The sequence below is a fragment of the Salvia miltiorrhiza genome, chromosome 1 (genome assembly GCF_028751815.1).
Source record: "Salvia miltiorrhiza cultivar Shanhuang (shh) chromosome 1, IMPLAD_Smil_shh, whole genome shotgun sequence".
NCBI lineage: Eukaryota > Viridiplantae > Streptophyta > Magnoliopsida > Lamiales > Lamiaceae > Salvia > Salvia miltiorrhiza.
Window position 1 is genome coordinate 2,311,731 of NC_080387.1, and position 72,089 is coordinate 2,383,819.

General features: G+C 39.3%; 3 protein-coding genes and 1 pseudogene across 3 annotated transcripts; all 4 read left to right on the top strand.

Annotated features, from left to right (window-relative positions):
- Positions 1–19,737: 19,737 nt before the first annotated feature.
- LOC131007263 (tRNA:m(4)X modification enzyme TRM13-like) lies at positions 19,738–23,488 on the top strand. The gene is made up of 9 exons (XM_057934417.1): positions 19,738–19,896; positions 19,971–20,036; positions 20,121–20,447; positions 20,537–20,801; positions 20,953–21,010; positions 22,355–22,441; positions 22,516–22,650; positions 22,737–22,872; positions 22,978–23,488. Exons 1-9 carry the CDS (start codon positions 19,823–19,825, stop codon positions 23,201–23,203), a joined length of 1,374 nt encoding a protein of 457 aa, XP_057790400.1. The 5' UTR covers positions 19,738–19,822; the 3' UTR covers positions 23,204–23,488.
- A 4,481-nt stretch (positions 23,489–27,969) lies between these two features.
- LOC131007261 (uncharacterized) lies at positions 27,970–30,155 on the top strand. Its single transcript, XM_057934416.1, has one exon. It carries the CDS (start codon positions 28,186–28,188, stop codon positions 30,109–30,111), a length of 1,926 nt encoding a protein of 641 aa, XP_057790399.1. The 5' UTR covers positions 27,970–28,185; the 3' UTR covers positions 30,112–30,155.
- Positions 30,156–36,633: 6,478 nt separating this feature from the next.
- Positions 36,634–38,696, top strand: LOC131007262 (uncharacterized; annotated as a pseudogene).
- Positions 38,697–67,225: 28,529 nt separating this feature from the next.
- LOC131008594 (uncharacterized) lies at positions 67,226–68,545 on the top strand. The gene is made up of 2 exons (XM_057935914.1): positions 67,226–68,179; positions 68,270–68,545. The coding sequence occupies exons 1-2, from the start codon at positions 67,226–67,228 to the stop codon at positions 68,543–68,545; spliced, it is 1,230 nt and encodes a 409-aa protein (XP_057791897.1).
- Positions 68,546–72,089: the final 3,544 nt, after the last annotated feature.

Below are 72,089 nucleotides of genomic sequence, written 5' to 3' on the forward strand. Positions count from 1 at the left end.
AGACTAAGCTGTATTAATAATTTTATAGATGATTAAAAATTATTTAAATTACCACAAACGGTCTCAAGACAAAGTGATTGAGGATGGGAGTAAACGTCCACACGATCGTGGCTTGCTTCATGTTCGATTTCACAAGTTTGTTGAGTTGAGACTTCTATTCAAAATATTTAAATCCATTTAAGTAGTGGGAGTTATGCGGTAAACGTCCACCCTATCGTGGCTTACTCGTATGATTTTCATAAGTACTTTAGAGGATGGATTTTAAATAAGATAACTAAGAAATTAAATTGAATGCGGCATGGTCCTAGTGAGTATGTCAAATTCGAGAATTTAATTTCAAAGTTAGATTGTGGTTATTGTTTAATAATTTTTATTCTTAAAATTATATAGACCTCCACATGCGGTCTCTAGACAAAGTGATTAGCAATGTGAGTAAACGTCCACCCATCGTGGCTTACTTCACATTTGTTTTTCATAAGTTTGTCAGAAGAGGTTTCTATAAAAAATATTTAAACCATTAAAGTAGTGGGAGTTATGCAGTAAACGTCCACCCATCGTGGCTTACTTGTATAGTTTTCACAAGTACTTTGGAGAATGGAATTAAATAAGATAACCAAGAAAATTAAATTGAAAGCGACATGGTCCGCGTGAGTATGTTAATTTCGAGAATTTAATTTTCAAGGTTAAATTGTGGTCATTGCTTAGATATCATTTCAAGTACAATGTACAACTCCCCATCGGAGTCCCTTCTTGATAATGATATGGTCTAGTTAAGGTGCCAACTATTAATTTCCTTTGTCAAAAGGTTAAGTTGACATGTATGGAAATTAAACGACTAGGTTAATAGTCTGGTTGAGGAGTTTATGTGTAAACGTCCACCCATCGTGGCTTGCACATAGAATTCTTTGAGCCGTTGGAGGTTTCATTAATATTGTTTTATCAAAAGGTTACAATATTATTGTTACGAACTATATGCGTTCATGTTCTTACATGTTTATTTTTGTTTACTTTCAGATATGTCTATGTCTCCTGTTTCTTTGTTCTTGCACAAAGTCTTTTAACCGGTCCACATATATAAAATGGAAACGCAGTTTTGGTTTTTTATCTTTATCACAAACGAACACAATTTCTGTGTTGCTTACTACTCCACGTTCTTATGGTCCGAACAATGAGTCAACTGATGGGAAAAAGGAATTACATAAAAGGTGGCATAAGGCGAATAATGTGGCTATATGCTATATTATGAGTATAATGTCACAAACCTTGTAGCTCCAACATCAGGGCATGGACGATGCTATTAGCATTATGCTGAATCTCAAGAAAGTGTTCGGAGAGTCGGACTGAGCTGCTCATTTAAATTTGATGAGAGTAATCTTGTTATTTTTATGAGTGAGCACAACTCAGTGCACGAGCATGTCATGCAAATTTTGACGGACTTGACTTGCTTAGTGGGAGTATTGACCGTGAGGCAGAAGTCGATATTATCCTGAACGCTCTTCCCAAGTCTTTTAATTAAGAACTTCCGCCTCAACGCTGTTATGAGCAAGAAAGATACTTCTTTTAAGTTACTCTAGTTACGGCTAAGGAAGTTGTGGGAAAGAGATGTGCAAGCACTTGTTATTGCCAAAGGTGAGCCATCTTCTTCGTCGTTTGACGGGAAGAAGAAGGGTCCAAGGGGCAAGAAAGACAAGGGAAATAGTGGGAGTAGTGGTGTGATAAGATCGAGTATTGAAAATTTCTTCTTTCAATACTCAAGGCAAAGGGTTAAGGTATTTCACTTGCTATAGTAACTGAGACATGTCAGCTCGTTTTCTACTCAGCTGTGAGTAGTGGATAACGAGAGAAACTGATAATGATTGTTTCACCTTGCATGGCTTTAAGGTTGTCAAGGAAGCTGAGAAGTGATGAGATGATTGTCTTCATAGGCAACGTGACTAGAGTCGCAGTTATTGCAATTGAAGACTTGTCTTTAAGTCCTAAAGACATAGTTTAGTTTTTGAGAGTTCCTTATCATGTTCCAAAATTTTGAATAGATGGATCTTATGTCATTTTTGATAGTGGTGTTTCTATCATAAGAAATGACAAAAGTTGTCTATTCTGGTATTTTTTGAACATCTCTCTTCACACTATAACTTGTCTTCAAAATACCTTTATATTGCATTTACATCATCGAACAAAAGAAAGAGAAAAAGTTAAGGCTAATCTCTCATGAGGATCTTACACATATATTGACACCCTAGATTAGGTCACATCTATCTTAACAGGATCCAAAGGCTCGTGTCTAAATAGTACATTGGATTCAATCCAAGTTGTACCTTTTGGAACCTGCGAATCCTGTATAGAGGAAAAGATGGAGACCGGGTCATTCATGGCAAAAGGGATAAAGGGCCAATAATGTGTTAGGAATGATCTTTTCTGATTCATTGTCAGTGTTTGGGATTCCAACCCAGTTTACTACACCGTGTAATCCCTATATAAGATGGTGTGGTGGAGAGAAGAAATAGGTCACTCTTGGAAAAATATGTTCGATGATGAGTTATGTATCTTTGCAATTAGTCCTAAAGAATCAGAAGGTGGTTATTAGCAATGACACACGATTCTTAGAAGTGGACTATGGGAGTAATCACTAATCCAAGTCAGATAGTGTACTTCAAGAAATTGAAGACATTAGACAGGCGATTCCATCACCCAAGCCAAGTGTGCAAGAGTTTTGTACCACAAGACACTGCACGCACTATTGACACACATGTGCCACCACAAATCCATTGTAGTGGGAACTGGGAGGGTTGTGGGACAACCCGATCGATTTATGTTCTTGGGAGAATCTTTGGATTCAGTCCCTGGTAGTGAATATAAGAGAATCGACCCAGATATCTACTTGGAATTAGTGGAAGACGAGAATGTAGATTTCTGGCATGCCTCAATGGAGCAATCCATTAAGAATATGGTTGTATACTAAGAAAATCTTGCTACCAGAATGCCGTAAAGCCATAGGTTGCAAGTGAGTATACAAGAGAATGATAAGTCCGAATGAGCAAGGTCGTAGCTTTTAAAGCTAGACTGGTGGCGAAAGGTTATGATGATATTTTCGCCAGTGCCATGCTCAGAACATTCAGATCATTTTACCCATAGCAGCTCACTTAAACCATCGAGGTTACGTGAGGGAGGGAGAGAAACATCTCGTGTCAATCGCTCTCGTGTCATCGGTGATGTGGTTAATCTTACATTTTATGTAAACAATATTCTCCTAATTGGCGACAATATGGAGCTATTGTTAAGACATAAAGTAATGGTTATCCGAACAGTCTCATATGAAAGACTAAGGAGGTACAGTATACACCCTTGTGATCAAAGTAATAAGGGATCACTAGAAAAGGATGTTGGGCTTATCTCGAGTGTCTTACATTGATACTGAGAATACTCGTTGTAGTATGAATACCGCCAAGGAAGGATTGCTACCTTTTAGATATGGCGTTCCTTTATCTAAAGACTATGTCTTAAGATGCCTATTAAGGTTGAGGAAATGAAGGCAGTATTCTACGTTTCCGCAGTAGATAGCTTCATGTATGGATTGCTATGTACGAGATCTTATATTTGCTATGCAGTTAGCATGATTGTAAGATATCAGTATAGTCCTAGTTAAGGACACTGAATTGTGGTAAATTATATTCTCAAGTCCCTGACTAGAGAATAAGGATAGTTTACCAGTTAGACAGTTTAGTTCCCTTTTTGGATTATACGATTTCGGATTTCCAGGCTGACCGGAACAAAGAATAATTACCTCGAGCTATGTGTTTTTTCTTGGGAGGTAAAACCTTTTGGTTTGACCACTACCTCCAGGATCTAAGGGTAATTCCTAGTTTGCGTGGGAGCATCACCTTCGTGATACCTCAAGTGCAGTTGCGAACTCTAAGGAATCCATGAACCACAAGGGGTTAAACACATGGAGAGTAAGTACCAAGTTATACGATTATTCGTAAATCGAGGTTTTTGTGCTCAAAGAATAAATTCTCACATATTGGAGAAACCTACTGATCTTTCACAATAGGCTTATCGCAAATGGTCATTGAAAGATGGGAATGCGATTGATGCCAGATTGATGCCACCCACTTAGGAAACTTTAAGTATAAGTGGGAGAAGTGTTAGGTGATTGGTAAATAGACGCATTGTATACTAAAAGTTTGCTTTAGTATAAGTGGGAGATTGTTGGATTTGTATACTGAAAGCAAGAACGTTTTATGCTTGTATACAATGTTTCCTAAGTTCACTATCTAATCTCCTATCTGATTGTGTTCATGATTGCATATGTATGTTCTTTATCTCTATATAAGTAGATTATATGGTGTGTTGTAGATCACAGAAGATCATATAATTGGAATAACCTTAAGAGATATAATATGATCACAGCCGAAATAACTCTAGGACAAGTTATTGGTTTAGGCTGCAGTATAGATGGAAGTAGTTTGTCTTGGCTACTTGTCTATACTGGTACGTCATTACGTATTGATAGGACCACAGTTGAGATGTATTCTTCTATCTGACTTAAGTGAAGAATCAAGATCTCGGTGACTTATAAGATCTTAATACTAATAAGTATTCAGATATATATGTTAATTCGTATATCACTTTGACTTACTATGGGTGAAAGTTATATACTAACTCGAGTACTCTGTATCTTGGGTGATAGCGGTTAATATATGATATTTGATTATCTGTATTAGTACCCGTATCCGGTATAGGATAATGACATCCCCTTAAGGAGCTCAATAAGGTTTATTACGCTAAACCCTGCAGGTTGATTAAGTTCAGGCGTAATAATAAAGTTTGAGTGGTACTGCTTAAGGATTTATAAAGAGATTAATTAATTTAAGCTGTCAGAGCTCTAATTAATTAATGGATGTCAGATATTTTAAATACGGAGATTTAATAAGTCTAAATACAAGCCCCCGACTCATCACCGGCAATAAAGGGGTAAGTCAGTATCGGTTCTCTAGTGGAATGAACTGATATTTATAAATTAATTATGGTCTGGGCTGACCATAGATAAATTAATTTATTTGAGGCCCATCTTTATTCCTTGTATCTGGTCCCTGGACTGGCCCAAAGACTCCTAGCCCTAGTATAGAGAGAACACGCCTCCTACATTATTTCTGGCGCCTCCTACGTATTTAATTCTATTAAATACAGCTGTCAGCTCTCAGGAAAATAGACTGATAAAATATTAGGTTTTTGAGAGAGCTGTGGGGCGCAGGAAAAACGTGTGGAGCATTCTCTCTTGGGACTTTCATAGATCGTTGTCCATCCAACGGTGAAAGCTGAGCGGGATACAGTCGAGAAGATCAGAGCTGGAGTCAGTTTTTCGCAGGAAACCAAGTTCTGGCAGTCTCCGTAAAACGGTCATAACGTCCTCTACAGAAATCCGATTGAGGTGAAACAGGCGGCCACGGAAAGCTCTTTCGAAGACGAAGAAGTCGTATTTCTGCACAAAATACGATTGGAGGTCGTTTGAGGGGTCAAACGGAGCGTTGAAGTTGGCTGACCTGTTCAGCGACAGATTGACGAATTCTTAGGAATTCTTCAGGTATTTTCTAACACCTGTGTGCAGCTGTTAAATTCATAGGAGCATGTTAGGAATTAATCGTTGTATGATAAATTAATAATAACCAAGAAACGATCATCGGGCAAAGTGGAACGTTAATTCAATTTAATATTCCTTCACAAAGATGATTGAATTCACAGATAGCCTTCGTCTCTTCAAACTGGCAAGAAGAGATCCCAAACCTTCTCCGAAGACGAAGGTAATTGATATCTCATCTCCACCATCATCTGACTCTGATGATACACCTGATTCACAGCCATCAAATTCTCCTGCTCACACGAATGTGCCACGCCGAGTTCGTACCATCCTCCCTAAAAGGCCCTCCAAAAGACCTTCTGAGATGCCTTGGAAACTCTCTCCAAAATCCACAGGCAAAACAGTTTTGGAAGCTATCCCAGAACCAGTCTCCATATTCTTTTCAAACAGTACTCAAGAAGCTGTTGAACTTCATACTGAAGCTCAACAGAGTGCCACAAATCACCTCCGACGTATAATTGGTGATGTTGATACGTTATTAGGAGTCTACAGGAACCTTCATAGACTCCTTACGTATACCGTTCTGAAGACAGCGCCATGCCCAAGAATCAACAGTCTTCACACCCCTGAAGCCGAAGACTCGTTCGAGATGGAAGAGGCTTCCCTAATCAGCCTCTTTCAAATTGAAAGCGTTTGGAATGTAATTCATAACTTTGACAAATTTGCCATGAATTACTTGTTCATGTCACTCAACGACGAAGCTGGAACGTCAAAAACGCCTGAAGAGCCTCTCATCATAGAGCAAGTAACTGATGCTCGCAGCTCTCCAGTTGGTGACACTGCTCAACCGGCGGAATCAATTGCTGATCCTGCTGCTGCTGAACAACCAATGACTGATTCGATCAGTCAACCGGATTTGCCATCTACGCCTCCAACAATTCCTGCTGAAGCAGACCGGACTTGCATCCCTGAAGTTGTTGCTACTTTACCAGAAGCAGAACAGAGATCAGCTGACAATGCTGATCGCCCAATGTCTAAAGAACGAATCGAAGACATCCCCAAGTCTCCTCCGCCTTCATGACACCACTCTTGAACACTGATGAGCCTACTCCACCTGAAGGCCAGAACATCAGTCAAGAGCAATCAATTCCTCAGCCTTTTGCTGAAGGAAGAACAGAACGTCCTGCTCCAACCAGTCAAACCGAGGCATCCACATCCAAAGCCAATGAAAAGCGTCAGCAAGTGCAGAATTCTCCTGCCGACTCAGACATCCCAATAGAACACGTAGAGCTTCCTCGCGCAGAAGGACCAGTTCTATTTGATTCAGATTCAGAAACTGACGAGCGCCTTACCGTCTGGAAGCACAATCGGCCACACAGGAATCTACTACGGATTTCTGATGATGCTGAAAAACCGATGGATGTCCTGCTTGAGCAGCTTGCTGATCAACGGCTTGAAATCGACTTACTCCAACACGAGCTCAAACGACAGAATATTTACGGAGAGAAGTTCGTGAAGAAGCTTAAAGAAGTCGAGAAACAGGCAACTGCAGACATGATCTATCATGCCGAATTGATAGGTACGCTCCAAGAGCGGATGGATGCAGAAGAAAAAGCTCTGCTCACATACAAGCTGGAAATGCTTGATCCAAAGAAAGGTCTCCCCAACATCAAGAAGGATCACGAGGAATTGTACACACTCTTCTTGGAATCAGAAATTCAAAAGAAGACACAATATCTTGAGCTGACTGAGAAGATCCGGGATGCCAAAAATGGGGAAGAGGATATAATAAAGCGCATCCGAAGGGAAGAGGAAATGATCCCCTCTGTCTTTAATAGGGTTGAAAACAGGGCTGAAGAGATCATAGCAAAGGTTGCTCCTTCCTTTGCCTCAGTCGAAGCCAACAGAAAGAGAAGCAGAGAAAGCTCCTCAAATGAGCCAGAACAGAAGAAGAAGAAGAAGAAGAAAATCGACTTCATATCAACTCTAAAGGAAGGTCAGAAGCTCGAACACTACTTTAAGAATGGATTGATTGTATCATATTTGGAGAAGTTTGAGCGACCAGACAAATGGATACCGTCAGAGTTGAATGACTGGTGGGAGAAAACCAAGGAATGCTACACCAAATGGATGGTTTTTGCAAACGTCCAAGGTAACGGGGAATACAGGAATGAAGCCTGGAAGTATTTTCTGTTGCAACTGGAAGAACGAGAAAATGTTCTTCAAATGCAAGACGCTCAGAGAATATATGGAAAAAGGATTCCTGACCCTCAGAAGAAAATAGTGACTCCACCAAGGATCAAGAATGGAGTCGACAGAGAAAGGATAAAGAAAGAAGTCAGAGCCTTATGCAAGATTTGGAATATTCATCCAGACTCCAGGGACGGCAGACAGATCTGGGAAGCAGTTTTCAATCTCTACAATCGGAAACCGTGAGTCGTTTGGATGTCCTCTGTATTGTTCTTTTCCGTTTTCAAGTTGTAACTTAGACTGATGTCTTATCAGTCTTTTATTAATGAAAAGAACTTCTTTTTGATCTCAACCTGAAGACAATGACTCTTTGTCCAGGCTCTGATTATGTTTTTCTGTCTTCTCCTTGTTCTGTTTTAGAACTGTTTTCGTTCTTAACTCTTAGTACAAGTTTTTAGGTTCTATAGTTAAGGGGGAACTATTTTCACCCCATGTTTAGAACTTGTACTGTGAGTTCAGTCTTTTTGCTGTCTAGAACTGCTGTGTGGTTTTGGCATCATCAAAAAGGGGGAAATTGTTGGGAACCTTGTGGAATATCCTAACCCTTGTTTTGATGATACCAAAAATCATAGGACTTAATTGTAATAGACTAGAATTGTTTTGAACTCAAGTGTTAGAGTTCGTTTCTAGTTTAGTTTGCGGTGTCGAAGACTGAAGACTGAAGACTGAAGACTGAAGAACGAAGGACTGAAGACTGAAGACTGCAGATACCAACTGAAGTATCAGTTGAAGAATCAGTTGAAGACTGATTACTTAATGCGCGCAAAGGACTGATACTAAAGTCAAGTATCAGTTGAACATTCCTCCTAGGACTGATCTTCCAACGTTCAGAGGAAGCCACATACTCACAAAGTACAGCCGCATTAAATGCAGAGATCTCAGGATCTTATCTCTGCAGAGGTCATTCCTATCTGGTGGTTACTTTTCAGAGACGTCACATCTCCTGTCCATCAAAGAGAGCCGTTTCCACCTAGACAAGGAACCTCGAAGATTGAAGCCTCAACCTAAATTCGAATTGCTCTCCAACGGAAGAAATCTTGAGGACAATTTACGCGAACGAATCTATTCAAGAATTCTCCTACAAATAGCGCTCGAGGATCACTTCAACCTTCACCGATTCAACAACATAAGCTGAAGCTCTGCCGAAATTGCTACTCAGCCTTAAGCTTAAACTTCCCAAAGCTTGAATCGAAGAAGAGAATATCAAAGCCAAAATCAGTCACTGCTGATTACATACATTCTCTTAGACCTTAGGCATATATCTGTTTACCTAGAAGCCAAAGGTCAAACTTGCTTCAAAGAACTTGTTCTTACAAGTTCTTTGTAAGTATAGTTGGCACTCGTTCAAACCTACCCCCCATAAGAGTGTTTTGAGTGATTCGGAGGTCAGAAGAGTTTTCTGACTCTGAGAGTCTTAGCACGGGTTGTGTTAAACAAGGGAAATCCTACGCGAGTGAAGCGTGGATACTGGAGAAGGGTTTTCTTCAGTGTACGGTTGTGTGCACCCGGCAAGCACACGGTTCGGTTTGCAGTGCACCTGTTAAGCACTTGCGGAGTGGATTGTTGGTCTGATCAACCAACCGTGGATGTAGGAAAGGGTTTTTCCGAACCACGTAAAAGTCTCTGTATTGTTTACAGCTTTCAGTTTTACATTCTTACTTGTGTTATTTCAATTGATAAAACTGAACACTGACTAACTGCAAAGAGAAACCATAACCAACAACTTGCTCCACCGAGGTTATTTCGAAACTAAGTTTAATTTCCGCTGCGTATGATATCGGTCTGACTGAACTATCCTCTGATAGTCAGGAAGAGTGATATCATCTCTGTTTTAGCAAACACGACTGAAGCCCTTACTTGCATCAGTTAAGTTCCAGCAACTTAACTGATAACTCTTTACTGAAGAGCTTTCAGTTTCAGTCGTCAACCCTGTTTGGTCAAAACTGATTTCTGTAAAACAGGCGTCTTTGTTTGCATGTAAAGTTTCGTTTTGATCTCTGACTGAGATCCCTCTGGTTGAGGTCGGTAGATTAATTGAAAAATAGCCTATAGGTGTATTCCTCCCCCCCCCATACACCTATTTGAGACCCTCAGGACCTAACATTGACAATCAAAATATTTTTTTTTGATTAAATGACTTGTGTTGAAAATTGAAATACAATAAAAGAAAAATAATTCTAACACATTGACAATCAAAATAATGCATAAAAATTTATATCATTATTGAATTTATTCTATGTACAAAAAAATATTACAAGTATACAAATTACAATCTTCAAAATTGAATAAGTAAACTAACTAACACTAACTAAATAACTAATTCATTATAATAAATTCCGAAAGAAAGTTGTCTAGGGGGGGGTGAATAATAATAATTAAGGGCTTGAGCTCAATTTTAATATAAATATTAAAATTGAGTGGCCTACGTTCTTCATTGAATAATGAAGAATCAAAGCCCACGTAGTTCTCTTACCTTAACTTACCTAATCGTAGTCCTCCTCGGCCTCGGATCGTTCGGACTCGGTGAATTCATCGTTTGGGCTCTCGTCGGCTTGATCCCATTGGTTCTCTTGAGCTCGCAACTCGGCTTTGGACCAATCATCAAGCAACATGGTGGCCTCCATGTTTCGATGATCCATGTTGCTTCTTCTTTCGTACCAAGACAAGCCACCAACGTTAAATGCTTGCTCGACGGAGACCGTGGAGGCCGGGACCGCTAATAGCTCCTTAGCCATGGTGGCGAGTATGGGATATTCCCTCTCTTGCGTGGACCACCATCTCAAGATCTTGCGTGGACCACCATGTCAAGACATCCAATTGTTGACCACCTACATTTTTAAAAGCAAATGTACTAGACAAATATATATCTAACTCGTTAGTAGTATAGCTCCTTTGTGTATGTATAAATGAATAAGCGGCTTGAGCCCATTTGTTTTGATCAAAACCACTTCCTAAGGTGGATGAGCCATATTGACCTTGTGAACTAGTAGTACCACTTGACGAGTATGAGGGGTTTCACAGCATATATTTTTGTTCATAGTCATTAAACAAAGTTCTAATTGTGTTATCTATTCTAAGTTTAATATCATCTAATGCGGGAAGGTGTCATTCTAGCACTTCATTATTTTTTAATCTTGACTCATAAATATCACCAAAGGTACCATAATAAATTTCTAACATGCGATAAACACGGTCAATTTTCATTGTAGGATCTAAAATCTTAGCAACTAAAAAAATATCGGGAATTTCTAGAAAATATTTCAGCCACTTAAGGATCATTTGATATGATACGTCCTTCAAATCGTTTTTTTTATAACAATCATTTAAAGCAATACCAATGTACATGCAATGTTCTAAAACTTTAATACTAGTGCAATAATAAACACCGGATAAATCCGTAGCAGCATTTTGAAAAACCTTTAAAAGTTGAAATAAATTACCACATATTTTCCAATAAGAATGCAATAAAAGCAAGTTAGCCTCGGGAGTTGATCTAAAAAAATCACATAAATGATCAATATGTTCCATGGTAGATGCAAGTATGCCAAATGTTGAATTCCAACGTGTAGAAATATCTTTAACAAAATTCGTATATCGAATTTTTTTAACACGACAATATTTTTGCCATTTTTTTGCCAATACTAGCTTTTCTATGCAAAATATTAACGGCTTGTCTAATGGGATAAACAACATCATTAATAAGAGAATAAGCATCTTGTACACATTTATTTAAAATATGACAAATACAACGAGCATGAAAATACCTACCATTAAAAGAGGGTGCGCATGTGGCAGCTAACTCGGGAATGGAGGCGGTGTTGGCGGATGCATTATCAAATCCAACAGAAAATATCTTATTTAACATGCGATGCTCATTTAAAACAGAAATAATCAATTGAGCAATATTAGTAGCATTATGTATTTCATTAAAATCTCTAAATGCAATTAAACGTTTTTGAATTAACCAACTTTCGTCAACCCAATGACAAGTAATACCCATATAAGAATTTTTTTGGTAAGAATCACTCCATATGTCGGAACATATAGAAAAATTTTGATTTAAATTCTTAAAATATTTTTTTAAATCCCATTTTTTTTCTTCGGCTTGTCGCTTAATAACTTTGCACATAGTAGTTCGACCAATTTTTTTGGCAGCCAAATTATAAGCATTTTTCATAGTATGTTCAAAAGATATTTTATCGGCAAACATAAAAGGCAAATGCTCCATTGAAACAAAACGAGCCATGTAATTTTGAGCATTTTGTGGATCAAATTTCCATAAAACATTACCTTGTTCATTACCTTGGCCTTGGAAAGCTTCGGGATGTAGTTGAGTTTAAGTTGTATGGATTCCATACTCGACGGGGTGCTTATTCTCCATGTGCCTTGAGAGGGTGCCATAACCTCCTCCCGCTTGCCATTGCTAAGTAGCGTTGCAATAGGCAACGAACCTCTCGGGAGCATTTGGACCATCCTTTGGCTTTTTAGGAGCGGGTTCCCTCCTAAAATGTTTTGTGAAAAATGTTAGAAATAAGTGATTTGCCCTTACCCTTACCCTTACCTCTAGAAGGAGGGATTTCCTCCTCCACGTTGTGACGTGCTTGCTCGGCTTCCTCCTCCGCCTCTTCGTTATGCAAAGTACATGCATATTCTTCATCCTCCGCTTCTTGAAGTTGTTTAGCATATGCGTCATCCGCCAAATCGGCAGCCTCCCGGCGTGCGCCGTAAGGTCCTCGTTCAACAGGCACTTTCCACCTACTCCTAGAGGATGATGATGGAACTTGAACATTTTGAGTAAAAGCGGAAGAAGTGGGAGTGCTATCAATATCTTCTTCGGGGTCGACATTGATAGACTTGCCACGGTTACCACGACCATGAGACATGATAACAAATAAATAAGTAGAGAATAGTATATAGATAATAGAGGTTAGAGAATAATAAGCAAGAACAATAAAGTAAATGAGCAAGTGAGTGTAGTGATAGTGTAATTGAAATATATAGAATAGTATAGTATTTAGTACTTAGTAATAGTAGTAGTAGTAATATAATGTAAAGCAAGAACAATAAAGTAAAGGAACAAGTGAGTGTAGTGATAGTGTAATTGAAATATATAGTATAGTATAGTATTTAGTACTTAATAGTAGTACTAGTAGTAATATAATGTAAAGCAAGAACAATAAAGTAAAGGAGCAAGTGAGTGTAGTCATGTCCAATCAGCTAATGCTAAGGTATTTGGAGACAGAACCTTTAATCTGAACTCCCTCTTGGCTTAACTGGTGCCAGGGTAACCGTCTTGTTTAGTTTTCTGGTACTAAACAACAATCACTTGGCGTACCGGGTGCCAAGGGACCGAACTGTTTAGTTTACTGGTACTAAAAAATAACCACTCAAACTCACTTTTCTCTCGATTGAAAAGGGATTTGGACTCTTCCAACTAAGACTACTGAGAACAAGCTCTCGATTAATCCATTCTATGCTTAAGGTAAAACAAGAAGTGCCTAGTCCATTAAGAGAGTTTAGATAACCAGCTAGATTGATTTTACAATGATGATTACTCTCTTCTTCGATTCGAAATCTATCTATCTATGGAAATGCTGACTCTTTAATTCGACAGAGCTTCAGCGTATGTCTTCGAATCGGTAAAGATTGTAGTCGTTCCTCAAGCTCAATTTATAGGCGAAGTCATGAATAGATCCGTTGGAGAGATGGTTTCAGGATTTCTGCCGTTGTGAGAGAATGTCATTTCTTGAGCTGAGGTGGCAATCTTTGGATACTCCATTTGACAGATATTTGAATTGTCTTGTCCTCGGAGTATGGTGTTGTTGGGAACTTAATGAAATGTCCTAATCCTAGTTTTGATGATACAAAACCGATAGGTTTCAATTGTAATAGACTCCTATTGCTGTAAATCATGGGCTACAAATTGTGAAGGAGCTAAGTTAGCTGATCGAAGACAATATCAGCGTCTGGTGGGAAAACTCATCTACCTTTTTCATACCCGACCTGATATTGCCTATGCAGTTGGTGTTGTGAGTCAATTAATGCACCAACCACAAGCTGACCACTTGGAAGCTGCACTCAGAATTGTAAGGTACTTGAAATGAACCTTTGATTATGGAGTTCTGTTCAAGAAGACTGGACATCTCGAGATACATGCCTACACTGATGCTAATTGGGCTGGAAATCCTGTTGATAGAAAATTGACTGCTGGGTTCTTTGCCTTCATCGGAGGTAATCTTGTTTCATGGAGAAGCAAAAAGCAAAAAGTGGTAGCACTCTCAAGTGCTGAATCAGAATTCAGAGGCATCAAAAGTGGTTTAACTGAAGTACTTTGGTTAAAAAGATTGTTGACAGAATTGGGCCTCAATCCAACCAAGACATGTCGAATGTTTTGCAACAACAAAGCAGCCATCAGTATATCCGAAAATCCAGTGCAACATGACAGGACGAAACATGTTGAGGTTGATAGGCACTAGGGGTGTAAATTTGGGTTGCGGGTATCAGGTATACCCTCACCCGTCCCGATACCCGCGTGGGTATCGGATACCCGATACCCGCAAAATTGACGAAGAGGGTCAGGTGCGGGTATTGCTATCACAAAAATTGCGGGTATCGGGTACCCTCGGGTTACCCGGTGGATACCCGCATACCCGATTATAAAATATTCAATTAAATAATTTTTATAATTATTACTTTAATTTTAAGGAAATAGCTGAATTATTCCCAAATCTCAAACTCACTCGCGGTCCGCCCCTCTGAAATTCGGGCCGTTCCGGCAACTGACTAGCGCCGCCTTTGGCCGTTCCGACGACTGACTCACGATACACACAGGGGCCACACCGAGACGCCGGCGATTTCTCCCGTCGACGCTCGCCTCCGTTCTACCAACGCGTCACCTGTTCTCGGCGATTTCTCGACGTCCACCGCCGCTTGATTTCCCCAAAACTGGAGGTATATTTACTCTTTAGTCGTTACACCATTTCATGTGGTTTGCTTCCTTTTTAAATTAAGTCGTGTGATTTTCCCAAAATTGGAGGTATATATACTCACCTTCTTCTGCATTAGCTGGTTGAAATGAATCAATGATTTATGCTTAGATATATGATAGCAAGTAGTAAAGTGTTGATTTCGAATGTAAAGGTATAAATTTGCGAGCTTGGTGATGAAATTTATGTTCAATTTAGTTTTTAAATTATGAAATTTGAATTATGAAATTTCCCGAAGGAAGATTTCAAGTTTCCATTTGAATTATGAAATTTATGTTCAATTTAGTGTTGAAAAGCTATCTGCAGTTCTTATGTTTAAATTGGAAATTAAATTCCGCTTTCAAATTGACTTGTTCAAAGATGCAGTTCAGCCGTTTGAATTTATTAAATCGACAAATTTTGATGTGTTGTGCGGGACTGCCTCATACCCGCAGCGGATACCCGCTGCGGGTATAAGGGTACCCGCAGCATGTAGGCGGGACGGGTGAGGGTGGGGGTTTCGGATGATTTTGTCCCGCGGGTACCCGCATTTTGCGGGTAGGGTACCCGCGGGTACCCGAATTTACAGCCATAATAGGCACTTTATCAAAGAAAAGATTGAAAGTGGTATTGTGGCACTACCATTTGTCCGATCTGAAGATCAACTCGCTAATATTTTAACCAATGCTGTGAATACCAAGAATTTTACAGAAGTTCTCGACAAGTTGAGCATCGGAAATCCCGTCACTCAACTTGAGGGGGAGTGTTGGAAAGGAAATAATCATTTGCATTGATTGGAGATCAAATCAAGATCAATGATTTAGAGTTTCCTAGTTTGTAACTTTCCTTGTACATTGCTCTTCAGCCCTATAAAGGGTAGATGTAATTCACAGAAACAAGATCAAGCAATACAACACAAACAATTCAACCTCCTAATCATGTCTTCTAGTTATACAAATATGTTTATACCATGTTTTAACAGGGAGTAGCTAGTAGTTTTAAAAATAGTTCTGACATATGGTCAAACTCTGAAAAAGATCGTTTGACCATACCAGGGGGGAGTAGCTAGTAGCTTCAAAAGCAGTTCTGACACATGGTCAAACCCTGAAAAAGATCGTTTGACCATACCAGGGGGAGTAGCCGATGAGGAGTAAAATATGCACTTCCCTAAGATCATGACATGTAGCTTATTTAGATGGACCCGAGTACCACGGAAAGCCAAACTAGATCAAGGCGGACTTAAGATAACTTGGTCCTGGGAACGCCAGAGAGGAAGTCTCCAGACAAGCCTGCCAGAGAAGCAGCTACCAGAGAAGTGAATCCAGACCAAGCTAGAGAAGAAGCCACCAGAGAAGCGATTTCTGACCAAGCCAGAGAAACGGATACAAAGCTGGTGTTAGAGACAATATTCCGACAAATAATTTGACACATTTTAGGATATATCTGTCCAGGTCCAGGTAGTTAGTGCGCGGAGCGCGTGTATTAGTGTAGAATTATTGCAATACCTTTCTTGTAACCTCTATACATAGTTCATCCTCATAATAATATACACACAATATTCCACATACTCAAACACTCTAAGTTTGTAATATTTCTCTCTTAGCTATGGGAATTCAGGTGAATCCAAGAGATCTTCCACCGTAGAATCATCTAGGCTTAATCTTGAACCCATCAAGGATAAAAATATGCATTCCAAAAATTTCGGAAGAGAACAACCAAAGAAGACGAAGATTCTCAGTGAACAGTACTGTTAGGCCCAGGACAGCGTTGCCCGGCCCAAAGCAGTCCTGTCAAGCTTTGATCCATGCTACTCTCGACAGAACAAACCTAAATTCACTAGGTGACCTTATCCTAAGGAGTCCTATATGCCCGTTCAACCCTAATTCAAAGTCAAGAACAACATGAAGACATGAAGATAAGGTCAAAGAGTCATAGTCCGATTAGAACTCGAATATGAGTCATTTTCCTACAAGAATTCATAGTTATTTGCTTATAAATACATGTAAAACCTTAGTGTAAATTCACCTACGATCATTATCAACTTACTTTCAAAGCCTTACGCTAATTAAAGCAATACAAAGTTCAACGTTTCAACGCCTTTTTTGTGTTCTTGATACTTTCTGTTACAAATGTGTTATTTTTTGGCACAACAACTGGCGTCGTCTGTGGGAAGTCGTTGCTTGAGCTAGTCGTTAGATGATTTTCCACTGTTGCTACTACTTTTGCCGACAATCAATACCAATCAAAGCCATGGAGAAGAAAAACGTCAACCTCAACATTAACTGCAACCTCAGCGCAGATTTCAACGAAGAAGACACTAACCACAATCGAATAATGGATTTAGCAACTGGAGCAGTCAACAATGAGACCACTGAACGAGTTCCTAATAACACCACCGTTAACAGCGTTGTCATCGTCACACCGATCAGAGACAATTTTGTCCCAAATTCCACTGACGCCATGTCGCAAACCCTTGGTTTGTTACTAATGAAGCAACTCATGAACATGGCGGGGACATCCAATACCCTGTTCGCTACACCAGAGACATAAATCAACGCATCAGGATAGAATCTTCAGGCACAACAAACCAATGGAGGAGGTAAAAGAACCAAATCCACTCATATTGGAGGAACCGAAGACGGAAGACATCCTGCTATGCAAAACAACCCTGTCAATGGAGGAGAAATAAATCCACATGATTGAGTAATAATATATGATGAAGCGGAATCAGCACCAGAGGCATCGAAAAACTCACGCTCCATAACAAGGCTGAAGCAGATTTAGTTGCACGTCTCGAGGAGATGCAAAAGCAAGTGAGAGATCTACAAGCAACACTACAAAGCTAGAAAGAGCCGATTTATGAGATGGAAAACTTGGAAATCCCCAGAGTCCTACCCAGAGAAGAACGTATGGCACGTACTAGGGAGCAAGGAACCGGGGATGAGCGACCACTCAAAAGGCCTCCAAATAGTGCCTTTGCAAGACAACGCGAGGCGAGGAGTCCGTTTTCTAATGAAATCTTGGCAAATGTGTTACCAACCCATTACAAGCCTGTCACATTGGATTACAACGGAAAGGAGGATCCCGAGTATATCCCGTTTTAAGGGATTAATGGCGCTACACCAATACAGTGAAGGTATTCATTGCATCCCGTTTTGAGGGATTAAAGTCTGGATGCATTCACAACTTCGATGAATTGTATGATTTATTCATGCATCAGTTCGCTAGTTCAAAGAGAGCAGAGAAGATAGCGATGCCATCGATGGATATACAACAAGAGCCACAAGAGACCTTACGAGAGTACACTGCTCGATTCAACATGGCTTCATTAGAAGCCCCCGAGGCCGAATCAATGATCAAAGGATACGCCTTCATTCGAGGGCTCAAACCAGGACCCCTGTTTGATGAGCTGCAGATTGCACCACCATAGGACTTCGATGACTCGCTGTCTCGATTGCCAGGATACATACAGTTAGAAGAGGCTAAAGCAGCCAGAAAGGCTGAGGTTGATAGGAGAAAAAGTAAAAAAGACAGAACGAGGAGAAGAACGAAAGAAAACCAGGTATCTTGACAGATCTGCAGCCAGAGCACCTCTGCTTAGGAGCCTTGTTGCTTTCAATATCAATACTGAACAGCGGCCATTGCCGGAGAGGGAAACAGAGGATCGAAGAAGAGAAACTAAGGAGCAACACCCAGTACCATTAAGGCGGGTCGAGGACAGGGAAGAAGATATCAATGAAATACGCAGACCTCCCGTGTATGCAACATATACACCATTGAACCAAAGCCAGGAAAACATCTTTCATGATGTTAAACACAATGATTGGTTTCATCCTCTTAGATCATATCAAGAAGGACCGCTCCAACCGGGACCCAATAATCAGCTATGCGAGTTTCACAACAGATTTGGTCACACCACGGAGGAGTGTTTACACCTGAAAAATAAGATCGAATTGTTGATACGTAAGGGCAAACTATATCAATACATACGAGTTGAATGAGCAACAAAGCTAAGAGAACAAAGAAAACAGGGGCTATTGCCCGCACCACCAAGGTTACCTAATCGAGAGGTACGAATGATTACATGGAAAAGATTTCCATATTTAAATTTATGCTAAAAGCTCTGAAATTGCATAAATTTGAAATAATAATTTCTCATGAAGCCGCATAAAACCTAAAATTAAGGGGAGACAAAGAATCACTATATTATCGGAGCCTAATTCTAGGGGTGTGCAGTGGGTTGGACCCGGACCGACCCGTCGGATTTATTGGACCGAAAGTTTTGGAAAATCGGACTGACCCGGATCGATTTTTGGGACTGGATTGACCCAAATTCGGACCGAACCCGAGCAACGGGTTCGGATCCGACCCGTCGATAATCTAATTATTTTTTTCCTGTTTTGCACTTAATTTTTAAATCTAAAACATAAGAAATACGATACAAACACGTATTATCACCTACAAATTTCATATTCACCCACATTATATGTCATATATACACACTGATAATGAAATATCTACAAAAATAATTAACCAATTCAGCCTCAAACTGATAATACAATATCTACATTGCAAAGTCGAGCACTTCAGGTGCTAAGTTGTGATATTCTATTAGAAATTTGAGTTTGAATGCAATGTGACTGAGTTGAAATTTAGTTTCCAGATTTTTTATTACTAGAAATTTGAATATTAATTTTATTAATATTATTATAAATATTAAATATATAAAATAAATAAATAAATAATTATAAATGTATGGGTCGGTCCGAGTTCGACCGGGTTTCGATCCGGACCGACCCGAAAAAAATTCGGTTCTATAAATTGGATCCGGCCCGGACCAAACATATATAGTGGATCGATCTGATCCGAATCGAATTCGTCGGTTCAGGCGGGTTTGGCGGGTCCGGGTTGGATTTGCTCACCCTGCTAATTCTGTATGCTGATACACCACACGAGCAACTGAAACCAAGAACGATATATAAAAGCGTCTTTCTCTGACTTAGAAAAACAGTTGATGTGTAGGGTTTAAGGCATGGCGACACACTGCAAATTCTGGCTTCCCAAGAAGAGGAGATTTTGTGCTAACTCCCCTCTCCTTGATTCTCCGTAACACATCTCTCTCTCTCTCTCTCTCAATTTGAATATGCAATGCCGATGATTTCCTAATTTGATTTGTCTAGATTCTGCGGTAACCACACGCAGAGGTCCGATGCGCAGTGGATTCCATGCCCAATCGACCCTTCTCAGTAATCCCCTTCTCACCTCTTATAATCTGCTACTGTCAATCTATCTATTTATTCATGTATATGATGTCTATACTCGTTTGCTAGCTCTGTGCTCGAGGAAAATCTCGAGACTCACTTGCATAGATGCCCATTGCTGAAACAAACACAGTCCCTCTCGCGCCAGCCTTACTATCAAAAGGGCATTAATGCTGGAGATGATGATGATGAAGAAAAAGAAGAGGATTCTTCACATAGATATTTTACTTTTACTTCCGAGATGAAAAGGAATGCCGTCTATTCGATGCCCCTGCCCAAATTTTTGGACTTGATTGCTAAAATCAAGTCCATACATGCATCCATATGCAGCACCATTCCTGATTCTTATAGGATTCCTGAAGCTTGTAGCATTTGGACCAATAGAGAAGTTGACAAGTACTAGGAGACTTTCTCATCTTATATATATATATATATATATATGGTTTGTGTTTGAGTTTGATTCATTGAGTGTTTATTGGTTTCAGGAAACTCCCTTATAAGGAGAAACATGTGTTACAACAGGCATCAATCCTTGGGAATTTTGAAAATTTTGGGGTGTTGAGGGAATCTTGTTCGAGTTCTGGTGAAACAAGTGAGGAGAAGGATTCTAAGAGAGAGAGAGAGAGGGATAGTGATGTTCCTGCTGTGGTCGAGTTTGGTGCCGGAAGGGGGTATTTGACACAGGTTCTTGCGGATTGTTACGGGATCAAGAAAGTGTTATTGGTGGAACGGAAGTCATATAAGTTGAAAGTTAGTGTCTATACCTTTTTTCTGCTTTCCTTTCTTTTACTTTGGATCAGAAATCATGAATGTAGGTGTGATGATGTCTTTGTGCTTCAGTAGTGCTTTAAGCCCAGATGCATGGTTCTAATTTGTTTCCATTCTTACTTTTACTCCTCAGGCTGATCGGAGTTTGCGACAGAAAGAGAGCTTAGTGTTAGATAGGTTGAGAATCGACAGTATGTTCTCCAAGTCTTCTTCCTAATGCTTTAGTTCTTTTCTTTTTTATGCTGTGGAGAATGGACAAACGATGAACATGTATTTTAGGAGCTTTCTGCTTGAAGTCATTCTATAAATTTTGACTTAAGTATATTTTTGCAGGCAACTCACTCGATTAACTTAGCTTTTGATTATGCAGAATATAGTGTTTTTCTCTAAACAATTTGTCTCTTTTGTAATTACCAGACATTTTAAATGAGAAGGTCTTGCTCTGGGTTTTACATTAGTGCTACTGTTCACATTTGCTAGTCACTGCAGAGACTAAATCAAGATGATAATTTAAAATTGTGTAGCTTTGGCCTTTGGTTACTGAATCACTTGGTTGTCTAGTTATAACTTTTGGCCAGTGCCACTACAACTTTATGGATGAGAGAATTTTAGGATGTAACTATGTAAGGTTAGCAAGAATCTGGATTAGACAGTGAAGGAGGGAACAGCTGATGAGAGTGTCATTGAACCCTTGAGCGGTATTGAGTTTCTGTTGCCTACTTGTTCTGATTAAGTTTCTGAGTAACCTTTAATGTAAAAGCTGCCACCACAGCATGGAATTAGATTCACAACGTAGTCACACTTCCATCTGAGAGCCCTGGTCGCCAATGGAAGCATGTATGCACAACTTTTGAAGTTATTTTTGGCCATGTAATCCAGTATTGTATCAAATTCACAAGCCTTTGTATCATCACATAGGAGCATGGGTTTATAGCTTCATGTCCACTTGAGAACAAGATCATCATATGGTAAAGAAATTACCATTCAAGCCTGTGGATGATAGCTTATTTGGTTCAATCATAAGAGATTTTCCTTAGGATGGCCTAATGGAAAATATCTTGATTTTATTGAGGAAGCCAACTGATCAGCCACTAGTTCTTATTTTTGGAAAACAAGCCACTTTTTATGACGCACACTATTGGAAATTGTTAGGCGTGAAGGTTTAAATCCAGCTCAGCATTTGACTGAGAAGTACGTAGCTGTGAATTAAGAGTGGCTTATTTATTCTTTGTAGTGCGGCATGCTTTTCCGTTACTTATATCATCTCTATGACATAAACATTGTTTAACATAAATGTGAAGTACTTTAATTAAGATCTAGAATAGCGTCCCTGGAGGAGTGTGGTAGGCATATATGCCATTTTGTCGAAAATACGAGAAGTCGAGCCTAATTATGTACGTGGATGCTATACAGATTTCTGTTTATTCTGAGAAATGTATACATGTGGCCTAGGATATCACAATTTAGGGTTCGGCTGCCAAGTTTAGTTGCTTTTCCCAAACTCGATTTGATATTCTCGACATCTTTACTTGCAGTTGAGGATCTAAATTTGAATGCCGTAGAATCATTAAAAGGAGTTGGCTACATTGCAATCGGCAAACATCTTTGTGGGCCTGCAACAGGTAACTGAAATTTCGGCAACTGTATTATTGCAATAGAGATTTCCCTATATAACACACACACAACTTTGTTCCAGACATGACCTTAAGATGTTGCATTCGCCAACATTCCAATGAAAACGAAGCTGTTCAGTCCCAAGCAAGTTGTTACCTGAGAGGGTTAGCTATTGCTACATGTTGCCATCATCTTTGCCAGTGGAAAAGCTACATTAGTAATCATCAAAACCATTAATTTGTTTTTTCTGTAGACAAAGCAGCTATAACTAGAAGCAAATTTCTGAGCTATTTACTCGTGCAGGTAAGAAATACATATCTGATATGGGTTTCACCAAGGAAGATTTTCATGCGATCACATGGTTTACCAGCTGGGCCGTTGATGCAGATCATGGCTCGGATTTTCCTGTCATAGATTTCTCTACTCAACTTGAGATCATGTAATGGCCTTGCCATTTTAGGTCTAAAATATCTTTTTCCATTTGTCAATACTGATGTATGATGTGCTGCTCACAATGCACTTTGATCTGTTTATCATGTTCCAGGACTACTGAAAAGAAAGAGTTGTTGCTAGACACAGAATCATGCAAAGTTGAAGATATAGTGAAAAATATGCAGCCCATTGATCGAGCTGTGTTGGGCTACATGTGCAAGGATATCATTGATGCTGCAAGACTTATGTGGGCGAAGGCGCAAGGTCTAAAATGTGAGCTTGTGAAGTATGTTCCTGTCACCATTTCTCCTGAAAACCGCGTCTTGATGGCCAAGTAGAGTATCTGACATTGTTGTTCAACCATTTTCACTGTTGCGTATCTTCTGATTATAAAGAGGTTTCCCTGGGCTATTCGATCCATGTTCTTTCTTGGCTGATTTATTGTGCTGTTTTTTAGCCTCAACTTTGATTAGGAGATTCAGTAACTATCAAACAGGCGACCGGTGACCAGTGACCGTTGAATTAGACATTGCAGTTTCTTTTTCATTTTTTTGTGCTACGGTTACTGCTGTTTCAGATATCTCAGATCATTTGATGGGAATTGAGTAGAGGTTGCTGGAGCATCCGGATTGGATATTTTACAAGAAATATGCAAAAATGGAAAAGCTCTATAACGAAGGTTTCTTAGCAGTGCTAACTGAAGTGAGCTTTGGATGCTTTGCCTGGTATGTATTTTACGTAAAATGGAACCCTTATACTTTCAATATTGGAAGACTTTTATTTGCCGATTTTATTCAAACAGAAGTGAAAGCTAGTAGCATTTCACACGTAGGTTTATCAATATTAATATGGGTTATTAGCGCCTAAATACACCAACTTTGGGGGTAATTTGGTTTTGCACATGAACTTTGAAATGTGTAAAAAAAATACATGAACTTTAATGTTGTAGCAATTTTATCACAAATTCAAATATTAGATATCCAAACTTTATAAAAATCTTATGATTTACGGGTTTAGAAATGTCTTATACGATATCTTTTAGAGATGTTCTATACGATGTCACAAATTCAATTTTTGCTCAAATTAAAGTTGACGTGGCAAATCGAAATATCGGCGTGTATTCATCGGATGTTTTAAAAAATGACATTGTACATGACATCTCTAAAAGATATCGTATAAAACATCTCTAAACCTGTAAATCATAAGATTTTTATAGAGTTCGAATATCTAATATTTGAATTTGTGATAAAATTGCTACAACATTAAAGTTCATGTGCAAAACCAAATTACCCCTAAAATTGGTGTATTTAGGCGCCAATCACTCTATTAATAAATCTTTCTATGATAAATTTCAGTTTGTATTGAGGAGTTCATTTTTGCCAAGTCCATGTTCAGCCAAAATTTGGTGACTTTATATTAATCACAAACTTGAATATTTTATTTATATATATTAACCCAATATATTTGAATAATCACGATATTATTTCTCATTTCGAAAGCATAATACTCCCTCCGTCCCATTATTGAAGACACACTTTCCTTATTGGGACGTCCCAATAATAAAGACACACTTCCAAATAAGGAAATATTTAGGACTTAATTATAACTAATTAATTGAACCTTAATTATGGTATAAATTAGTACAAAACCCTAAATCTACACATTTCAGCCGCCTCCCTCATTTCTCTCCACTCCCAACCCGCCGCCCATCTCCTCCCCCTTCTCGGCGGAGTCGCCGCCGGCGACCCACGGCCACCGCCGAGCACCCCTCGCCCCTCCGGTGAGACTCTGATCCTCGCGCACACACTGACGGGGGCAGAGGGCCGAGCCCTAGCCCCGCCGAACAGCAGCGGCTCCGGTCTCCGGTCTCCTTCCCCCAAAAACCCAGATCCGCCAAACCACCACCCTCAATTTCTAGGTTCGATTTGAGAGAGGAAGATAGTGGTGGATATGGTTCTGGGGAGTCGGAGGCGGAGGCGTCGCTCGAGATACGTGCGGGTCTGAAACCGCCGCACATCCTCTTCTCTTCTTCTTCTCCGGCCGCCGCAGCAGTGAGGCCACCACCCTTCTTCTGAAACCCTTCATCTCCGCCACCATTCTCATGGTTCAAATTTTGGAATCGGGGAGAACAAAATTTCTAACTTTGTTGTTTCGATTTCTGGATTCAATTTCTTGTTGTGTTGTTTCGATTTTCATGATTCGATTTTTCTGTTGTGTTGTTTCGATTTCTGGATTCGATTTTCATGGTTCAAATTTCTAGATTCGATTCGGTTTTCATGGTTCAAATTTGGGAATAGGAATGTGAGGAATGGGAATGGCAGATTTCAATTTTGCTCTTGCTGTTTCGACGGTGGTCGGCGGTCGTGGTCGCCGGCGATTCCGCCGGAGGAGAAAAGATAGTAAAATGAGGTTACAACAATGGTGGAACTAAGAGATAAAAAGAACAATTAAACAAGTTTAATTAGATGTGGGCCACAATACTTTAGCACCTAAACTATCTCTTCTTAATCTCCGTGCCCAAATGAAGTGTGTCTTCATTATTGGGACGGAGGGAGTATTTTTTTCTATTTCATCCACATACTCATTCCAAAATATACGTAACTTCCTATATTTTTATAAATATAAAACAATCAATAGATATTGCTAAAAATTTAATATTTTTAAAAATTTTACATCACGATCATGAAAAATTCATTCAAAACTGTTAACATTTTTGTTGTTTTGATTACACACACAGCCTCGTATTAATCGTCGATATGATAAATGGTTTAAGAATAAACATAAAATAAGGATATTATTAAGAGTTAATAGGTCAAATAATACATTTTCATTTAGTAAAAAAGGAAATACTACTAATATCTATGAGTATAAAAAACTAAAATATTCTCACCCTTCCCTCCAAACCTGTCGATTCCCATCCCTCCTTTCTCGAAACTCTAATCCCCCTTTCCCCAGCACCGTTGCCACCGCCCTTTCCCTGTGCCGCCCCTCGTCCCCGTGCCCTGTGCATTGCCGACGCACCACCCTTCCACATGCGCCCCTGTCTCTCTTATTGTCGCCCCTTCCTCGATCCAGCCTACCCCTTTCTCAATTTGCAGAGCCATCCTCTTTCCTCGGTTCCTGTGCCGCCGTTGCACCCTCCCTCCCACGGCTGCTGTGTTGTTGTCGAGCACCTCTTCCCAAATTTCTCCCACGGCTTCCCTGTGCTTTCCCTGTGTCGTCCCTGCCGTGGCGTCCCCCTCCTCCCCCTTTGTTGTGCCGTCGACGCCCTCCCAAACCTGTCAATTTCTCGTCCCCCTACCCTAAACCTAATTTCCCTCTCCCAGGCGCTGCCACCGCCATCATCAACCCTTCACGTTGCCATCGCTCGCATGATACCGCCGCACACTTCTAGGTTTCATCTCCTCTCACTTTCTCTCTATGTTCGTTCGCGGTGCCGCCACCTCCCCTCTAAGGCGCCATTGCCTTCCCGCTGCAACCTTCAAAGTCGTGATGATTACACACTTTTCCGCAAAAGTGTGTAATAATAGTAAAGGTGTACGATTACCAAAAAATACGTAATTGTTCAAAATACCCTATTACACACTTTTCGCGACAAAAAAAATGTGTAACAATGTTTAAAATACCCTATTATCTAAAAATGTATTTTTTTTCACATATTTTTATTTGCATGACTAAAATTTCTTATAACTAAAAGGTTTTGGATACATTAGGGTATTAATTTTGATAAATTCTCTTATGCATGAATAATATATACACTTTTAGTGTTACAGTATTATGTTCTTGTATTATATATTCACCTATAATTTTTATTTTTTACATTGTAATTTTGAAACAAATTCTAATTTTATTTCTTATTTCTGCTTTGTAAGTAATTGTTTTATACTCCTTCCGTCCTACTCTAATAGAATCATTTTTCTTTTTGGGATGTCTCACTCCAATAGGCTCATTTTTCTTTTTGGGTAAAAAAATTATACTTAAATGGTGTGGACCACACCACTTTACTACTACTTTTCTACTAAAAAGTAAATTTTCTTAATCTTCGTGCCCAAAAGAAATGAGCCTATTGGAGTGGGACGGAATGAGTAATATGTTACAAAGCTAAAGGAATATGAAATTTATTTGCATTTTTATAAATCTTAAGAAAATAGTTCTACTAATGTAAAACTCTTAAACATATTGTGGTTTAAATATCACCTCAATTAGAAACAATATCACACATGTATTATAATCAATAATGTTATTTGGACAAAATATGTCCGAACAAAATATGATTAAATATTTTAAAAAATAAATTTAATTAAATATTTGATTTAGTAAAATTAAAAATTCTTCACTAAGATAAAAATATTAAAATAATATATTAACGCAATTCTTGCCACTTTGGGAATAACACAATAACATACTATTTTAAATTCAGTAAAAAATATGTTATATAGGCTATAGCATCACCCAAAAAAGGGATATAATTCACTGACGCCTGACGGCATTGTCATAAATCGATTTCTTTCGCATGAAACATATTAGACGTTTTTGTAATTTTAAGAGCATCTACTCCCTTTCCTATTTCACTTTAAAAATTTCCAATTTTCCTACCACAATTTTTTGAATTCTGAAAATAAAAAATAAAAAAAAGTACGTATTTTTTCATTTCCTCTAATTGTTATAGGAATTTAAGAATCAAATTTTTAAATAAATCAATTTTTTAAAATATTTAACTTTTTGATAGTTACAAAATTAATAGAAGTGTCTGCTCACTTAGGGCTCGTTTGGTTTTCAGTAAAGGATTATGTAGGATAATTTGTAACCAGGATATTTAGCGTGGATAATGACAGATTGTTAATACTGAGTTGGTGTTTGCTATCATGGCTAAATACAGAATATTCTGGTTTAAGTTAATCCTATGGGGGAGGTGGTATTATTAATCCTAAGAAATCTGGATTAATAATACTGGGTCGTGGGATTAAACCGGGTCATCCGCATTATTACTAAATAATATCAAACACTAGACTGATCTGTACTAAATTAGCTAATACAATATATTAGCCAATATCAAACACGCCCTTAGCGTATTTATGCGGTACGCGAAAAAAAGATAATATGGGTTTATCAGAAGAATCTTATGGGGTAGGTAGGAATGTAGGGTTATGTATAATATCAGAATAATTAATTCCTTAATTAATTAATTATTATCCAAAAAAATGATAAATGTATCATCGATTTCCTACACATTTTGTCGGTTGATACTCTTCCACTTGCTCCATATTTTTCATCTTCATCTCTCTAATTATCTCTCTCACTCTCACATCTCTACTGTAATATGTCGCCAATTGTTGGTACCATAGTCTTCTCCACCGTCGGCCGCCCCAATTACGGCTTCGATATTTTCTCCGTTCAACTCAACGATTCCAACTTCTCCGAGCGCCGCCTCACCGACGGCGCATCCATCAACTTCAACGGCCGATTCGTCGACGACGACAACACGATCGTTTACATCTCCGAGAGAACAGGCTCTGCTCAGATATTCCTCAACCGACGCGGCGGCGGCGATGCTCACCCCGACCACCTCCACTCCGCCGCGGAGAGCCTCTTCCACGACCGCCCCGCCGTCAGGAACGGCCGCCTCTACTTCATCTCCGCCCACGAACGCCCCGAAAAGCCGTTCACGAGCTGGTGTGCTCTCTACTCTGCAGGCCCCGACGACAAGAGAGCTGTGCGATTGACGCCTTACGGCTCTGTGGATTTCAGCCCCGCCGTCTCTCCGTCGGGGAAGCTCATCGCCGTTGCCTCTTACGGATCGAGACGGTGGGGGGGCGAGTTTCACGATCTCCTTACAGATATTGTTGTTTTTAGCGACTCCAATCCAACGAAGCGCATTCTAGTGTGCGAGCACGGCGGCTGGCCGACGTGGTCCGGCGATTCGACGCTGTATTTCCACCGCCAATCTGATGATGGATGGTGGAGCATCTTCAGAGTTGATTTGCCTCATGATTTCGCATCCTCCGCCGCTTCCCTCGCGCCGCTCCGCATCACGCCGCCGGGGCTCCACTGCTTCACCCCGGCGGCCGTGCCGAATAGCTTGAGAATCGCCGTCGCGACCAGGCGGAAGGGAAAAAGTCATCGCCACATTGAGATATTCGATACAGAGTCACAGAAATTCTATCCTGTAACCGAGCTGATCAACCCTAATTTCCACCATTACAACCCCTTTGTGTCGCCGGGAGCTACTTCTCTCGGCTATCATCGCTTCAGAGGCGGCGCCGCCGCCGGCACCACCACGATTCCGCACCTCGAACCAGTTTCTAGTCCACTAGAAGGCCTCTGCATGCTCAGGCTCAACGGCTCGTTCCCGGCCTTCTCCCCCTCCGGCGATTTCGTCGCACTCAACGGCGATTTCGATCAGAATTCCGGCCTCAAAATCGTCAAATCCGACGGCACAAAGAGGTGGACTCTGTTCAAAAATCGAACCACCTTCTCCAATTGCTGGAGCCCCGCTGATGAAAACGTCATCTTTGTATCGATCGGGCCTGTTTTTCAATCCGTTAGGGCAAATGTGCAGATTGCTCGAGTCACATTCGATCCATCGCAGCTATCAAATAATCGCGACGAAATCGCCGCAGATATCAAAATTCTCACCGGAGAAGAAACCGGCAACAACGCCTTCCCATCCTGCTCCCCCGACGGGAAATCCGTCGTGTTCCGATCGGGGCGCGACGGACACAAAAATCTCTACATCGTTGACGCCGTCAACGGCGAATTCGACGGCGGAATCCGGCGGCTGAGCGAAGGAGCGTGGATCGACACGATGCCGAGCTGGTCTCCGGACGGGAAGATGATCGCGTTTTCTTCGAATCGGCATCGGCCGGAGGATCCGAGCGTGTTCGGAATATACTTGATGAGGCCGGACGAAACGGAGGTTCGGAGAGTTGCGGTGGCAGGATTTGAGGAGAGAGAGAGGTTGAACCACGTGTGCTTCAGCGCCGATATGGAATGGCTGCTGTTCACGGCGAACCTGGGTGGAGTGACGGCGGAGCCGGTGGCGCTGCCGAACCAGTTCCAGCCGTATGGGGAGTTGTACGCAGTGAGATTGGATGGGAGCGGCTTGCAGAGACTGACGTGGAGTGCCTACGAGAACGGGGTGCCAGCGTGGCACCCCAGGGTCTTATCCACACCGAGTCTCCACGCTGAAGATACAGATGTTTTGAAGGGCAACTTTGCTGAACCCTTGTGGATCCAATGTGATTGATTATTGAGTGGCCGCTTAAAATTAAATGGCTAAAGAGTTTTTTTTTTTTTTTTTATCAATTTAATTAAATAGGTATGTATGCATGGCACGCAAATACTCCCTTCGTTCACGAAAGAACTTTCTATCTTTCATTTTTGGGACGTCCACAAAAGAACTTCCTACCTATTTTTGGACTATACCCCACCACTTATAATCCTATAATTACTTTTCATTTTTCACAACTCCCAATATTAATTATAACACTTTTTCACCACTCTCAATACACTCAACTACCTTTTATCTACTCTCAATACACTCAACAATATTTTTTCTTAAAACTCGTATCACTCCCTCCTAGGAAGTTCTTTCATGGACGGAGGAAGTATAACTTTTTTTTTTATATAATAAAAGACATATATTTTGATACTTTTTTAATTTTAATTGAATTTATTTTGTCCTGAAATGCTACTGTAAAAAAAAAACACCTTAAAAATATATTTTGATACTTTTTTATCGTGTTTTATTATTAAGTTTATTATTTTATAATTATTTATTGTAAAAAAATTATTATATAATTATTTCAAGTAATCTGATGAGTTCGATAATTTCACTCTTTAATTATGAGGATAATGATTCACCTGTAGTGTGTTAGTGAATCGAGAGAAAAGACGAGAACAGCTAAAGCGAGAAAGGAGAATATTATATTAGAGTTTCAATAGCATGTGTTTACAATGACCCACATATCATCTATTTATAGACCCTGGCGGTTAAAGAGAATCTTGGAGGTCGTTATCAACCGGTTGTGCTTTCAATCTTTCCTAGCGCTGCATCTGTCTACCAGCTCTGATGTTCCCCTCCCGACTATGCCAGCTCTGCTCAAGTTTCAGCGTTACCCCTTCTTACTTCATTCCAGCCCTGACAACATAGTGTTTAAATCCTCTTGAGATGCCTCTAATGCTCTTGCCCTTCATGCTTTTCTCCCAGAAACACTATTCAAGCTCCTTTCTTCATAGTTATTCCCAGCGCTGACGACTTTGGTGCTGTCAATTTGGCATTACGCACACTTTACTCCTCATCAAAAACTGAAATTTTAAAAATTGTATACCTTAAATTTGAATTAATTAATTATAATAATCAATAATAAAAATTATCGATCTAGGTTTGTAAGTATTTTGATATTTCTAATTAGGTTGTAAATTCGGGTAGAGAGTATCGGGTATACCCTCACCCGATACGGTACCCGCACGGGTATAGGGTACCCGACCCGGCCCGAATTTACGGCACTATTTCTATTATATTTTTAACTTAATTGTATATGTTTTGACGAACTTTCAAGTGGGTCATCCATCTTAGTAGTGTTCTAAGTCAAGCATGATTTTTTTTTTATCAAGAAAAGTAAATATATAAAACTGAGGTACCAGAGGTACCCTCAAAAGTCTACATCAGTTTGAGAAGGAGGTCATTAGAGCTCCAAGAGGAAAAACTCAATCCCTTCTCCACGATACAAAACTCATAATTCCAACTCCAAATCCTAGCTTTAATTTCCGAAATCACACTATCAATTGTCCACGGCCTACCCTCGAAGCGGCTTTCGTTCCTCCGTTTCCACAGAATCCAGTTGGTACACATCCAAATCGCCTTGAGCAACTTCTCAATTCTTTTCCCCCTTCCCATGTGAATGAACGTAACGAAGTGAGAAGCAATAAGCCTAGGTCTCGCTGATGTGATCCCCATTAACTTTGAAATTCTTTTCGAATAGTCATCATTACTAAACACACGTATTATTGATATAACTAACACTTAATTCATTTAAATTCTATTTTAATATACAACTAGCATTTGCATCCCGTGCAATGCACGGGAAAATATTTTTTATTTTTTATATTTATATAAAAAATAATATTAATTTAATTACAATACTCATAAATATAATAAAATTTATTTTTAACTAAATATATTAGAATTGAATATTAAAAAATAAAAAATAATTTACAATTATAAAATTTGATATTATGAAAAGCCAAAAAAATAAGTTAAAAAAAATACTAATAGAAAAGAATTAAAAATATATTTTTTTTCAAAAAGATGAGAAAGGAGAGAGAAATTTATAAAATTTTAATATTTAAAAAAATTTAATTTGTACATTTTAAATCATATATTTACATAAAATATATCAAACATCGTGATCTTTAATTTGATATGCATATTAAATATTTTACAATTAATCCAATTTTACAATTTAAAAAAAATAAAAAAATTAATGGAAATATGTAAATGGAATATTAAAAATTAATGGTTGTTTCTTAAAAAAAAAAAAAAGTTAATGGCAGTTATCTACACATAATTAAATGTGCATGCGAAAATTTACAAATATTAATTTGAGTTTGAACTTTTAACTTTAATTTTTCTATTATTCACAAAATTGCCACCTAAATCAATTTCAAATTGGAAACTCCCTTTTTAATATAGTATAGATATCATTAATTCATAACTTTAGAATATGTCGAGACTTGTGGTGTTTGCAAAAGAGCGACGGTAAATTTATGATTGAATTCAAAATAATAATAAAATTAATATTATCGTTATTTTTTTTAAAAGAAAATATTATTGTTGAAAGATAACAATCAATTTTAAAATATTCTCAATAATTTTAAAAATAAGAATAAAATAGAAATGAATTAAAAATAATAAAAATATAATCTAAAAATAATTAAAAATAATAATATTAATGACCGAAATAACGACAGATTGTAAAAATATTTCAAAAATTAATATTAACGACAAAATTAACAACTGATTAATAAATATTAAAAAAAATGATAATAACGACCGAATTTTCGGTCTTCAAGAAAAAACCACTAAATAAAAAAAGAACAGATAACCATTTTCAGCCATTCGATCATCAAGATCTACGGTGGATGCATTATCTTGTTGGATTAATGCAGATCTTGGGTTCGAATCCTGAAGGGAGCAATTTTTTTTTAATTTTTTTGAGTGCATTAATTTTAACAGCGAATGCATTAATTTTTACAGTGGATGCATTAGATTTGATGATTCTTACGTTCTCACAAATAATGTAGTTATCTCTAGTAGGTGGCGAATCTCTGGAGAGTCGGGGTTATGACTACTATCTGGAGCATCTGGCATCACCGGAACAAAGTTGTGTTTGATGATGCTCTTATCTCTGTTGTGGCGTTGACGGTGCAGATCAAGGCTTTTATTCTGGAGGCTTCACGTTTTAACCTAAGAGAGATGGCAAATTCGGTGGAGTAGCTACTTGTTCTTCATGGTCTTGGGGTGCCGGGCAACCCCCGTCGCTCTACCTGTTATGTTTATGTGTTCTGGCTGCCTCTTCCGCCTCCTTGGCGTAAGATCAATATCGATGGCTCGGTTCATGGCTCTCCGCTCTGTATTCATGCTAGTGGGATCATTCGCTACTCTAGTTCGGTGATTGGGTGCTTTCACTTCTCTGGTGGCCGTGGCTAGGCTTTTGAGGCTGAGATTTTCTCTCTTATCATTGCTTTGGAGCAAGTTGTTTCTCACGGTTGGGATTACATTTGGATTGAGACGGACTGCACATATCTGGTGGATCTCTTCCGAACTCGCTCTGCTACAGTCCCTTGGCGGTTCTTCAGCAGGTGGAGGAAGATTCTTCAGGACATTGTTGGTTTACACATCACGATCTCCCATATCTTTCGTGAGGGGAACCGGGTTGCTGATTTCATGGCTTCCTCTGTGTCTGAGGAGAGTTTCTGGCTCTTTACCATTCCTAATATCTTGTAGTTGGTTTGGGATGACAAGCGTGGTCTTCTCTATGTTCGGATTGTTTCTTAAACGCCGCTGCCTTGGAGGGATGTTCTTCTTTTCAGGAAAGGTTCTCTGCCCTTTTCTTTTTGGTTCTGTGTGTTTATGCTTTTTGTTTGCTTGTTTGCAATGTGGGGCGTATGATCCCCCTTGCTTGATTGATTGTTGGTTGTCGGGTGCTTCACTCTTGCTGGGGGCGGTTCACTGGCTGATTCTGGTGTTGTGTTTTGCTTCGGCTGTTGTCCAGGTCTCTCTTGGTATTTGCTACCTTGGTAGTGTTATTAGTCCAAGGTTTTGGGTGCAACACCTTGGTGAGCAACTTCTTGATGCGATTTGTTCAGTAGATGTTATGGGGAGTGTTTTCATTGCATTGCCTAATATCTTTCTCTCGTGTGTAAGATTTGGTTGTGTTGAGTTCCGATGGCACTGGGTCTCTACTCCTCTGATGTTCAGTGCCATCATGAGCATGGGAAACCACGCGGGAACATTTTGGATTACCTCCGAAAGTGTTCATCCCGTGAAGTTGACCTATTTGTTGAAATTAATATTCTATGGTGATTTTTGGGTTGAGACTGATTGTAAAGGCCAATGCATTAGGAAACTCACCCATAACGGAGAATTGGGTCTGAGTGGATTGAGTTGTATCAGCTTTTTGTTGCATCTCAAAGTCTTAGCTCTGCGCACCTCCCGAGGATGATACATATCTTGTGAGACCTGGATGGGATGGTGTTGTGATTGGAGAGTAGTCACCTGCGTTTTGCCTTGGCTTCTGTGTCTGCTGCTTGAGAACTGATTTTTGGTTTGGCTTGTGGGGGTTATTTTCCTCACTCTTGGCTGTTTGTGCGTGTTTGGTTTTGTTTGTGCTTTTCTGTATTTCTTTCTGGCTTGCTCCTCAGTGCTTTGTTGTTGCAGGTGGATGCTAGATCCTGGTTGCTGCGCGGTCCTTCACTTGGATCTCTATGTACGATGGTTCCTGCTCTGCCCATGTTTCTCCCGTTGGGCTGTTGGAGTGCTTTCCCTTTCTGGATTTTTCGCTTTTTCTTTGTTGTTTCTTTTGTCTCTGGTTGGGTGAACCGGGCCTCTTAGGGGTGATGGTTCGACCGAAACCTTTGAGGTGGGCCCTTCCTGCTCACTGCCAGTTTGGTTGCTATTTTTTAGACGAATATTCTTTTTCCTCTTTTTCTTGAAGAGGTTTTAATGAGGCCCGACCCTCAGTTACGCCTGTGCTCTCATGGGTCTAGGTTTTTATTTCTTTTTTTTTTAATAAAATTTCTATTTCAGCAGCTCTATAGAACCACACCCGATATATATACATATAAATTAAAAAAATAAAAAAATAAATAAATATTAATGAACAGATTTTCGGGCATTAAAAAAATTATAAAATAGAAAAAAATAAAAATAATAATATTAATGACTGAAAATTCGGTCGTTAAAAAATAATTTTGTAATTAAAAAAACTTAAAAAAATATATTAACGATTGAATTTTCGATCGTTAGAAAAATAAAAAAAAATTAAAAAGTAAAAAATATTAACACTAGAAAATTTGATTGTTAAAAAAATAAAATAATAAAAATAATAATTAACGATCGAAATTTTGATAGTTAAAAAAAAATTATTGTAAAACGATCATAAATCGATCGTTAGTGTCACTAAATTAACATCGAAATTAATGACCGAAATTTTCGATCGTTAAAAGCATTTTTTCTAGGAGCCACACTTACGTGAGCGCCGTTATATTTGTGCGCGCATATGGTGAGCGCGGATCCTGGGTCGTGATCCGACCCGAATCCGGCTTCACCTTAAATATTAAAAAAAAAACAATTACAATGGATTTATGGTATAAATCTAAAACGAATATGTTATGAGGCAAACAACTGTTCTGCGCATTTGGTTAGGCGCTATGTTATAATCAAGAAGGTCACTAGTTCGAATCTCTACTTTGGCAAATATGCGGAACAGAGGAATGACTTCAGCGAGATAGCTTTCGCCAGAGGGAATCACACTCGCCAGAGGAGGTGTTGGTTCAATATGCGGAACAGAGGAATGACTTCAGCGAGATAGCTTTCGCCAGAGGGAATCACACTCGCCAGAGGAGGTGTTGGTTCCTCGCCAGAGGAATCAGCGCGAGGAACCAGCGAAGTCCTCGCCAGAGGAATCAGCGAAATCTTTTAAATATATATTAAATTCAGCGCGCACATGGTGCGCGCAAAAAATACACGGCGCTCATTTAAGTTTTTGTGTTTTTCTAGTAGTAGATCGAGTAAGAAATTTGGTAGGAAATAGGTTTATGGCTTTCGATAGAACGGAAGATTTGAGAATTGAGATTTGGTGGGTTATTTTATTATTCGCTCAACTAAATGATTATTTTATTTGAAGCTGAAGTGGAACATGAAAAACAAAAGATAGCATTATTGCATAGGACAAATTGAGAAGAGACGATAATATTGACTCACAAAATTGGCGTATACGGTAGCCAAGTCCAACTACAATTGCTCACCATATCTTAAAACAAGACTTGCTTTCTACTAGCTACAATCTTGCTCGCCACGATTATGTTTAAAGATAGCATTGTTTTTTTTTTTTAAGGTAAAGACGTGTCATATTAAAGATAGCATTGTTAACAACATTGATGCACCTAGTCACTTGCTTGATGAATTGATTGCTCACATCAGTCCATACGCATTTCACTATTACACACTTCTCCCTCTCTCTCTCTCTATATATATATATATATATTGTAAATGAAATTTAAATTCCCTCCACCACTATCACATTTTCCTCCACTTGATTAATTAATCACCTTCTTATTGCACTATTTCGCCAATATGGAACCAACCGGCACAATACTCTTCAACACCGTCGGCAGAGCCTTTTACTGCTTCGATATATTCGCCGTCGAGCTGTCAGACTTGGTCCGAGCACCGCCTCACCGACGGTGTATCCATCAACTTCAACGGCCAGTTCGTTGATGACCACAAAACTCTTGTTTACATCTCCGAGCGAACCGGTTCGCCTCGCATTTTCCTAAATCAATCCGAAGATATCGATGCCGAACATCTCTATTCCCCACCGGAGAGCCTCTTCCACGACCGCCCCGTCATCAAAAACCGCCGCCTCTACTTCATCTCTGCCCATGAGCAGCCGGAGAAGCCTTTCACGAGCTGGTCGGCTCTTTACTCGACAATGCTGGATGACAAGACGACTACGCGGCTAACTCCGTACGGCACCGTGGATTACAGCCCCGCCGTCTCTCCGTCGGGGAAGCTCATCGCCGTCGCTTCCTATGGGCGGAAGGCTTGGGGCGGTGAGTTTCACGAAATTGACACCGATATTGTTGTTTTCTCAGAATCCGATCCCACCAGCCGTGCTGTCGTGTGCCAGCACGGCGGATGGCCTAGTTGGTGGAGTGACTCGATCTTGTATTTCCACCGAGAAGCGGAAGATGGTTGGTGGAGCATATTCAGAGCCGATTTGTCGCACGATTTCGCATCATCGCCGCCTGTTGTCCCGGTCCGCATTACTCCGCCGGGCGTCCACTGCTTCACGCCAGCAGCCGTGCACGGCAACAAGAGAATCGTTGTGGCGACGAGGCGGAACGGCAAAAATTACCGCCACATCGAGATTTTCGACACCGAGTCTCAGAAATTCCAACCCGTCACCGAGCTGCTGAACCCTAATCATCACCATTACAACCCTTTTGTTTCTCCGGGAGCCACTTTTCTCGGATACCACCGCTTCAGAGGCACCGGCGCCGGCGACAGTGCAATTCCTTACATCGAACGGGTGAACAGTCCAGTAAAAGGACTTAACATGGTCAGACTCGTCGGTTCATTCCCAGCCTTCTCGCCGTCCGGCGATTTAATCGCGATGAACGTCGATTTCGATCAGAATTCCGGCCTCAAGATCGTGAAATCCGACGGCTCAAAGACGTGGACATTGTTCGGAAATCGAATCGGCTTCTACAATTCATGGAGCCCCGCTCACAACAATGTCATTTTCACATCAATCGGTCCGATTTTCGAATCCTCCAAAGCACATGTACAGATCGCTCGAGTCACATTCGATCCAACGCATCTAAACCCTAATCGTAAGGAAATCCACTCGGAAATCAAAATCCTCACCAGAGAAGACACCGGCAACAACGCCTTCCCATCGAGCTCGCCCGACGGCAAGTTCGTCGTGTTCCGATCGGGGAGATCTGGACACAAAAATTTATACATAGTTGACGCGACGATCGGCGAGTTCGACGGTGGAATACGGCGGCTGACGGAAGGGGCGTGGATCGATACGATGCCGAGCTGGTCGCCGGACGGGAAACTGATCGCGTTCTCGTCGAATCGACACAATCCGGAAAATGTTGAGGCGTTTGGGATCTATCTGATGGAGGCGGATGGATCGGGAGCGAGGAGAGTTAAGGTGGCGGGATTTGATGAGGCGAGAGAGAGGTTGAATCATGTGTGCTTCAGCGGCGATGGAGAGTGGCTGGCGTTCGCGGCGAATTTGGGTGGAGTGACGGCGGAGCCGGTGGCTTATCCGAACCAGTTCCAGCCCTACGGAGATCTGTACGCGGTGAGGTTGGACGGGAGCGGTTTGCGCAGGCTTACTTTCAATGGCTTCGAGGACGGGACACCCGTGTGGGGCCCAAACATCGAGTGCCATTTTAGTAAGACTGAAGATGAAGAACATGGGCTGGAGGGTGAATTTGAGGATCCATTGTGGATCAAATGCCATGTTTGAACTTATGTTTCACTTTCAACACTACTTTTATTCTAAATAACACAAACAAAATCTTGTGAGACTTCTTTCGAGGCATTATATAATACTTCCTCCGTCCCCAGGGGCGGAGCCAGACTTTTGATTCAGGGGGGTCCAAATTTTTTTAACGTAACTTCGAAAGTGTGGCGAAGTAAATCACCAATCTTTTTAAATTTTTGCAATTTCATCCCCCAATTTTTTCGATTGTCGAATTGTTAATTTGAAGTTTGTGTGAATTATTTCTCCATGTAATATTCATGTTACGATGTATTTTGCAATAAAATTACTACATATTGAAAATTATAGTGCAAATACAAGATATATATAATCTCTTTCTAATTTGGAAAAAAAATAATTGAAATTGTACGAAACGACGTCGTTTAGGCCTCACAAAAACGACGTCGTCTTTACTAATCCACGTAAGTTGCAATTCAACACTCTGACGATCGAAAAAAAAAATAGGGGACGTAATTGAAAAAATTGAAAAATAGTGATTTAATTCGCCACAGTCAAAAGTCACGTTAAAATTACAAATTTGAAATAGTTTGTGATTTTATTTGCAAAAATCTCATAAAACTTTGTAAGACAAAGTAACTTTCAATATCAAATTAAAAAAATAAATCTCTAGAATCCAATCCAATCATGATATGTATAAATTAATTATGTGTTCGCTTCTTCAAAACATCTTAACTCTAAATATTGCATACCAATTACAGTTTAAAATAGCTCAACTTAATAATAATGTAGATAAAATTATATATTTTTTATTCTTAATATAAAATTACGAAAATACGCCTACTATTTTTGAAAATCCCAGGGGGGCCCAGTGACCCCCCTGCCCCACCCCTAGCTCCGCCCCTGTCCGTCCCGCTCTAAATGTCTCCTTTCTTTTGAACACAGAAATCAAAAAATATGTATAAAATAGATAAAATGAGTTAGTGAAAATTGTTTAAATATTAAGTAGGGCGCTAATATTTGGACACTCGGTGTCCAGGACACCTGCCATTAACCGGGTTTTTTTCATTTAGCCCAAATGAGCCGGTTTTGAGTGATTTTTATATTTACTAATTTATCCATTCTCAATTTTAGGAGATTTTATTGTTTAGATTTTTGGTTTTAAGATATCCGAAAATGATGTTTTTCAGTTTCTTTACTTATTGTTTTTTATGTTTCCTTATTTTTTGGTTTTTTATTTTCCAAAATTATATAAATCATATTCTAAGTTTATTTCTTGAATTATTTTAATTATTTGTTTCTTGTTAAAGTAATCCTATATTTGTTTACAGCTCTTTTTTTTTTTTGAAATTAATATTATTTATTTTTATTGATGATTAAATTATTTATTTATATTTGAAAATTATGTTTTATTTATTTGTTTCCACATATTTAGAGATTCTCTTAAAAATAATCATAGATTTGTTACTACATACATTATTTGTTTCGAAAATTATATTTTTTTTATTGTTTTACACTAATAATTTAGTAAGATTAATACTTGTAAATAATTGAATATTATTTATTTATTTAATTTTTTTTTCAAATTCACTATTTTATTTCAATTAATTAATTCAACTTTATTTCATTGAGTATAATTATTTCTTATTATTATATTGCGTTTCATACTAAATTATAATTCAAGTATATGTTATATAGATTCCGAGCAAAATCTCTTCGTAGGATTGACTATACTTTATTTTTGCTTTCAACTTCACTAATTTATTTAAATTATATAATTAAACTTGATGAACGTTGAGTTTAATTATTTCAACTTCAATACTATATCATAATATATGGTCTTCAAGTATATTGTTATATTGTCATATAATTTCAACTAATTAATAAAACTTTACTAGTACGCCTTCCCGTGCGATGCACGGGTCACAATATATTTATTTTTATTTTAAAAATTTTAAATTGTGTAAGAATATGAAAGTATCATTATTTTGTCATTTGACTCTCCGTCCACGATATCGTTTTTATTTTTGTCATTTTATTTTAGTATGTCCACAATATTATTTTCACTCCTACTTATAGCAATATGGTTCACAAATTCCACTCACAATAATAATGAGACTCAAACTCGACTAATAACAATACTCACTACTATTCACCACTTTTTAATACTTGTATTATTCACAAAGTGGAAACAATATCGTAAACGGAGTGAGTGTTAATTTAAATATAAGTATTTAATTTAAAATAATGTATAATTATTATATTATCAACTTAATGAGTATTGTATAATAATAATAATAATAATAATAATAATAATAATAATAATAATAATAATAATAATAATAATAATAATAATAATAATAATAATAATAATAATTAAATTTATAAATTATAAAATAAATCATTTAAGTCAATCTCATCTTGAGCAAATAATGAAATAATACTAACTCATCGTTATAACAAAATTGATAGCCGTCATTTAATATAACAATATTGGGATCTTAAAAATCCAAACTGAATTATTATTAAAAGATCATATTTAAACAACCCAAAACCAATTAATAAGATACGAATAATATAAAAGGAAAAATATAACAATAAATATGTTTATATAAAATAAATAAATAATTAATATACTCCCTCCGTCCCAATATTCAAGTCTCCTATTCCTTTTTGGGCCGTCCCAATATTCAAGTCTCCTTTCCTTTTTTGGCATAAATTACAATACAATTACTTCACTTAATTAGGTATTCTCTCGCTTTCTTAACTTTAATCTCACTCTCTCTCTCTCACTCTCTTTCCCAAATCTGACACTCTCTTTCTCTTCGCCTCTTCTCTCTCTCGGACGCCTCACCAGTCACCACCACCGTTCCTCTTCTCTCCCGGTGACCGCAGCGACAAGGCCCACCGCCTTCGCCTCTGATCTCCTCCGCCTCCACCGACTCCCTCTCCCAGACACATCCGCAAAAGGCGGCGCCTCCTTCTGCAAAAGGCGAAATGCACCGACTCCAACGCCAACGCCTCCGCCGCCTCCACCATGCTCCAGCGCCGCCTTCTACCGCCTGCACCGCGGCAGATCTGCTCGAATAATTTAGGGACGAAGGTGGAGGTCCTGCTGCCTCGCCGGAAATCGAGCACAGAGGGCTTCTCCGCCGCACCGTTCAAGCGTCCACTCCGCCGCGACTCATCCACTTCCAGTCGCCGGAGGGTTTCTGCGACCACAATTTCCTCTACCTTCTCCTCGTCTTGGTTGTCTTCTTTAAATTTCCTCTCAAGGCCAACAGCTAGTTACAGAGAGAGAGAGAGAGAGGGCAGAAAAATTGGATCTTGGACAACTATATTTCGTTTTCAGCTCATAATTTTCGGCCACATTTTGATGGTAATGCTTCACTGGATCTGGGTTTTCTTGGTTTATGCTGCTTGATTTTGGGCTCGATTTTGAGAAATTGAGTGTGAGGAAGAGAAATGGAGAGAATGACAGTGAAGAGGAAGGGGGAATTGTGACGCCAACCGAAGAAAGAATAAGGGCGGCGACTCGCCGGCCCCTCAGTAGCGGCGGCGGCGGATTCCAGATGGAGGAGGAAGTTTTGGGGCTAAAGAGAGAGAGAGGCGCAGAGCTCTAGACTTGATTAGTCAATTTAATTAAGAAATAAAATAACATTAATTAAAGCACTAATTATGTGGTCCCTACTAATTTAACATCAACTTTACCTCTCCTAAATACCCGTGCCCAAAACAAAGGAGACTTCATTATTGGGACGGAGGGAGTACATAATTAAATAAATATGTATAATATATTCCAATTTTAATATATATAATTAATTTTTTATTTGCAAATTCACATTAAAATTAATACAAATTTTCTTCTCCTTAATTGCATTAAAAACGATTATAATTTAAAAATATTTAAATTTAAAATAATTATAATTAAATAACCATATAAACTTTTTTGAAAGCTAAAAAATGACATCTAGTTATTTTTTTCACCGACAAACGAAAACAAAATGAAAAAAATAGTATGATGTTGAAATTGGAGATAAATGAGAGTGAACCAAATTTAATTTTGACATTTTAAAGATCATATATTATTTATTTCAAATTTGTTTGTTACTCCGAATTAAAGATTATATTTTTTTAATTTAACATTGGAATTGAATATTTGTTCATAAATAGAAGTTAATGATTTTTTGATAAAATTAAAATAGAAAAAATAAGGAATAAATTTTGGAGGGAAGAAGTGAGAGGGGAGAGAAAATTTGGAGGTAAAACAATTCCTCTTTTATAGTATTATATATAGATTTCATTGAGTATAATTATTTCGACTTCGTTACTCACACAATCGTGGTTCATTTTGTTATCATCATATCGATTACAATACTTGATTATAATATATTCAAATTAAGTATATATAATATAGTTTTATTTATTTTTTCCCAAATTCGCTAATTTATTTCAATTAATTAATTCAACTTTATTTCATTGGGTATAATTATTTCTTATTATTATACTGCGTTTCATACTAAATTATAATTCAAGTATATGTTATATAGATTCCGAGCAAAATCTCTGCGTAGGATTGACTATACTTTATTTTTGCTTTCAACTTCACTAATTTATTTCAATTATATAATTAAACTTGATGAACGTTGAGTTTAATTATTTCGAGTTCAATACTATATCATAATATATGGTCATCAAGTATATTGTTATATTGTCATATAATTTCAAGTAATTAATTAAACTTTATTTCAATGAGTATAATTGTTAGGCCCGGAGGGTCTCGAATAGGTGTATGGGGGGGGGAATACACCTATGGGCTATTTTTCTTTCCTCTAAAATCAGAGGGATCTCAAGATGGAGATCAAAACGAAACTTTACAAGCAAACTAAAACACCTGTTAACAGAAAGGAGTTTTGACCAAACAGGGTTGACGACTGATACTGAAAGACTCTTCAGTAAGAATTTATCAGTTAAGTTACTAGAACTTAACTGATGCACGTAGAGGCTTCAATCGAGTTTGCTAAAACAAAGATGATATAAATCTTCCTGACTATCAGAGGATAGATTAGTCAGACTGATATCATACGCAGCGGAAATAACTTTGTTTCGTAATAGCCTCGGTTGAGCACGTTGTTAGTCTTATGTTTCTCTTTGCAGTTAATCAAAATTCAGTTTATCAAAAGTAACAACACAAGTAAGAATGTAAAACTGAAAGCTGTAAATAACACAAAGACTTTTACGTGGTTCGGAAAACACTTCCTACATCCACGGTCGGTTGATCAAACCAACAATCCACTCCGCAAGTGCTTAACTGGTGCACTGCAAACCGAATCGTGTGCTTGCCGGGTGCACACAACCGTTCCACTGAAGATTCCACTCTTCAGTACCAACACTTCACTCGCGTTGGATTTCTCGCTCCTAGCACGACCTTGCACTAGGATCTCACGGAGTCAGAGTACCTTCGTGAACTCCTTTACCACTCAAACACTCGATTCTATCTCTCGAAAGGAGGTTTGAAAACTTGCCAACTAAACTTCAAATAACAAGTTCTTTGGAGCAAATTTGACCTAGGCTTCTGGGTAAATAGATATTTGCCTAAGGTTTAAGAGAATGTATGTAATCAGCAGTGACTGATTTTGGCTTTGGAATTCTCTTCTTCGATTCAAGCTTTGGGGAGGTTAAGCTTCGGGCTGAGTAGCAATTTTGGCAGAGCTTCAGCTTATGTCGTTGAATCGGTTAAGATTGAAGTGATCCTCGAGCACTACTTATAGGAGAGATCTTGAATAGATCCATTGGCGGAGAACGTCTTCAAGATTTCTTCCGTTGGAGAGCCTTTTGAATGTGGGCTGAAGCTTCAATCTTCGAGGTTCCTTGTTTGGTGGGAACGGCTATGTTGAAGAGCAAGAGATGCGACGTCTCTAATAATGTAGCCACCAAATAGGAATGACCTCTGCAGAGAGGGATGATCCTGAGATCTCTGAATTTAACGCGGCTGTACTTTGGAGTACGTGGCTTCCTTTTGAACGTTGGAAGTTCAGTCCGAGGAAGAATGTTTAACTGATACTTGTCTTTAGTATCAGTCCGCCGAGTCCACGTGGCACGCATTAAGTAATCAGTTCGGAACTGATTCTTCAATTGATACTTCAGTTGGTAACTTCAGTCTTCAGTCTTCAGAACTGCAAACTAAACTAGAAACGAACTCTAACACTTGAGTTCAAACTGTTCTAGTCTATTACATATTAAACCTAAGGATTTTGGTATCATCAAAACAAGACACGATATTCCATGGGGTTCCCAATAATTTCCCTCTTTTTGATGATGCCAAAACCTTACAACAGTTCTAAGCAATACAAAGACTGAACTCAGAGCACAAGTTCTAAAACAGGGTGAATACAGTTCTCCCTTAACAATAGAACCTAAAAACTTGTACTTAGAGTCAAGAACACAACAGTTCAAAATGAGAACGAGGAAAAAGATAGAAAAACATTAATCAGAGCCTGGACAAATAGTTATTGTCTTCAGGTTGAGATCAAAAGAAGTTCTTTTTATTTCAATACAATGACTAATGAGACATCAGTCGAGGTACAGAGCAAGACTTACATTGGAGTACAAAAGAAAACAAAAACTCATGGGAAACCCATGGACTCCAGCAGTTTACTTGGCTGCGCCTTGACCTTCTTGATCTTCATCTTCTGTCTTCATTCTTCATGTTCCTAAGCTTGTTCCATTCCCACTTGTTTTCCTTTGACTTGAGGTCTTCCTGGCTAATCTTCCTCATGATCATCGTGATGATCATTTTGCTTAATCGACTTCAGTCTTTCGAGAATAAGTCTCTAAGAACTTTCCCTCTTTTTAGCAACATCAAAAAGGTAGAATTGACTGAAGGATGCGGTTAAGACCATGCGAGGAAACCGAATCGCAAAATGGTCCAGAGAAAGATGCTGAGGGTAAAAGGAAGGTGGAGAATGCAGGGGTTGATTTGCATGGCTCTCAGAATGGGAAGAGAAGAGAGCTGCTATCATGCAAACCGAAGAGGGCTGAGGAGAGGTTTTTGGAGGAGAGGGAAGTAGAGAGAAGTGTGTGGGAAAGGAAGATCGAATCAGTGACTATCGTGAGGACAGACACTGTCGATGACCCAACACTTGGTCCATGAGAAGAAGACCTTGTGCAGTGGGTTGCGCCGGCTCACAACGAGCTCCTGCTCATTGTTGCTGCACCAAATGGAAGCTTCACAAAAAGGTGAGAAGCTTTCCTGAGAACCAGGTGAAGTCCGTCTTCTTGAGATAGATACTTCAAACCATATGGGTCGGGCATGAGGATGGAAGACGCTCGCGTCGATGGATACAAGTGAGAACAGGGCAAGCTTTGACGTCGGAGAGACGTTGAGATCCAGTGGAAGGGTCCGGTGAAGACCAAGTATGTGAGCGTCATTCTCCCACTCCATGACTTTGCAGTCATTGAATTCTCCTTTGTCGGAACAAAAATTTTCTCTGCAAACTTTGAAAGAGTTTGAAAATTTTCTCACAGTGAAGGCTGTGGAGATTTGTTAGTTGATACAGAAAACTATTGAAGACATCATGGTATAAATACACACATTTACCAAGTAAGAAGATGAAAAGTTTTTCGAAAACTGTGCCTAAAATGTTTTTGAAGTAAAAATTCGCGTCCGCCGTCACTACAGGGGACGGAAGCTTCAAAAGGTGAGAAATATCATGTCAATGAGATTCTCAAGAAATTTGATCACAGAGGCAAAAAGTTTGGAAATATTTTTAGTAAAGATCGGGACAGGTTAAATCAAATACAAATCCCCTTTTTTGAAAATACTTGTCCTTCACAGATATTCCATATTCCAACAATCAGTTAAAGATTTTGAAAAGAACTGATCAGTCAGAGAAAGATTTTGAATTTAAAAACACAGAGCTCTTGACTGAAATAACTGATATTAAATAGTAAGCTTAAAAATACTTACTGATCAACTGAGCATTGTAGTCAGTCGATACGACTTGATCCTGTATGACTCATCAGGATGAATTTTCTTCATTGCTTTCCACGTCATCGGTCGTAGAACATCAGTTAGTTGACCACCAGTCAGCATGACTATTTGAGAGAAATCTTCAAACACATCATCACTCTTCTGGGTTGATGAGGCCGATCCTTCCACACAGATCGTTGAACCTTTCTTCTAGAAGAGCTTTGGTTAGCAAATCTGCTCTCTGAACTGCCGTCGGAATCCATTCAACAGAGATATCCTTCTTTTCGACATGATCACGAATGAAGTGATGTTGAATAGCAATATGCTTGACTTTGGTGTGATGAACTGGATTATGGGATATTGTAATAGCACTGGAGCTGTCGCAATAGATTGGGACTTTCTTTTCTTCGATCCCATAGTCCTTCAACTGTTGGACTAACCATAGGAGTTGTGAACAGCAGCTTCCCGCAGCAACATATTCAGCTTCAGTTGTGGAGGTGGCGACTGAAGTCTGCTTCTTTGAAAACCCTGAGATGAGCTTGTTGCCTAGGAATTGACAGGTTCCGGATGTTGATTTGCGATCAATTTTGCATCCTGCAAAATCTGAGTCTGAATATCGGGTGAGCTTGAAGTCGTCGTCAGCTAGGTACCACAATCCTAAATTGGGTGTGCCTTTAAGATATCGCAAGATTCGCTTTGCTGCATCCATGTGAGCTTCCTTTGGATCTGACTGATATCTCGCACAAACTCCGACTGCGAACGTAATAGCTGGTCTGCTCGCAGTCAAATACAGCAATGATCCAATGATTTCTCTGTATTTGGTTGAAGATACAGATTTCCCTTCTGCTCCTGGATCCACTTTCCAGTTTGTATTCATTGGGATCTTGACTGATTTCATGTGCTGAATACCGAACTTGGCGATCAGTTCCTTGGCGTACTTGGACTGATTGATCAGTATTCCTTCGCTGGTCTGCTTGACTTGAAATCCTAGAAAGAAATTCATTTCTTCCATCATGGATATCTGGAACTTATTGGTCATGATGTTAGCGAACTTCTTGCACATCCGTTCGGATTTGGATCCGAAAATTATGTCATCGACATAGATCTGAACAAGTAGGAAATCTTCTCCTTCTTTGAGAGTGAACAATGTTCTGTCCACTGATCCTTTCTTGAACCCTTGTTCAATAAGATACTCAGAGAGAGTATCATACCATACTCTTGGAGCCTGCTTCAGTCCATAGAGCGCTTTCTTCAGCTTGTACACCTTTTCTGGACCTGCAACCTCAAACCCTGGAGGTTGTTCAACGTAGACTTCATCTGTGAGCACTCCATTGAGAAATGCACACTTCACGTCTATTTGATGTACCTTGAATCCTTTGTGAGCTGCAAAGGCTAAGAAGAGCCTGACTGCTTCCAATCTGGCCACCGATGCAAAAGTTTCATCGTAGTCGATTCCTTCTCCTTGACAATATCCTTTTGCAACTAGCCTTGCTTTGTTTCTCACAACGTGACCTTCTTCGTCTTTTTTGTTTTTGAAAATCTATTTCAAACCAATTACATTTGCATCATCTGGTCGATTCGCAAGTTCCCAAACTGAATTCCGATTGAATTTATTGAGTTCTTCTTGCATTGCGATGACCCATTCAGTAGACTTCAGAGCTTTTTCAATATCCTTGGGCTCTGTAAATGATAAGAAACATCTGAAGTTCTTATCTTCGTTGATGCAGTTCTGGTTGATATCAAAGACGAGGTTGCACATTGATCTTCGAGTCTTGACACCGTCTGATGGTTCTCCAATGATGTTCTCCTTTGAATGGAGTTCAAACCATCTTCGATACTTCTTGATCTCTTCTGGTGATGGAGGAGGTTCTTCAGTTAGAATGATTCTGAGATGTTGAGCATTGTTCTGAACTGGGGAGAGATGATTTGGATCTTCTTCGACTGGTTCAGCTCTTTCCTCAACAGCTGGAGTTTCCCCTTACTGATGCCATCTGCATTTGCTCCAGTCTGAACTTCTGACCTTTGACTGATCTTTTGATACTGAAGCTTTTCAGTATCTTCATCTTTTTCGGGTCCCCACACTAAGACTATAGAAGGTTCGATGTCCTGCTTTTCAGTTCTGGAAACTTCAGCATTCTGTGTTTTCTGTTTCCTGAATTTATCAGCAGACTCATCAAAGACAACATGAGGTGTTTCTTCAACACAGAGAGTTTGAGAATTAAACACTCGATAGGCTTTGCTGGATCGTTCAGTTCTAGAATATCCAAGAAAGATTCCTGGATCAGCCTTGCTATCAAATGTGTTTAATCTCCTCTTATCATTGTTGTGAATGAAACACTTAGAACCGAATGCATGAAAATAAGAGATTGAAGGCTTTCTATTCTTCCATAGCTCGTATAGAGTTTTTCCATGTCTTTGAGTGAGGAAGGAGTGATTTTGCGTGTAGCATGCGTTGTTGACTGCTTCGACCCAAAACTTCAAAGGAAGTTTTGATTCGGCTAGCATCGTCCTTGCTGCTTCCTCCAAAGACCTGTTTCTTCTTTCTGCAACTCCGTTCTGTTGAGGAGTCCTTGCTGCAGAAGTTTGATGACTGATTCCATGTTTCTCACAATACTCACGAATGACAGTATTGAGGAATTCAGTTCCATGATCTGATCTGATGCTAATGATGTTGACTTCATTTTCAATGCTTAGTCTTCTCAGCAGCTTTGACAATTCCATCAGTGTCTCATTTTTGTTGTATAGAAAGATGACCCAAGTATATCGTGAGAAATCATCTACATCGTGAGAAATCATCCACGACAACTAAGGTGTACTTTCTGCCATTGTAGCTTCTGGGAGAGATTGGGACAAACAGATCCATGTGAAGTAGTTGAAGAATCCTTCCAGAGGAGTGTCCTGACTTTGACTTGAATGATGTCCTTGTCTGCTTTCCTCTTTGACATGCTTCACATTCTTGCTTCTTCTGGAACACAATAGAAGGCAGACCTTCTACCAGTTGATGTTTAGCAAGCTTGTTGATCGTCTTGAATTTGAGATGGTTGAGTCTCCTGTGCCACAGCCAGTTGAGCTCTGAGCTACTCTTGCTGCATCCAAAGCATTCCATATGTTTGATGTCGTAGGCGGCTGACTTTCTTTCTTCGCTTCGATCAGTGGAATGTCTGGAGTTGCTTTCTCTTTCCTTTCCTTTGTAGTGCTGCTTGTGGAACCTTCTGTACTTGCGAAATTTGGACTCCATCTTGTTGAATCTTTTAGTCAACAGAGCATATTGACTGAAGAAGTCCTCCAGCTTGAGTTCCGCTGGTTCCTTTGTTTGCTTCTTGCTTTCTCTTGCTGAAGCTTTCAGTGCTGCTCCTCTTGAGGTTGAAGGGCCATCTTCATCTGATTCTCCAGTTTTCTTGATTCCAAGATTTCTCTGGATGTCGAACTCATTTGCCAAGAGATCAGAGAAGAGCTTGTTTGCCAGGAGCTGACTGAATCCAGGCTTGTTCTGATGAGCGACTGAGTAGAACTGCCAATCTCCTCGTGGCAGTGCTCGAAGAATCTTCAAGTTGATTTCACGTTGGGTGTACTTGTCCTTCGAGATGGATTGAACTTCATTCAGGATTTGATTGAATCTGAGTTCCATCTCGTCGATAGATTTATTCTTGAGCATGAGGAATGAGTCGAACTTCTGGCACGCTATGGATAACTTGTTCTCCTTGATTTCCTTGGAGCCTACGCACATTCTTTCAAGAATGTCCCACATCTTCTTTGCACTTCGGCACTTGATGATCTTGGTGACATGCTTGTCTGGTACTGTGCTGGAGATGATACTTTTGGCGAGATTGTCAAGCTCATCTTACTTTCTTTCTTCTGTGGTGAAGTCTGCCTTCTGCTTGATCTGGACATCATCGAATGGATCCCGAGCAGGATCAACGGGAATCCTTTTGACAATTTCGGTGATGATGATTGGTCCGCTGGTGATGACTGCCCACATTCGGCAATGTTGAGCAGTAAGGAAGCTTTCAAGCCGAAACTTCCATATGTCGTATTTTTCAATACTAAACATAGGTAGAGAAGATAATCTGCTGTAGTTAGTCTCCATAAAAACAGGTAATAGCAGATAGAACAAATCACAAACACTTTTTGAAAGAGAAAAGTTTTTCGAGACCTTTGAGAAAAAGGATCTAGTTCAATTAGAACCTAATCAGAAATAGAGTGTTCTTGCCAACAACTTGCTCTGATACCAATTGTTAGGTCCGGAGGGTCTCGAATAGGTGTATGGAGGGGGGGGGGGAAATACACATATGGGCTATTATTATTTCCTCTAAAATCAGAAGGATCTCAAGATGGAGATCAAAACGAAAATTTACAAGCAAACTAAGACACATGTTAACAGAAAGGAGTTTTGACCAAACAGGGTTGACGACTGATACTGAAAGACTCTTTAGTAAGGAGTTATCAGTTAAGTTACTGGAACTTAACTGATGCACGTAGAGGCTTCAGTCGAGTTTGATAAAATAGAGATGATATAAATCTTCCTGACTATCAGAGGATAGATCAGTCAGACTGATATCATAGACAACAGAAATAACTTTGTTTCGTAATAGCCTCGGTTGAGCACGTTGTTAGTCTTAGGTTTCTCTTTACAGTTAATCAGAATTCAGTTTATCAAAAGTAACAACACAAGTAAGAATAAAAAACTGAAAGCTGTAAATAACACAGAGACTTTTACGTGGTTCGGAAAACACTTCCTACATCCACGGTCGGTTGATCAGACCAACAATCCACTCCGCAAGTGCTTAACTGGTGCACTGCGAACCGAACCGTGTGCTTGCCGGGTGCACACAACCGTTCCACTGAAGATTCCACTCTTTAGTACCAACACTTCACTCACGTTGGATTTCTCACTCCTAGCACGACCTTGCACTAGGATCTCACGGAGTCAGAGTACCTTCGTGAACTCCTTTACCACTCAAACACTCGATTCTATCACTCGAAAGGAGGTTTGAAAACTTGCCAACTAATCTTCAAAGAACAAGTTCTTTGGAGCAAGTTTGACCTAGGCTTCTGGGTAAACAGATATTTGCCTAAGGTCTAAGAGAATGTATGTAATCAGCAGTGACTGATTTTGGCTTTGGAATTCTCTTCTTCGATTCAAGCTTTGGGGAGGTTAAGCTTTGGGCTGAGTAGCAATTTTGGCAGAGCTTCAGCTTATGTCGTTGAATCGGTTAAGATTGAAGTGATCCTCGAGCACTACTTATAGGAGAGATCTTGAATAGATCCGTTGGCGGATAACGTCTTCAAGATTTCTTCCGTTGGAGAGCTTTTTGAATTTGGGCTGAGGCTTCAATCTTCGAGGTTCCTTGTTTGGTGGGAACGGCTATGTTGAAGAGCAGGAGATGCGACGTCTCTGATAAAGTAGCCACCAAATAGGAATGACCTCTGCAGAGAGGGATGATCCTGAGATCTCTGCATTTAATGCGGCTGTACTTTTGGAGTACGTGGCTTCCTTTTGAACGTTGGAAGTTCAGTTCGAGAAAGAATGTTTAACTGACACTTGTCTTTAGTATCAGTCCGCTGAGTCCACGTGGCACGCATTAAGTAATTAGTTCGGAACTGATTCTTCAACTGATACTTCAGTTGGTAACTTCAGTCTTGAGTCTTCGGTCCTTCCTTCTTCAGTCTTCAGAACCGCAAACTAAACTAGAAACGAACTCTAACACTTGAGTTCAAACTGTTCTAGTCTATTACATATTAAACCTAAGGATTTTGGTATCATCAAAACAAGACACGATATTCCATGGGGTTCCCAACAATAATTATTTCGACTTCGTTACTCACACAATCGTGGTTCATTTTGTGATCATCGTATCGATTACAATACTTGATTATAATATATTCAAATTAAAGCATATGTAATATAGTTTTTTTTTCCAAATTCACTAATTTATTTCAACTAATTAATTCAACTTTATTTCATCGAGTATGATTATTTCTTATTATTATATTGCGTTTCATACTAAATTATATTTCAAGTATATGTTATATAGATTTCGAGCAAAATCTCTGAGTAGGATTGACTATACTTTATTTTTGTTTCCAACTTCACTAATTTAATTCAATTATATAATTAAACTTGATGAAAGTTGAGTTAAATTATTTCGACTTCAATACTATATTATAATACACTGTCTTCAAGTATATGTTATATCAATTTCTGAGCGATATCACATCTTATTCACTATTTTTTTTTCAAGTTCACAAATTTATTTGAATTAATTAATTAAAATTTATTTTCTTTTATTTTATCGCGTTTACTACATTATTATAATACATTTAATCCAAGTATATATTATTTTATTTTTTCGATCGATGCCCCATCATATGATTCATTTTATTTTTATTTCAAACGCTTCACTAATGCGGTTACCACTATCGGACAATGTGGCAAAGTATAACTCACATATTATTGAGGGCTTAGGTTCAAAACCCCCAAGCACCTTTTTCTTGTATTTTAGTTTTTTTTTTCAAATCATCTTCGAATTTCTATTTAAAAAAATATTGGAAAAAATATATATAAATGAAAACAAATCTAGGATTATTTCCCCCAATCACCTTTTTCTTGTATTTCGGTTTTTTTTTTAAAATCATCTTTAAAATGTTTTTTTTTAAAATATTGGAAAAAAATATAAATGAAAACAAATCTAGGATTATTTTGAAGGGAATATCTAAATTAGTGGAAACAAATAAAATTAACATAAAATTCGCAAAATAAAAAATAAAAATAAAAAAATAAAATAAATGTTCAAATAAATCTAGGATTATTTTAGGAGAATCTCTAAATTATTGGAATCAAATCTAAGATTATTTTTTGGAGAATGAAAATCTCAAAATTATTGGAAACAAATCTAGGATTATTTTAGGAGAATCTCTAAATTAGTGGAAACAAATCTAGGATTATTTTTAGAAGAATAACCAAATTAGTGGAAACAACTAAAAATAACATAATTTTTGAAAAAAAAAATAACAAATCTTCGGAAAAAACTAAAATAATTTTCGAATATAAAAATACAAATTTCAGAATTTTTTTTCCGAAACAATAAAAAAATAATGTGGAAACAAAAATAGGATTATTTTTAGGAGAATCATAAAATTAGTGGAAACAAATAAATAAACATAATTTTCAAATATAAATAAATAATTTAATCATCAATAAAAATAAATAATATTAATTTCGAAAAAAAAAAGCTGGAAACAAATATAGGATTACTTTAACAAGAAACAAATAATTAAAATAATTCAAGAAATAAATTTACAATATGATTTATATAATTTTGGAAAATAAGAAACCAAAAAATAAGGAAACAAAAAAATAATAAGTAAGGAAACTGAAAAACATCATTTTCGGATATCTTAAAACTGAAAATCTAAACAATAAAATCTCCTAAAATTAAGAAGGGATAAATTAGTAAATACAACAATCACTCAAAACCGGCCCATTAGTCGCTAAATGAAAAAAACCCGGTTAATTGTAGGTGTCTTGGACACCGAGTGGCCAAATGTCATTTCCGTATTAAGTATAGAGAGAGAGTGTATTGCCAAAAAAGGAAATGAGACATTTGAAGTGAGACAATCCAAAATAGAAAATGCGACATTTGGAGTGAGACAGAGGGAGTACGATTTTAGATTCTTGACTACTTCTTAATTCATCATCTACGTGGATTCTTAATATACATAGTACGTAGCTTTATTAGTTTTCAATCTTTTATTTTATAGAAAAATTTAAATTTAGTCTTCATTTTGTATCTGCTTCGAGTATTTAAATCCAATAATCCTTAATTGTCTCATATTCTCATTTATATTCAATAATCCTTACTTAAATTCAATCTATCTATTATTTAATAGGATACATATTGGAGCATTCTCCATCATTCTCTATCCTATGTGGCACTCTCACAATGTAGTATTTACTTCATTCTCAATTCTACACTATATGACATTTTTACATTTATTTTCATCCATCCCACATTGAATTTATACCAAACTTCATCAATTCATTACCTAAATTAAAGGCTCAATCTCCATAAGTACATTAGGTCGTCTAGCTTTTCCCCATTAATATTCTATTAAATTTAATCATGGGAAAATCTAGATAAGAAATACTTATAATATGTATTTCAAATAAACAGTTTTTCACATTTCTTATAGTTGCAATAGTTTTTCACATTAAATTTATATTAAATATCATAATTCAAACTCTAAAAAAAATTGTCATTAGATTTCAATATTTGCAAACCTAAATAAAATATAGATGTTTTTAAAATAAATAGGTTCTTCAATTGAATGTGGTCATATAAAATAAAATAATACTTAAATGTATTTTAAATAAATAAGTTATTTAATTTAATTTCGTCATATAAAATAAAGAAAATGATATTAAGATATATCATTATGGTCATAATAAGTGTAGAATTGATGAAGTTTTGTAAGAATGTGTCTCATATATGACATTTATTTCAAATTAAATTATTTCATATATATTTTTGCACTAAAAAAAGGCTTAATCTCCATATATATATATTAGCTTATCATCGTTCCCACATTGATATTTTATCATTCCTGCATTGATTTTAAATTGAACTTCACCATGAAAAAAACATAAAGAAAATGATACTTTTGAGATGTATTTAAAATAAATAGATTCTTCAATTAAATTTGATCATGAAAAATAATTTCAAATAAATTACCATTCCTGAATTGATCTAACACATTCTCATATATATTGAATTTATATTAAATCTCACAATTCAAAATTTAAATAAAAGGATTATTAAACTTTGCCATTTAAAAATCTAAATAAAAAGATACTTAACTTTGAAAAAATAATAAAAATATATTTAAATGTATTTGAAATAAATAGATTCTTATTGTTTGAAATTTTATCGAGATTATCAACCAATTATTGATTTATATTTTATTTATTTATATACATGTTGAGAACCTTGTGGAATATCCTAATCCTTGTTTTGATGATACCAAAATCCATAGGTCTTAATTGTAATAGACTAGAACAGTTTTGAACTCAAGTGTTAGAGTTCGTTTCTAGTTTAGAATGCGGTTCTGAAGACTGAAGACTGAAGGACGAAGGACTGAAGACTGAAGACTGAAGATACCAACTGAAGTATCAGTTGAAGAATCAGTTTGGAGCTGATTACTTAATGCGTGCTGCGGACTGATACTAAAGTCAAGTATCAGTTGAACATTCTTCCTTGGACGGATCTTCCAACGTTCAAAGGAAGCCACGTACTCACAAAAGTACAGCCGCATTAAATGCAGAGATCTCAGGATCTTATCTCTGCAGAGGTCATTCCTATTTGGTGGTTACTTTATCAGAGACGTCACATCTCCTATCCCTCAAGAGAGCCGTTTCCACCAGACAAGGAACCTCGAAGATTGAAGCCTCAGCCCAAATTCGAATTGCTCTCCAATGGAAGAAATCTTGAGGACGTTCTACGCCAACAGATCTATTCAAGAGTTCTCCTACAAATAGCGCTCGAGGATCACTTCAACCTTCACCGATTCAACGACATAAGCTGAAGCTCTGCCAAAATCGCTACTCAGTCTAAAGCTTAACCTCCCCAAAGCTTGAATCGAAGAAGAGAATTCCAAAGCCAAAATCAGTCACTGCTAATTACATACATTCTCCTTGACCTTAGGCAAACCTCTGTTTACCCAGAAGCCAAGGTCAAAACTTGCTACAAAGAACTTGTTCTTTGCAGTATAGTTGACACTCATTCAAACCTCCTTTCCAAAAGAAAGATTTGAGTGTTTTGAGTGATTCGGAGTTCAGAAAGGTTCTCTGACTCTGAGAGTCTTAGCGCGGGTTGTGCTTGAAGGAATATTAAATTGAATTAACGTTCCGCTTTGCCCGATGATCGTTTCTTGGAATATTATTAATTTATCATGCAACGATTAATCCCTAACATGCTCCTATGAATTTAACAGCTGCACGTTGGAGTTAGAAAATACCTGAAGAATTCCTAAGAATTCGTCAATCTGTCGCTGAACAGGTCAGCCAACTTCAACGCTCCGTCTCAAACGATCTCCAATCGTATTTTGTGCAGAAATACGACTTCTTCGTCTTCGAAAGAGCTTTCCGTGGCCGCCTGTTTCACCTCAATCGGACTTCTGTAGAGGAAGTTATGGCCGTTTTACGGAGACTGCCAGAACTTGGTTTCCTGCGAAAATCTGACTCCAGCTCTGATCTTCTCGACTGTATCCCGCTCAATTCCCAACGTTGGATGGACAACGAGCTATGGAAATTCCCAAGACAGAATGACCACTCACGATTTCCTGCGCCCCGCTCTGCTCTCAAAACCTTAATTTTATCAGTGTGTCTTTCCTGAGAGCTGACAGCTGTATTTTATAGAATTAAAATACGTAGGGGGCGCTACATTAGTGAGGGGGACGATTTTTGTCTCTTCTAGGGCTAGGAGACATTGGGCCAGCCCAGGGACCAGATACAAGGAATAAAGATGGGCCTCAAATAAATTAATTTATCTATGGTCAGCCCAGACCATAATTAATTTATAAATATCAGTTCATTCCACTAGAGAATCGATACTGACTTACCCCTTTATTGCCGGTGATGAGTCGGGGCTTGTATTTAGACTTATTAAATCTCCGTATTTAAAATATCCGACATCCATTAATTAATTAGAGCTCTGACAGCTTAAATTAATTAATCTCTTAATAATTCCTTAAGCAGTACCACTCAAACTTTATTATTACGCCTGAACTTAATCAACCTGCAGGGTTTAGCGTAATAAACCTTATTGAGCTCCTTAAGGGGATGTCATTATCCTATACCGGATACGGGTACTAATACAGATAATCAAATATCATATATTAACCGCTATCACCCAAGATACAGAGTACTCGAGTTAGTATATAACTTTCACCCATAGTAAGTCAAAGTGATATACGAATTAATATATATATCTGAATACTTATTAGTATTAAGATTTATAAGTCACCGAGATCTTGATTCTTCACTTAAGTCAGATAGAAGAATACATCTCAAACTGTGGTCCTATCAATACGTAATGACGTACCAGTATAGACAAGTAGCCAAGACAAACTACTTCCATCTATACTGCAGCCTGAACCAATAACTTGTCCTAGAGTTATTTCGGCTGTGATCATATTATATCTCTTAAGGTTATTCCAATTATATGGTCTTCTGTGATCTACAACACACCATATAATCTACTTATATAGAGATAAAGAACATACATATGCAATCATGAACACAATCAGATAGGAGATTAGATAGTGAACTTAGGAAACATTGTATACAAGCATAAAACGTTCTTGCTTTCAGTATACAAATCCAACAATCTCCCACTTATACTAAAGCAAACTTTTAGTATACAATGCGTCTATTTACCAATCACCTAACACTTCTCCCACTTATACTTAAAGTTTCCTAAGTGGGTGGCATCAATCTGGCATCAATCGCATTCCCATCTTTCAATGACCATTTGCGATAAGCCTTTTGTGAAAAGATCAGTAGGTTTCTCCAATATGTGAGAATTTATTCTTTGAGCACATAACCTCGATTTACGAATAATCGTATAACTTGGTACTTACTCTCCATGTGTTTGACCCCTTGTGGTTCTTGGATTCCTTAGAGTTTGCAACTGCACTTGAGGTACCACGAAGGTGATGCTCTCACACAAACTAGGAATCACTCTTAGACCCTGGAGGTAGTGGTCAAACCAAAAGGTTTTACCTCCCAAGGAAAACACATAGCTCGAGGTAATTATTCTTTGTTCCAGTCAGCCTGGAAATCCGAAACCGTATAATCCAAAAAGGGAACTAAACTGTCTAACTGGTAAACTACCCTTATTCTCTAGTCAAGGACTTGAGAATATAATTTTACCACAGTTCAGTCTTAACTAGAACTATACTGATATCTTACAATCATGCTAACTGCATAGCAAATATAAGATCTCGTATATAGCAATCCATACATGAAGCTATCTACTGCGGAAATGTAGAAAACTGCCTTCATTTCCTCAACCTCAATAGGCATCTTAAGACATAGTCTTTAGATCAAGGAACGCCATATCTAAAAGGTAGCAATCCTTTCTTGGCGGTATTCATACTAAAACGAGTATTCTCAGTATCAGTGTAAGACACTCGAGATAAGCCCAACATCTTTTTCTAGTGATCCCTTACAACCTTGATCACAAAGATGTATACTGTACCTCCTTAGTCTTCCATCTGAAACTGTTCGGATAACCATTACTTTATGTCTTGATAATAGCTCCATATTGTCGCCAATTAGGAGGATATTATCTACATAAAATGCAAGATAAACCACATCACCGATGACACGAGAGCGATTGACACGAGATGTTTCTCTCCCTCCCTCACGTAACCTCGATGGTTTAAGTGAGCTGCTATGGGTAAAATGATCCGAATGTTCTGAGCATGGCACTGGCGAAAATATCATCATAACCTATACCTTCACACTGGGCATAACCTTTCGCCACCAGTCTAGCTTTAAAAGCTACGACCTTGCTCATTCGGACTTATCATTCTCTTGTATACTCACTTGCAACCTATGGCTTTACGACATTTTGGTAGCAAGATTTTCTTAGTATACAACCATATTCTTAATGGATTGCTCCATTGAGGCGTGCCAGAAATCTACATTCTCGTCTTCCACTAATTCCAAGTAGATATCTGGGTCGATTCTCTTATATTCACTACCAGGGACTGAATCCAAAAATTCTCCCAAGAACATAAATCGATCGGGTTGTCCCACAACCCTCCCACTACAATGGATCTGTGGTGGCACATGTGTGTCAACAGTGCATGCAGTGTGGTACAAAACTCTTGCACACTTGGCTTGGGTGATGGAATCGCCTGTCTAATGTCTTCAATTTCTTGAAGCACACTATCTGACTTGGATTAATGATTATTACCATAGCCCACTTCTAAGAATCGTGTGTCATTGCTAATAACCACCTTCTGATTCTTTAGGACTAATTGCAAAGATGCATAACTCATCATCGAACATATTTTTCCAAGAGTGACCTATTTCTTCTCTCCACCACACCATTTTATATAGGAATTACACGGTGTAGTAAACTGGGTTGGAATCCCAAACACTGACAATGAATCAGAAAAGATCATTCCTAACACATTATTGGCCCTTTATCCCCTTTGCCATGAATGACCTGGTCTCCATCTTTTCCTCTATACAGGATTCGCAGGTTCGAAATAGTACAACCTGGATTGAATCCAATGTACTTATTTAGACACGAGCCTTTGGATCCTGTTAAGATAGATGTGACCTATTTCTAGGGTATCAATATATGTGTAAGATCCTTATGAGAGATTAGCCTTAACTTTTCTCTTTCTTTTGTTCGATGATGTAAATGCAATATAAAGGTATTTTGTAGACAAGTTATAGTATGAAGAGAGATGTTCAAAAATACCAGAATAGACAACTTTGTCATTTCTTATGATAGAAACACCACTATCAAAAATGACATAAGATCCATCTATTCAAAATTTTGAAACATGATAAGGAACTCTCAAAAAACTAAACTATGTCTTTAGGACTTAAAGACAAGTCTTCAATTGCAACAACTGCGACTCTAGTCATGTTGCCTATGAAGACAATCATCTCATCACTTCTCAGCTTCCTTGTCAGCCTTAAAGCCATGCAAGGTGCAACAATCATTATCAGTTTCTCTCGTTATCCACTACTCACGACTGAGTAGAAAACGAGCTGACATGTTTCAGTTACTATAGCAAGTGAAGTACCTTAACCCTTTGCCTTGAGTATTGAAAGAAGAAATCTTCAATACTCAATCTTATCACACCACTACTCCCACTATTTCCCTTGTCTTTCTTGCCCCTTGGACCCTTCTTCTTCCCGTCATTCGACGAAGAAGATGGCTCTCCTTTGGCAATAACAAGTGCTTGCACATCTCTTTCCCACAACTTCCTTAGCCGTAACTAGAGCATTCAACAACTCAAAAAGAGTATTATCTTTCTTGCTCATAACAGCGTTGAGGCGGAAGTTCTTAATTAAAAGACTTGGGAAGAGAGTTCAGGATAATATCGACTTTTGCCTCACCGTCGATACTCCCACTGAGCAAGTCAAGTCCGTCAAAAAATTTGCATGACATGCTCATGCACTGAGTTGTGCTCACTCATAAAAATAACAAGATTACTCTCATCAAATTTAAATGAGCAGCTCAGTCCAACTCTCCAAACACTTTCTTGAGATTCAGCATGATGCTAATAGCATCGTCCATGCCCTGATGTTGGAGCTACAAGGTTTGTGACATTATTCTCATAAAATAGCATATAGCCACATTATTCGCCTTATGTCACCTTTTATGTAATTCATTTTTCTCATCAGTTGACTCATTATTCGGACCAATAGAACGTGGAGTAGTAAGCAACACAAAAATTGTGTTAGTTTGTGATAAAGATAAAAATCCAAAACTGCGTTTCCATTTTATATATGTGGACCGGTTAAAAGACTTTGTGCAAGAATAAAGAAACAGGAGACATAGACATATCTGAAAGTAACGAACATAAAGCACATAATTCGTAACAATAATATTCTAACCTTTTGATAAAACAATATTAATGAAACCTCCAACGGCTCAAAGAATCCCATGTGCAAGCCACGTTGGGTGGACGTTTACACACGAACTCCTTAACCAGACTATTTACCTAGTCATTTAATTTCCATCCATGTCAACTTAACCTTTTGACAAAGGAAATTAATAGTTGGCACCTTAACTAGACCATATCATCATCAAGAAGGGACTCCTTTGGGAGTTGTACATTGTACTTGATATGATATCTAAGCAATGACCACATTTTAACCTTGAAAATTAAATTCTCGAAATTAGCATACTCACTCGGACCATGCTGCTTTCAATTTAATTTTCTTGGTTATCTTATTTAATTCCATTCTCCAAAGTACTTGTGAAAATTACACAAGTAAGCCACGTTGGGTGGACGTTTACTGCATAACTCCCACTACTTTAATGGATTTAAATATTTTTATAGAAACCTCTTCTGACAAACTTATGAGAAACAAATATGAAGTAAGCCACGTTGGGTGGACGTTTACTCACATTGCTAATCACTTTGTCTAGAGACCGCATGTGGAGATCTACATAATTTTAAGAATAAAAATTAATAAGAAATAACCACAATTTAACTTTGAAATTAAATTCTTGAATTTGACATACTCACTCGGACCATGTCGCATTCAATTTAATTTCTTAGTTATCTTATTTAATTCCATCCTCCAAAGTACTCGTGAAAAATTATACGAGTAAGCCACGTTGTGTGGACGTTTACTGCATAACTCCCACTACTTTAATGGATTTAAATATTTTTATAGAAACCTCATCTGACAAACTTATGAAAGAACAAACATGAAGTAAGCCACGCTGTGTGGACGTTTACTCACATCGTCAATCACTTTGTCTAGAGGCCGCTTGTGGCAATCTAAACAATTTTTAATCATCTATAAAATTATTAATACAGCTTAGTCTTTTTCTTTCAAAAGGTTTGATCATGCTCAACACATAATCCTAAACATGCTCATCTAGAACGCAACATGTAAAACATGCTCGCAGAATTCTAAAACATGCTTAAGAAAACGATAAACCTAGCATGCTTGTCTAAGCGCAATTAATAAACACATATTAACAAGCAAAGACAAAAACAACATGCAACGAGCATAAAGGATTAACACCACGACATGCAAAGAACATAATTAAAACAATAAAGTTCTTCGTGACCCATTCGTGGAACCCCATATTTCTAATCTATTACAAAGAACAGAAAAGAAATAAAAATAAAACTCAAAAACATAAATTCGGCCCGAAACGTTCATCCGGCCCGTCTTTGAAAAGCTAGGGTTTGGGCCCCCTAGGGTTTGAAAAATTCGGCCACCTAGGGTTTGGAAAACCCTAGGCGCCGCCGCCTCTCTTGGCAGCCTGCCCTCCGCCGCACAGCCGCCCCCCAACGCTGCAGCAGCCCGCCGGCAGCGCACGGCGCTTCCAGCAGCAGCAACAGCCGGCAGCAGCCCTCGGCGGCAGCCTCCTGTGCGAGCAGCAGCTGCCCGGCGCGGCAGCCCTCGCCTGGCTCGGCCTCGGCGTCTCCAGCAGCAGCAACAGACGGCGACAGCAGCGCGGCAGCGGCTCCAGCGTGCGGCAACAGCAGCGGCAGCGCGCCGCCCGCCGGGCGCGTAGCGCGCAGAGCGCACAGGCGCAGCCCCGGGCGCGCACCGCCCCTGCCCGCTGCTTCCCGTCGCTCGCCTCGCCACCTTCCGCCTCGCCTCGCCCAGGTAGTCTCGGTGACAGCAGCACGGGTTAGCCCGGCAGCCTGACCAGGCGCGCGCGGTGCACGGCGCGCAAGCGCTCGTGCGCGCGCTGCCCTCGGCACCGGCAGCCCGTGCCGCACCGTACCTGTCGTGTCCTCCTTACACAGTTCTTTCGTTGTTGATTCGTCGTCATCTTCGTCTCGTTCCTCAGTTTTTACAGATTTACAACGGAAAAACAAATACAATTGAAATCCTAATCTAACCGCGGATTTTCTCGCGGTGAAAAACGATTACAACGTCAAAACGACGTATCCCACGAATCAACAGACCACGAAGAACAACAGCAGTAAAAACAACGCACATTATTAATTCGTATATAAATTAATAATAGAGCCAAGAAATTAATCCTGGGCTCTGATACCAATTGAAGGAATATTAAATTGAATTAACGTTCCGCTTTGCCCGATGATCGTTTCTTGGAATATTATTAATTTATCATGCAACGATTAATCCCTAACATGCTCCTATGAATTTAACAGCTGCACGTTGGAGTTAGAAAATACCTGAAGAATTCCTAAGAATTCGTCAATCTGTCGCTGAACAGGTCAGCCAACTTCAACGCTCCGTTTGACCCCTCAAACGATCTCCAATCGTATTTTGTGCAGAAATACGACTTCTTCGTCTTCGAAAGAGCTTTCCGTGGCCGCCTGTTTCACCTCAATCGGACTTTTGTAGAGGAAGTTATGTCCGTTTTACGGAGACTGCCAGAACTTGGTTTCCTGCGAAAATCTGACTCCAGCTCTGATCTTCTCGACTGTATCCCGCTCAATTCCCAACGTTGGATGGACAACGAGCTATGGAAATTCCCAAGACAGAATGACCACTCACGATTTCCTGCGCCCTGCTCTGCTCTCAAAACCTTAATTTTATCAGTGTGTCTTTCCTGAGAGCTGACAGCTGTATTTTATAGAATTAAAATACGTAGGGGGCGCTACATTAGTGAGGGGGACGATTTTTGTCTCTTCTAGGGCTAGGAGACATTGGGCCAGCCCAGGGACCAGATACAAGGAATAAAGATGGGCCTCAAATAAATTAATTTATCTATGGTCAGCCCAGACCATAATTAATTTATAAATATCAGTTCATTCCACTAGAGAACCGATACTGACTTACCCCTTTATTGCCGGTGATGAGTCGGGGCTTGTATTTAGACTTATTAAATCTCCGTATTTAAAATATCCGACATCCATTAATTAATTAGAGCTCTGACAGCTTAAATTAATTAATCTCTTAATAATTCCTTAAGCAGTACCACTCAAACTTTATTATTACGCCTGAACTTAATCAACCTGCAGGGTTTAGCGTAATAAACCTTATTGAGCTCCTTAAGGGGATGTCATTATCCTATACCGGATACGGGTACTAATACAGATAATCAAATATCATATATTAACCGCTATCACCCAAGATACAGAGTACTCGAGTTAGTATATAACTTTCACCCATAGTAAGTCAAAGTGATATACGAATTAATATATATATCTGAATACTTATTAGTATTAAGATTTATAAGTCACCGAGATCTTGATTCTTCACTTAAGTCAGATAGAAGAATACATCTCAAACTGTGGTCCTATCAATACGTAATGACGTACCAGTATAGACAAGTAACCAAGACAAACTACTTCCATCTATACTGCAGCCTGAACCAATAACTTGTCCTAGAGTTATTTCGGCTGTGATCATATTATATCTCTTAAGGTTATTCCAATTATATGGTCTTCTGTGATCTACAACACACCATATAATCTACTTATATAGAGATAAAGAACATACATATGCAATCATGAACACAATCAGATAGGAGATTAGATAGTGAACTTAGGAAACATTGTATACAAGCATAAAACGTTCTTGCTTTCAGTATACAAATCCAACAGTGCTAAGCAAGAGAAATCCGACACGAGTGAAGTGTGGGTACTGAAGAAGGGTTTTCTTCAGTGGTACGGTTGTGTGCACCCGGCAAGCACACAGTTTGGTTTGTAGTGCACCTGTTAAGCACTTGCGGAGTGGATTGTTGGTCTGATCAACCGACCATGGATGTAGGAAATGGTTTTTCCGAACCACATAAAAGTCTTTGTGTTGTTTACAGCTTTTAGTTTTACTTTCCTACTTATGTTGTTTCAATTGATAAACTGAATACTGTATAACTGCAAAGAGAAACCTAAGACCAACAACGTGCTCAACCGAGGCTGTTGCGAAACTAAGTTTAATTTCCGCTGCTGATGAGCCCAGGTTTGTGCTCTGTTTTTGTGTTTGTTTTAAGTCTAGATCGAGTCTTTTTCCTTGTGTTTGTGTCGTTTGGTCGCCTGGGAGGGCGTAGTTCAATGGCAGGACCAGCTTGTGGGAAAGAGGCCAAAATGCCAGAGAAGCGGAGTGTCAGAGGATTCAAAAGGGCCAGAGGGATCAAAGCCGCCAGCGGATTCAAAAGGGCCAGAGGAATCAAAACTGCCAGCGGATTCAAAGGGCCAGAGAAATCAAGCTGCCAGAGGATTCAAAGGGCCAGAGGAATCAAAACTGCCAGCGGATTCAAAGGGCCAGAGAAATCAAGCTGCCAGAGGATTCAAAGGGCCAGAGAAATCAAGCTGCCAGCGGAATCAAAGTGCCAGAGCAGCGAAGTCGGCTTCGCCAGAGAAATCAAACTGCCAGCGGAATCAAAGTGCCAGAGCAGCGAAGTCGGCTTTGCCAGAGGAATCATCCGAGCAGCGAAATCAGCCGAGCAGAGGAATCCTCCGAGCACTCCAGGGGTCGAAAGTGCTGTCACCTCTCGTGAAAGAGGTATGTGCCAGAAGCAAAGGGATTTTGGAGCAAAACCATCCCTTATGCCCATAAGTACCGCACGAGAGCTGGCAGGCAAGAGAAGGAAGGAAGGCAAGAGAAGACGGAGGCACAACAGACGGGCGAGGAAGGATTGCAAGTAGGAGTCCGAGAAAGGCGGAAGGCGGGAGCTATCCAAAAGAGATCGATAAGGCCAAACCAACGCCTTATCCAAAAGGAAACATATCTTCATGAAGATTAGGCCTGAAAAGGGATAAGCATCTCCATGCTTGCATGGATCCGGCCACACCTAATGGGCTGGGCCTTCGTACCCTAATGACTCCTATAAATACCCGACGAGCTTCACAAGCCAAGGGTACTGAAATTCCGTTCTGTTGTGCATTGTTTGAAAGTTGAAGCTAGCCCAGGCTGTGGGCATAATCTCGTACTTTTCTGTTTATGATTTGCACGGCACTTTCGACCGTAGGTACTTCGATTTTCATTTAAGTAATTTCAATTCCAGTTATGTTTTCCTTTATATCTTTTGCTTGTGTTATTTACGTTATGGTTAGCTAAGTTTATATTCTGATTTGGGAAAGATGATCTAAGCATGAATGAATAAACTCGAGAGGTCTAATTTGAGCATAACAACTATATGAGTATATTCCTGATACACTAGGTTTGATTCCAAAAAAAGGTTGTAACAACTTGGTTAATTAATTGATCACTAGTTAACTAGGAAGTTCTGACCACAAGTAATAATTTGGGCATAAGGCGAGTTGCCATCGACCTCTATAATAGTACAACTGGTGTTGGAGCCGTGACTGCTATGAAATATCGGCGTAAGAGTTAAGTGGGTCTATCTAATTCTTAAAGCATTCTAGGCAAAGCACAACTAGCGATAGGCCATCGCAGAGAGCGTGGATGTTGTCCGGGGTAGTTGATTTCCATTAGCTGACCCTTCTAAGGGATCATAAACTGAAAGGATAGATTGGGCAAGGGGTTAGTTGTGTGCGTGACGAGTGACAATAGGGGCACAACAATTCTTATGCCTATAACCACTGGTATGCGAATATAGTGATTAATCTTTGCACCAATGATCGAGTGTCAATTCATGTTTAGTGATTCAAACCCAAGTCAGAATTTTTTTGTTATTTGATTTATCTACTTTGTTATTTCAGTTTAGGTTGGATACCCGTTCTGCCCATAACCACGTTTTGGTCAGAACACTACAGAAAACAAAACCTTTTTAGTGACACCCTTGCAGGAGAAGTTACTGCTCAGTTCCCTGTGGATTCGACTCTGGACTTACAAGTTACCACTAGCTAGTCTAGTTGTGGGCACAGGATTATTTATTTGCACGAAGCTCAAACGACAGCTCCGTCAAATTGGCGCCGTTGCCGGGGAACTGAGAGCGCTAGTAATTTCTTTTGTAATTTTTGTGTGAGTTTTGCCTTCACGTTTGTGTATGCGTCGTACTAGGAGTGCAGGGAATGAAGACCTTTTGTTCAACAAGGAGATTGAGCGACTTGTCCGACTGAACAACGCTAACAGACGTAGGGCAGAACAAGAGGCACAGGCAAGAGAGAGACATTTAGAAGCAGAGAGAGAGATGGCAGAAAATCCGGAACGACAGAATGACAACAACAACAACAGGACCCTTCGAGACATGATGTTCCCAAGCAACCTGAATCTCAGGCCGTCAGCAATAGTGTTACCCGAGATCACTGGAAATTGGGAGTTGAAGCATACACTAATCCAAATTTTGCCCAAGTACAGTGATATGCCCGGAGAAGACCCTCAAAGGCATTTACAAGACTTTGAGATGGCGTGTGGAACAGTGCGCACCGCAAGTCCAGCCCTTGGCGAGTACATCCGACTCCTCACTTTTCCGTTCTCTCTATTAGAAGGAGCGAGGGAGTGGTTGTACGATTTGCCCGAAGGAAGCATTCGGACCTGGCAAGAGCTGCAGAGCAAGTTTTTAGAGCGATACTTCCCAGCCGCCCGAATCCAGAATTTGAGGACTCGAATAAGTAACATCAAAATGGGGACGGGAGAAATCCTCTATGAATACTGGGGAAGGTTCAAGCAGATGTTGGCCAAATGCCCACAACACCAAATACCGGATCATGATCTTATTCGGTATTTCGTGGGAGGACTCCGAAGACAAGATAGACAATGGTTACACGCTGCATGTGGAGGATCGATCTTAAACAAATCTGCAGCGGAAGCTTTCAAGCTCATAGCCGACATGGCAGAGGAATCGAGAGATGAGGAAGGGACTATAGTCAGTACTACTCCGGTGCCGGCTTCTTCTGCCCAAGATGAAAAGTTGGACAAGCTCTGCAACATGTTCGAGAAATTTATGACGAATCAAGGAACACCCAATCAAGGGATTCCCAACATTCAGAAGCCTGTGAAGGCATGCCAGCTTTGCATGGCAAATTCACATGCAACCGATGAATGTCCACAACTTTTCGAAGATGAAGAGCTTAATGCTATTGGGCAACAGCTAGGAGAAAACAACGGAGGGCAGAACCAGAAACCTTTTGAGCCCTACAGGCAGCAGTACAACAATCAAGGATGGAGGCAACATGAGAACCTTAGGTACGGCAACAACAACTTTTTGGGGCCAAACCAAGGACAGACGAGTAACCCACCACAATACTCGCAACAACCTCAACAGGGAAGAGGATCCTCCCTATCAGAGCTCGTGCATCAAATGGCCCAACAACAAATGAAGTTCCAGCAAGAGACCGAAAAGTTCATAATGGAGACGAGAGGATGAATGCAGAATGTGAACTCCCAACTATCACATCTTGCCCAAGCAGTCGCCAGACTTGAAAGCAAACCAGGGGCACTCCCATCCCAAGTGGAGGTGAAGAAGGTGAATGCCATGACACTCATAGGAGGAAAGGAGTTACCCGAGGTTGATAAGGAGAAAAACAAAGAAAAGCCAGAGATCAACGAGCAACTCGGAATGGGATCAGCAGATGAGGAAGAATTTGCCCAAGAGGAAGAGGCAAAGCGAAAGGCGACAGGGAAGGGTAAAGAGAAATCAAGCCAGACTGAGCCCATACTCCCCTTCCCAAACAGAATGGCCAAGGAACAAGAGAAGAAAGAATTAACCGAACTGGTTAAAATCTTCAAGAAGGTGGAGGTCAATGTGCCCCTTTTGGTCGCGCTACGCTCTATGCCCAGATGTGCAAAATTTCTCAAAGAACTCTGCACTCGGAAGGTCAAATACACGGATGATGCTAAATTTCAAGTGGGCGAATCTGTATCCGCAGTCTTACAACGAGATATGCCCATAAAATGTGGAGATCCTGGCATGTTCTACATTCCATGCGTAATAGGAACAATGAAGGTGGAAAAGGCAATGCTCGACTTAGGGGCATCCATCAATGTTATGCCCTTATCCATGTACCAGGACCTGGAGATAGGACCGCTGAAGCCTACCCGAGTGGTGATCCAACTGGCAGATCGATCAAATGTCTACCCAGATGGGATATTGGAAGACGTTTTGGTCAAAGTGGAGGAACTCATCTTTCCAGCGGATTTTTACATTCTCGACATGGGGAAGTCAAAAGTACGAGATCCGATAATGCTTTTGGGCAGACCGTTTCTAAAGACTGCCAGGACTCGCATTGATTGTGATACGGGCAAGCTAACATGTCAGTTTGAAGGGGAAACGTTGACCTTCGACATATACAATGCCATGAAACATCCAGCCGATACAGAGATGGTGAAAAGTGTCGACATGATCGAGAAGGTTGTTGAGGAGGTTTTGCCCAGAACAGCATTCAAGGAGCCATATGACACTATAATCCAGAATGGCATAACCGATGAGGACTTGCAAGAGGAGCATTTGCAAGAGGCGGTGAAGGTACTTAATGCGTGGAGCGAAGAGGTCAACCACACTGAGGCACTGAAAATCCCCACCCTGAAGGAAGAAGACCGACTTATTCCATCAATCCAAAAGGCACCCAAGCTCGAGCTGAAGTCTTTGCCCAAACACCTCAAGTATATCTTCTTGGGCAAGGACGACACTTTGCCCGTAATCATCAATTCAGAGTTGACACTCGAAGACGAGAACAAAGTCAAGATGACTTTGGGGAAATACAAGGAAGCAATTGGATGGACCTTAGCCGACATTAAGGGCATAAGCCCTACTGTATGCATGCACCGCATATTACTAGAGAAAGATGCAGTTCCAGTCCGGGACCCCCAGAGAAAGCTCAATCTAGCCATGAAGGAAGTCGTGATGAAAGAGATACTCAAACTGTTGGATTTGGGCATAATATACCTAGTATCCGATAGTAGGTGGGTAAGCCCAGTAAACGTTGTGCCCAAGAAGTCGGGCATACAAGTGGTGGAAAATGAATTCCGAGAATTGATTGCCACAAGGTTGCAAACTGGCTGGAGGGTGTGTATTGATTACCGCAAGCTCAACAAGAAGACACGAAAGGATCACTTCCCTTTGCCTTTCATCAATGAGATGCTGGAAAGACTTGCGGGGAATCAATATTTTTGCTTTCTAGATGGATACTCGGGCTATATGCAGATTTGGGTCGTGGAGGAGGACCAGGGCAAAATGACATTCACTTGCCCTTTTGGGATGTTTGCCTACCGGAGGATGCCATTTGGGCTATGCAACGCCCCGGGCACATTCCAAAGATGCATGATGAGCATATTCTCGGATCTCCTTGAGAATTGCATCGAAGTCTTCATGGATGATTTCACGGTGTATGGGTAAACCTTCGACTCATGCCTAGCTAATCTGGAGAAGGTGCTAAAAAGGTGCGTTGACAAGAGTTTGGTTTTGAACTATGAGAAGTGCCACTTTATGGTCAAAGAAGGGATTGTGCTCGGACATGTGATATCAGGCAGAGGAATAGAGGTGGACAAAGCGAAAATTGAAATCATAGCCAAGCTACCATACCCAACGAACATCAAGCAGTTACGAGGATTCCTTGGGCATGCTGGATTCTACAGGAGGTTCGTGAAAGATTTTGCAAAGATTGCCCAACCTATGACAAGGTTGCTACAAAACAAAGTGGAGTGGAACTTTGATGAGGATTGTAAGGAGGCTTTCCAGATCTTGAAGAACAATCTGATCTCCGCACCCATAATACAACCCCCTGACTGGGGAATGCCCTTTGAGGTGATGTGCGACGCCAGTGGATATGCCATAGGGGCAGTTCTTGGACAAAAGCGGGGAAAGGAAAGTCATGTCATCTATTATGCCTCGAAGACATTGAATGGAGCCCAAATCAATTATTCCACGACTGAGAAGGAGATGTTGGCAGTGGTGTTTGCCTTTGAAAAATTCAGGTCTTACTTGCTTGGAGGAAAGACCACAGTCTACACCGATCATGCAGCCCTGAAGTACCTTCTGGCCAAAAAGGAGTCTAAGCCCAGGCTGATCCGATGGGTTCTACTTCTACAAGAATTCGACATGGAAATAAAGGACAAGGCTGGAGCACAAAACCAAGTGGCCGATCATCTAAGCAGGATCGTGAGGAAGGAAGAAGGGGAACCAATCAAGGAGATGTTCCCGGATGAACAACTGTTCTATGCCCAAGGAAGAAGGGAATATCCATGGTACGCAGATTTGTGCAATTACCTATGTTCTGGATATGTACCCCCTGGATACACTTATGCCCAGAAGAAGAAATTGGCCAAAGAAAGCAGAGAATATATTTGGGACGAACCGTATATGTGGAAGCAATGCGGGGATCAAGTACTTCGGAGATGTATCCCACAAGATGAGCAAAGAAGCATCCTAGAATTTTGTCATTCAAAGGAGTGTGGGGGACACTTTGGGCATAAGAGGACTGCAGCCAAGGTTCTGGAGTGTGGTTTTTATTGGCCAACTATCTTCAAGGACAGCTACACCATCTGCAAGAATTGCCCACAATGCCAGCGAGAAGGAAACATAACCAGGAGGAATGAAATGCCCATGATGCCCATTATGCCCTTAGAGATTTTTGACATTTGGGGAATGGACTTCATGGGACCCCTTCCCAGCTCAAGAGGAAACTTGTACATCCTACTTTTGGTGGATTATGTCTCCAAGTGGGTGGAGGCAAAAGCATCCCCGACGAATGACTCAAAGGTAGTGGTGAATTTCTTGAAGACTAACATTTTCTGCAGGTTTGGTGTGCCCAGAGCAATCATCAGCGACCAAGGATCCCACTTCAGCAATTTTTCGGTCGAAAACTTGTTAAAAAAGTATGGAGTCCAACATCGGGTCTCGACAGCCTACCACCCACAAGCCAATGGACAGGCCGAACTCTCAAATTGCATAATCAAAACGATTTTGCGAAAGA

Excerpts from the sequence above, each read along its gene's own strand:
- LOC131007263 (XM_057934417.1), top strand. The coding sequence starts at position 19,823 with ATGGCGACACACTGCAAATTCTGGCTTCCCAAGAAGAGGAGATTTTGT. Across the intron at positions 20,448-20,536 it reads ACCAATAGAGAAGTTGACAA|GAAACTCCCTTATAAGGAGA; the intron begins GTACTAGGAGAC and ends TATTGGTTTCAG. Across the intron at positions 21,011-22,354 it reads AGATAGGTTGAGAATCGACA|TTGAGGATCTAAATTTGAAT; the intron begins GTATGTTCTCCA and ends CTTTACTTGCAG.
- LOC131007261 (XM_057934416.1), top strand. The coding sequence starts at position 28,186 with ATGTCGCCAATTGTTGGTACCATAGTCTTCTCCACCGTCGGCCGCCCC.
- LOC131008594 (XM_057935914.1), top strand. The coding sequence starts at position 67,226 with ATGCGTCGTACTAGGAGTGCAGGGAATGAAGACCTTTTGTTCAACAAG. Across the intron at positions 68,180-68,269 it reads ACATTCAGAAGCCTGTGAAG|CTAGGAGAAAACAACGGAGG; the intron begins GCATGCCAGCTT and ends ATTGGGCAACAG.